The sequence below is a fragment of the Anopheles ziemanni genome, unplaced genomic scaffold, assembly GCF_943734765.1.
Source record: "Anopheles ziemanni unplaced genomic scaffold, idAnoZiCoDA_A2_x.2 U_15, whole genome shotgun sequence".
In the NCBI taxonomy this organism is placed as follows: domain Eukaryota; kingdom Metazoa; phylum Arthropoda; class Insecta; order Diptera; family Culicidae; genus Anopheles; species Anopheles ziemanni.
This window is the reverse complement of record NW_026689887.1, coordinates 2,497-74,585: the sequence shown is the minus strand read 5'-3', so window position 1 is coordinate 74,585 and position 72,089 is coordinate 2,497. Positions and strand designations below refer to the sequence as shown.

The following is a 72,089-nucleotide window of genomic DNA, read 5'->3' as shown; positions in this document are numbered from 1 at the left end:
AGCACCTTCTAAACCTCATTTTGCATCGTCTCATTCTCTTTAAAGTCACTTTAAGCACCTTCTAAACCTCATTTTGCATCGTCTCATTCTCTTTAAAGTCACTTTAAGCACCTTCTAAACACCATTTTGCATCGTCTCATTCTCTTTAAAGTCACTTTAAGCACCTTCTAAACCTCATTTTGCATCGTCTCATTCTCTTTAAAGTCACCTTAAGCACCTTCTAAACACCATTTTGCATCGTCTCATTCTCTTTAAAGTCACTTTAAGCACCTTCTAAACCTCATTTTGCATCGTCTCATTCTCTTTAAAGTCACCTTAAGCACCTTCTAAACACCATTTTGCATCGTCTCATTCTCTTTAAAGTCACCTTAAGCACCTTCTAAACACCATTTTGCATCGTCTCATTCTCCTTAAAGTCACTTTAAGCACCTTCTAAACACCATTTTGCATCGTCTCATTCTCTTTAAAGTCACTTTAAGCACCTTCTAAACACCATTTTGCATCGTCTCATTCTCTTTAAAGTCACTTTAAGCACCTTCTAAACACCATTTTGCATCGTCTCATTCTCTTTAAAGTCACTTTAAGCACCTTCTAAACCTCATTTTGCATCGTCTCATTCTCTTTAAAGTCACCTTAAGCACCTTCTAAACACCATTTTGCATCGTCTCATTCTCTTTAAAGTCACTTTAAGCACCTTCTAAACCTCATTTTGCATCGTCTCATTCTCTTTGAAGTCACCTTAAGCACCTTCTAAACACCATTTTGCATCGTCTCATTCTCTTTAAAGTCACTTTAAGCACCTTCTAAACCTCATTTTGCATCGTCTCATTCTCTTTAAAGTCACTTTAAGCACCTTCTAAACACCATTTTGCATCGTCTCATTCTCTTTAAAGTCACCTTAAGCACCTTCTAAACACCATTTTGCATCGTCTCATTCTCTTTAAAGTCACTTTAAGCACCTTCTAAACCTCATTTTGCATCGTCTCATTCTCTTTAAAGTCACCTTAAGCACCTTCTAAACACCATTTTGCATCGTCTCATTCTCTTTAAAGTCACCTTAAGCACCTTCTAAACACCATTTTGCATCGTCTCATTCTCTTTAAAGTCACCTTAAGCACCTTCTAAACACCATTTTGCATCGTCTCATTCTCTTTAAAGTCACTTTAAGCACCTTCTAAACCTCATTTTGCATCGTCTCATTCTCTTTAAAGTCACCTTAAGCACCTTCTAAACACCATTTTGCATCGTCTCATTCTCTTTAAAGTCACTTTAAGCACCTTCTAAACCTCATTTTGCATCGTCTCATTCTCTTTAAAGTCACCTTAAGCACCTTCTAAACACCATTTTGCATCGTCTCATTCTCTTTAAAGTCACCTTAAGCACCTTCTAAACACCATTTTGCATCGTCTCATTCTCCTTAAAGTCACTTTAAGCACCTTCTAAACACCATTTTGTATCGTCTCATTCTCTTTAAAGTCACTTTAAGCACCTTCTAAACACCATTTTGCATCGTCTCATTCTCTTTAAAGTCACTTTAAGCACCTTCTAAACACCATTTTGCATCGTCTCATTCTCTTTAAAGTCACTTTAAGCACCTTCTAAACCTCATTTTGCATCGTCTCATTCTCTTTAAAGTCACCTTAAGCACCTTCTAAACACCATTTTGCATCGTCTCATTCTCTTTAAAGTCACTTTAAGCACCTTCTAAACCTCATTTTGCATCGTCTCATTCTCTTTGAAGTCACCTTAAGCACCTTCTAAACACCATTTTGCATCGTCTCATTCTCTTTAAAGTCACTTTAAGCACCTTCTAAACCTCATTTTGCATCGTCTCATTCTCTTTAAAGTCACTTTAAGCACCTTCTAAACACCATTTTGCATCGTCTCATTCTCTTTAAAGTCACCTTAAGCACCTTCTAAACACCATTTTGCATCGTCTCATTCTCTTTAAAGTCACTTTAAGCACCTTCTAAACCTCATTTTGCATCGTCTCATTCTCTTTAAAGTCACCTTAAGCACCTTCTAAACACCATTTTGCATCGTCTCATTCTCTTTAAAGTCACCTTAAGCACCTTCTAAACACCATTTTGCATAGTCTCATTCTCCTTAAAGTCACTTTAAGCACCTTCTAAACCTCATTTTGCATCGTCTCATTCTCTTTAAAGTCACTTTAAGCACCTTCTAAACACCATTTTGCATCGTCTCATTCTCTTTAAAGTCACTTTAAGCACCTTCTAAACCTCATTTTGCATCGTCTCATTCTCTTTAAAGTCACTTTAAGCACCTTCTAAACCTCATTTTGCATCGTCTCATTCTCTTTAAAGTCACTTTAAGCACCTTCTAAACACTATTTTGCATCGTCTCATTCTCTTTAAAGTCACTTTAAGCACCTTCTAAACCTCATTTTGCATCGTCTCATTCTCTTTAAAGTCACCTTAAGCACCTTCTAAACACCATTTTGCATCGTCTCATTCTCTTTAAAGTCACTTTAAGCACCTTCTAATCTCATTTTGCATCGTCTCATTCTCTTTAAAGTCACCTTAAGCACCTTCTAAACACCATTTTGCATCGTCTCATTCTCTTTAAAGTCACTTTAAGCACCTTCTAAACACCATTTTGCATCGTCTCATTCTCTTTAAAGTCACTTTAAGCACCTTCTAAACCTCATTTTGCATCGTCTCATTCTCTTTAAAGTCACTTTAAGCACCTTCTAAACACCATTTTGCATCGTCTCATTCTCTTTAAAGTCACTTTAAGCACCTTCTAAACCTCATTTTGCATCGTCTCATTCTCTTTAAAGTCACCTTAAGCACCTTCTAAACACCATTTTGCATCGTCTCATTCTCTTTAAAGTCACCTTAAGCACCTTCTAAACACCATTTTGCATCGTCTCATTCTCTTTAAAGTCACTTTAAGCACCTTCTAAACCTCATTTTGCATCGTCTCATTCTCTTTAAAGTCACTTTAAGCACCTTCTAAACCTCATTTTGCATCGTCTCATTCTCTTTAAAGTCACTTTAAGCACCTTCTAAACCTCATTTTGCATCGTCTCATTCTCTTTAAAGTCACTTTAAGCACCTTCTAAACACCATTTTGCATCGTCTCATTCTCTTTAAAGTCACTTTAAGCACCTTCTAAACCTCATTTTGCATCGTCTCATTCTCTTTAAAGTCACTTTAAGCACCTTCTAAACACCATTTTGCATCGTCTCATTCTCTTTAAAGTCACTTTAAGCACCTTCTAAACCTCATTTTGCATCGTCTCATTCTCTTTAAAGTCACTTTAAGCACCTTCTAAACACCATTTTGCATCGTCTCATTCTCTTTAAAGTCACTTTAAGCACCTTCTAAACACCATTTTGCATCGTCTCATTCTCTTTAAAGTCACTTTAAGCACCTTCTAACCCTCATTTTGCATCGTCTCATTCTCTTTAAAGTCACCTTAAGCACCTTCTAAACCTCAATTTGCATCGTCTCATTCTCTTTAAAGTCACCTTAAGCACCTTCTAAACACCATTTTGCATCGTCTCATTCTCTTTAAAGTCACTTTAAGCACCTTCTAAACCTCATTTTGCATCGTCTCATTCTCTTTAAAGTCACTTTAAGCACCTTCTAACCTCATTTTGCATCGTCTCATTCTCTTTAAAGTCACTTTAAGCACCTTCTAAACACCATTTTGCATCGTCTCATTCTCTTTAAAGTCACTTTAAGCACCTTCTAAACCTCATTTTGCATCGTCTCATTCTCTTTAAAGTCACTTTAAGCACCTTCTAAACACCATTTTGCATCGTCTCATTCTCTTTAAAGTCACTTTAAGCACCTTCTAAACCTCATTTTGCATCGTCTCATTCTCTTTAAAGTCACTTTAAGCACCTTCTAAACACCATTTTGCATCGTCTCATTCTCTTTAAAGTCACTTTAAGCACCTTCTAAACCTCATTTTGCATCGTCTCATTCTCTTTAAAGTCACTTTAAGCACCTTCTAAACCTCATTTTGCATCGTCTCATTCTCTTTAAAGTCACCTTAAGCACCTTCTAAACACCATTTTGCATCGTCTCATTCTCTTTAAAGTCACTTTAAGCACCTTCTAAACCTCATTTTGCATCGTCTCATTCTCTTTAAAGTCACCTTAAGCACCTTCTAAACACCATTTTGCATCGTCTCATTCTCTTTAAAGTCACTTTAAGCACCTTCTAAACACCATTTTGCATCGTCTCATTCTCTTTAAAGTCACTTTAAGCACCTTCTAAACCTCATTTTGCATCGTCTCATTCTCTTTAAAGTCACTTTAAGCACCTTCTAAACACCATTTTGCATCGTCTCATTCTCTTTAAAGTCACTTTAAGCACCTTCTAAACACCATTTTGCATCGTCTCATTCTCTTTAAAGTCACCTTAAGCACCTTCTAAACACCATTTTGCATCGTCTCATTCTCTTTAAAGTCACTTTAAGCACCTTCTAAACCTCATTTTGCATCGTCTCATTCTCTTTAAAGTCACTTTAAGCACCTTCTAAATCTTATTTTGCATCGTCTCATTCTCTTTAAAGTCACCTTAAGCACCTTCTAAACACCATTTTGCATCGTCTCATTCTCTTTAAAGTCACTTTAAGCACCTTCTAAACACCATTTTGCATCGTCTCATTCTCTTTAAAGTCACCTTAAGCACCTTCTAAACACCATTTTGCATCGTCTCATTCTCTTTAAAGTCACTTTAAGCACCTTCTAAACCTCATTTTGCATCGTCTCATTCTCTTTAAAGTCACCTTAAGCACCTTCTAAACACCATTTTGCATCGTCTCATTCTCTTTAAAGTCACCTTAAGCACCTTCTAAACACCATTTTGCATAGTCTCATTCTCCTTAAAGTCACTTTAAGCACCTTCTAAACCTCATTTTGCATCGTCTCATTCTCTTTAAAGTCACTTTAAGCACCTTCTAAACACCATTTTGCATCGTCTCATTCTCTTTAAAGTCACTTTAAGCACCTTCTAAACCTCATTTTGCATCGTCTCATTCTCTTTAAAGTCACTTTAAGCACCTTCTAAACCTCATTTTGCATCGTCTCATTCTCTTTAAAGTCACTTTAAGCACCTTCTAAACACCATTTTGCATCGTCTCATTCTCTTTAAAGTCACTTTAAGCACCTTCTAAACCTCATTTTGCATCGTCTCATTCTCTTTAAAGTCACCTTAAGCACCTTCTAAACACCATTTTGCATCGTCTCATTCTCTTTAAAGTCACTTTAAGCACCTTCTAAACCTCATTTTGCATCGTCTCATTCTCTTTAAAGTCACCTTAAGCACCTTCTAAACACCATTTTGCATCGTCTCATTCTCTTTAAAGTCACTTTAAGCACCTTCTAAACACCATTTTGCATCGTCTCATTCTCTTTAAAGTCACTTTAAGCACCTTCTAAACCTCATTTTGCATCGTCTCATTCTCTTTAAAGTCACTTTAAGCACCTTCTAAACACCATTTTGCATCGTCTCATTCTCTTTAAAGTCACTTTAAGCACCTTCTAAACCTCATTTTGCATCGTCTCATTCTCTTTAAAGTCACCTTAAGCACCTTCTAAACACCATTTTGCATCGTCTCATTCTCTTTAAAGTCACCTTAAGCACCTTCTAAACACCATTTTGCATCGTCTCATTCTCTTTAAAGTCACTTTAAGCACCTTCTAAACCTCATTTTGCATCGTCTCATTCTCTTTAAAGTCACTTTAAGCACCTTCTAAACCTCATTTTGCATCGTCTCATTCTCTTTAAAGTCACTTTAAGCACCTTCTAAACCTCATTTTGCATCGTCTCATTCTCTTTAAAGTCACTTTAAGCACCTTCTAAACACCATTTTGCATCGTCTCATTCTCTTTAAAGTCACTTTAAGCACCTTCTAAACCTCATTTTGCATCGTCTCATTCTCTTTAAAGTCACTTTAAGCACCTTCTAAACACCATTTTGCATCGTCTCATTCTCTTTAAAGTCACTTTAAGCACCTTCTAAACCTCATTTTGCATCGTCTCATTCTCTTTAAAGTCACTTTAAGCACCTTCTAAACACCATTTTGCATCGTCTCATTCTCTTTAAAGTCACTTTAAGCACCTTCTAAACACCATTTTGCATCGTCTCATTCTCTTTAAAGTCACTTTAAGCACCTTCTAACCCTCATTTTGCATCGTCTCATTCTCTTTAAAGTCACTTTAAGCACCTTCTAAACCTCATTTTGCATCGTCTCATTCTCTTTAAAGTCACTTTAAGCACCTTCTAAACCTCATTTTGCATCGTCTCATTCTCTTTAAAGTCACTTTAAGCACCTTCTAAACCTCATTTTGCATCGTCTCATTCTCTTTAAAGTCACCTTAAGCACCTTCTAAACACCATTTTGCATCGTCTCATTCTCTTTAAAGTCACTTTAAGCACCTTCTAAACACCATTTTGCATCGTCTCATTCTCTTTAAAGTCACTTTAAGCACCTTCTAAACCTCATTTTGCATCGTCTCATTCTCTTTAAAGTCACTTTAAGCACCTTCTAAACCTCATTTTGCATCGTCTCATTCTCTTTAAAGTCACCTTAAGCACCTTCTAAACACCATTTTGCATCGTCTCATTCTCTTTAAAGTCACTTTAAGCACCTTCTAAACACCATTTTGCATCGTCTCATTCTCTTTAAAGTCACTTTAAGCACCTTCTAAACCTCATTTTGCATCGTCTCATTCTCTTTAAAGTCACTTTAAGCACCTTCTAAACACCATTTTGCATCGTCTCATTCTCTTTAAAGTCACTTTAAGCACCTTCTAAACCTCATTTTGCATCGTCTCATTCTCTTTAAAGTCACTTTAAGCACCTTCTAAACACCATTTTGCATCGTCTCATTCTCTTTAAAGTCACTTTAAGCACCTTCTAAACCTCATTTTGCATCGTCTCATTCTCTTTAAAGTCACCTTAAGCACCTTCTAAACACCATTTTGCATCGTCTCATTCTCTTTAAAGTCACCTGTTGCGACGATCGTTCGACACCCCAGGAGTGAGTGTTCCTACCCGATTGGGATCCTGCACCGTATAAAAGGGAAAGGCAGGGTCTCAATCGGGTAGTAGCGAAATAGAAGTACCAGTGATTAGTGCGATAAGAAAGTGAGTAAAGTGAGTAAAGCAAAGAACCACCGAAATTAGAAGGACAGAGGGGGAGAGGAGTAAGTAGCAAGGAAGAGTAATGTACATGTAAATAACATAAAATGTATGTAACATGTAAAATAAATAGTTTCAGAACCGCCCTTTTTGGTTAAAGAAAATCATCCCAACAACTTCTGAAATCCTTCTCGGTGAAGAAAGAAAGGAGATGGAAGTGAAGCCAACGTGCCAGCTGTGTGACCGACCACAGGACGGGGCCATGATGGAGCATTGCTGTTTGTGCAATAAGTGGGAGCATGCCGAGTGTGCGGGACTGTTCGACGGGAACAAAGACCCCGATACAAAATACGTGTGCTCCAAGTGCAAGGACAAGCAGGAATCCACGGCCGCCAAGTTCCGTGAAGATCGAGGATCCGCCAGCTTAAAACCTTCCACGCGGTCGAGGAAGGGGTCAACGGCATCGACTAGGAGGAACGAACGGGGTACGGTTAAAAGTATCACCTCTACCTGCCTCTCAACGGATGTTAGAGAGCAGTTAAAGCTGATAGAAGAAGAAAGAAGCTTCAAAGAACGGGAGATACAGGAGCAGAGAGAGATGCTGCGTCGCAAGAACGAAGAGTCGGCCCGACAGTTGGAGGAAAAAAGAAAGCTCGCCGAAGAGGAGAACCTTCGTCGAGAGATAGAGATGAAGGCAGAGGCGGAACTCATCGCTCGAGAACAAAACGCTCGCCGAGAGTCGCTGGAGAAGAAGCGAGAACTGATGCGCCAACTCTCTCTACCAAGCCGTTTAGGCACCGAGGACAGCTACAGTGAGAAGGTAGTATGCTGGCTTAGTACGAACAAAGGGATGAGTGAACAAAGGCCAAATTCGCACGAGGATGCCCTCTCCCGCTCCAGCTCAGCCTTTGAAAGGATGCCACGCGTCGCATCAAGCCCTGTGACAGAAACAAAGGGCAAAATGCAGTATGAAGGCAAGAACGGAGAAACTGGGGAGCTTACCGGGAGGCAGATCGCAGCACGCCATGTGATCGGGAAAGATATTCCCTCTTTCAGCGGTGATCCCAAAGACTGGCCACTGTTTTACAGTTCCTTCACGGAATCAACGGAGACATGCGGATTCAGTAGCGCGGAAAACCTCATCAGACTGAAAAGGTGCCTAAAAGGGAATGCGCTAGAGCTAGTTAAAGAGCAACTAACGCTGAAAGAAAACGTGCAAGATGTGATAAAAACCCTAAAAATGGTGTATGGGAAACCAAGTTTGCTGATTCGCTCCCTAATGAACAAAATCCGGGATTTACCTCCACCAAAGCCGGACAAAATGCGAACTATGATAGAGTTTGGGCTAACCGTGAAAGCCCTAACAAACCACATGAGAGCCGCAGGACTAGTTGAGCATTTAAAAAATCCATCTCTACTCGAAGAGTTGGAAGATAAGCTACCGGGAGACATGAAGCTGAACTGGGCCGCATTCCAAGAAGAAAAATCAGTGCAAGGGCTTGAAGGGTTCAGCCTATTCGCCTCGCGCATGGCCGAACGTGCTTGCCTAGTGACTAACGACCTTAAGGAAATTAGTAGAATAGGAGAAAAGAGAAGGAAAAATACGGTCGCCTTAAACGTACACGAAGCTCCGCCTAATGCCCAGCCGATCAAGCCACCACCACAACCACAGATACGAACACCAGTACGAAAATCTTGCACGGTGTGCCAAAGAGAAGGACATCGAATCTATGAATGTGATCAGTTCAAAGCGGCAACGGTGGCCGAACGGTTAAGCTTTGTTGAGTCGAAGCACCTTTGTAGGACGTGCCTGAATGACCATGGCAACTGGCCCTGCAAATCCTGGCGAGGCTGCGCGGTAGACGGGTGTCGAATAAAGCACCATACGCTCCTCCATCCCGAGGTATCGGTGAGAGAAGCCGTAAGTGCCTGTGCAACGCATATCGACGACGTAAAAACTGCAAATCCTATGTTCCGAATACTTCCAGTTACACTGTACCATGGAAACCTCTCTAAAACCATTTACGCTTTCTTTGATGAAGGATCATCTTACTCCTTGATCGACGAATCCATAGCGAGAGAGTTGAATGTGCACGGACAAAAAGCACCACTTAAGTTGCAATGGACAGGACATGTAACGAGGACAGAATCTAATTCCGAGATAGTAGGATTACAAATTTCTGGACAAGACAGAAACAAACAGTACAAAATGGAAAACGTTAGAACCGTCAGCCAACTCATGCTCACACCGCAAACACTTGAGTATAAAACTCTGCAGGAACAATTCCCTCACCTAAGCGGTCTACCAATACAAGACTACGAACAAGCGCAGCCACAGCTTCTCATCGGTCTGGATAATCTTCGACTTGGAGTGCCGCTGGAGCTGCGTGAAGGACGACCTACGGAGCCGATTGCTGCTAAATGTCGGCTAGGTTGGTCAATTTACGGAGGATGGGTTACAAACACACCCCAACCAGCGAGGGTGAACTTTCACACCAGACCTTGTACGGACTGCGATCAGGTAATGAAAGAGCAGCTAAACGAGCACTTCACAACGGAACAACAAAGCACCAGCACCTATCGCGAAATCCTGGACTCGGAAAAGGAGCAACATACCCTCACGTTACACCGACAGTGCCTGTGGAGTGACGCCGGTGTCTGCCTAGCCTGGATAAAATCGGCAAATCCCCGATGTTATCAGCAGTTCGTTTCGGTACGAGTTGGAGAAATATTAACCACAACGAACCCTCAAGAATGGAGGTGGGTGCCTTCTAAGCAAAACGTGGTGGATCTGGCGACGAAGTGGAACAACGCCCCCGATCTGAGTATGGAGAACCCCTGGTTCGTTGGACCACAATTCCTGCACGAACCAGAGGATAGTTGGCCAGAGAAACGATCAGTTTCCGACACCAACGAGGAAGTAAGAGCGATACACCTTCATGCTCGACCAACAAAAACACAACCGATGGACTTCTCGCGGTTCAGCTGCTGGGGAAAACTACTTAGAGTCACAGCGTACGTGATCCGCTACATGGACAACCTGGGACGCAAAGGTGATAACAAACCACTAGAGCTCGGTGTGCTCCAACAAGCTGAACTTAGGAAAGCAGAATTGGCATTATGGAAGAATGCCCAGAAGGATGCGTTCCCCGACGAGATAGCTGAGCTGAGTACAACGAAGGGCAATCCCGAGGGAAGATACAATGTTGTCCCTAAATCCAGTCCCATCTACAAGAAGTGGCCTTTCCTGGACGATGATGGAGTTTTAAGGACGAGAGGACGAGTCGGAGCATCTATCCATTCAAATTTCGACGCTAGGTACCCAGCTATACTCCCGAAAAATAATTATATTTCATTCTTAATTGTAGATTGGTACCACTTAAAATACCGGCATGCCAACAGAGAGACAATAGTGAACGAAATTCGCCAACACCTGGATATCCCCAACCTCCGAGCGCTTACAAGGAAGGTTGTATCCTTTACTACACCTACGACAAGCTGGAACTTTATTCCGCCCGCGACTCCACACATGGGAAGAGCGTGGGAGAGGATGGTCAGGTCGGTAAAAACCGCATGCGGAGCGGTACAAGGCTCATCTAGGAAACCAGACGACGAGACCCTAGAGACTTTGCTCCTCGAATCCGAAACATTAATTAATTCCCGACCCCTGACTTACATCTCCTTGGAATCAGCCGATCAGGAAGCCCTAACGCCAAACCATTTTCTGTTAGGTAGCTCAAACGGGACCAAACCAATGCCATCGCCGAACCCAGACCAGAGGGCAACACTTAGGAGCAGTTGGAAGCTAGCTAGGTACTTAACCGACCAGTTCTGGCAGAGGTGGCTAAAAGAATATCTACCCGTGATAACAAGAAGGAGTAAGTGGTTTGACGAGGTGGAGGATTTAAAGCCAGGAAAATTAGTACTAATAGTGGAAGGTACTGGGAGAGACCAGTGGGTGAGAGGAAGAATCGAAAAGATAGTGGTCGGAAAAGACGGACGCGCTAGGGAGGCTTTAGTTCGTACGTCGAACGGCCTGAAAAGAAGATCAGCAACCAGGCTTGCTGTTTTGGACGTCTTGAGGGACGGTGAACCCAACCCAATGAAGTAGAAGATAGGGTGAGTTCACGGGCGGGGGTATGTTGCGACGATCGTTCGACACCCCAGGAGTGAGTGTTCCTACCCGATTGGGATCCTGCACCGTATAAAAGGGAAAGGCAGGGTCTCAATCGGGTAGTAGCGAAATAGAAGTACCAGTGATTAGTGCGATAAGAAAGTGAGTAAAGTGAGTAAAGCAAAGAACCACCGAAATTAGAAGGACAGAGGGGGAGAGGAGTAAGTAGCAAGGAAGAGTAATGTACATGTAAATAACATAAAATGTATGTAACATGTAAAATAAATAGTTTCAGAACCGCCCTTTTTGGTTAAAGAAAATCATCCCAACATCACCTTAAGCACCTTCTAAACACCATTTTGCATCGTCTCATTCTCTTTAAAGTCACTTTAAGCACCTTCTAAACACCATTTTGCATCGTCTCATTCTCTTTAAAGTCACTTTAAGCACCTTCTAAACCTCATTTTGCATCGTCTCATTCTCTTTAAAGTCACTTTAAGCACCTTCTAAACCTCATTTTGCATCGTCTCATTCTCTTTAAAGTCACCTTAAGCACCTTCTAAACACCATTTTGCATCGTCTCATTCTCTTTAAAGTCACTTTAAGCACCTTCTAAACCTCATTTTGCATCGTCTCATTCTCTTTAAAGTCACCTTAAGCACCTTCTAAACACCATTTTGCATCGTCTCATTCTCTTTAAAGTCACTTTAAGCACCTTCTAAACACCATTTTGCATCGTCTCATTCTCTTTAAAGTCACTTTAAGCACCTTCTAAACCTCATTTTGCATCGTCTCATTCTCTTTAAAGTCACTTTAAGCACCTTCTAAACACCATTTTGCATCGTCTCATTCTCTTTAAAGTCACTTTAAGCACCTTCTAAACACCATTTTGCATCGTCTCATTCTCTTTAAAGTCACCTTAAGCACCTTCTAAACACCATTTTGCATCGTCTCATTCTCTTTAAAGTCACTTTAAGCACCTTCTAAACCTCATTTTGCATCGTCTCATTCTCTTTAAAGTCACTTTAAGCACCTTCTAAATCTTATTTTGCATCGTCTCATTCTCTTTAAAGTCACCTTAAGCACCTTCTAAACACCATTTTGCATCGTCTCATTCTCTTTAAAGTCACTTTAAGCACCTTCTAAACACCATTTTGCATCGTCTCATTCTCTTTAAAGTCACCTTAAGCACCTTCTAAACACCATTTTGCATCGTCTCATTCTCTTTAAAGTCACTTTAAGCACCTTCTAAACCTCATTTTGCATCGTCTCATTCTCTTTAAAGTCACCTTAAGCACCTTCTAAACACCATTTTGCATCGTCTCATTCTCTTTAAAGTCACCTTAAGCACCTTCTAAACACCATTTTGCATAGTCTCATTCTCCTTAAAGTCACTTTAAGCACCTTCTAAACCTCATTTTGCATCGTCTCATTCTCTTTAAAGTCACTTTAAGCACCTTCTAAACCTCATTTTGCATCGTCTCATTCTCTTTAAAGTCACTTTAAGCACCTTCTAAACCTCATTTTGCATCGTCTCATTCTCTTTAAAGTCACTTTAAGCACCTTCTAAACCTCATTTTGCATCGTCTCATTCTCTTTAAAGTCACTTTAAGCACCTTCTAAACACCATTTTGCATCGTCTCATTCTCTTTAAAGTCACTTTAAGCACCTTCTAAACCTCATTTTGCATCGTCTCATTCTCTTTAAAGTCACCTTAAGCACCTTCTAAACACCATTTTGCATCGTCTCATTCTCTTTAAAGTCACTTTAAGCACCTTCTAAACCTCATTTTGCATCGTCTCATTCTCTTTAAAGTCACCTTAAGCACCTTCTAAACACCATTTTGCATCGTCTCATTCTCTTTAAAGTCACTTTAAGCACCTTCTAAACACCATTTTGCATCGTCTCATTCTCTTTAAAGTCACTTTAAGCACCTTCTAAACCTCATTTTGCATCGTCTCATTCTCTTTAAAGTCACTTTAAGCACCTTCTAAACACCATTTTGCATCGTCTCATTCTCTTTAAAGTCACTTTAAGCACCTTCTAAACCTCATTTTGCATCGTCTCATTCTCTTTAAAGTCACCTTAAGCACCTTCTAAACACCATTTTGCATCGTCTCATTCTCTTTAAAGTCACCTTAAGCACCTTCTAAACACCATTTTGCATCGTCTCATTCTCTTTAAAGTCACTTTAAGCACCTTCTAAACCTCATTTTGCATCGTCTCATTCTCTTTAAAGTCACTTTAAGCACCTTCTAAACCTCAATTTGCATCGTCTCATTCTCTTTAAAGTCACTTTAAGCACCTTCTAAACACCATTTTGCATCGTCTCATTCTCTTTAAAGTCACTTTAAGCACCTTCTAACCCTCATTTTGCATCGTCTCATTCTCTTTAAAGTCACATTAAGCACCTTCTAAACCTCAATTTGCATCGTCTCATTCTCTTTAAAGTCACCTTAAGCACCTTCTAAACACCATTTTGCATCGTCTCATTCTCTTTAAAGTCACTTTAAGCACCTTCTAAACCTCATTTTGCATCGTCTCATTCTCTTTAAAGTCACTTTAAGCACCTTCTAAACACCATTTTGCATCGTCTCATTCTCTTTAAAGTCACTTTAAGCACCTTCTAAACCTCATTTTGCATCGTCTCATTCTCTTTAAAGTCACTTTAAGCACCTTCTAAACACCATTTTGCATCGTCTCATTCTCTTTAAAGTCACTTTAAGCACCTTCTAAACCTCATTTTGCATCGTCTCATTCTCTTTAAAGTCACTTTAAGCACCTTCTAAACCTCATTTTGCATCGTCTCATTCTCTTTAAAGTCACCTTAAGCACCTTCTAAACACCATTTTGCATCGTCTCATTCTCTTTAAAGTCACTTTAAGCACCTTCTAAACACCATTTTGCATCGTCTCATTCTCTTTAAAGTCACTTTAAGCACCTTCTAAACCTCATTTTGCATCGTCTCATTCTCTTTAAAGTCACTTTAAGCACCTTCTAAACCTCATTTTGCATCGTCTCATTCTCTTTAAAGTCACCTTAAGCACCTTCTAAACACCATTTTGCATCGTCTCATTCTCTTTAAAGTCACTTTAAGCACCTTCTAAACCTCATTTTGCATCGTCTCATTCTCTTTAAAGTCACTTTAAGCACCTTCTAAACCTCATTTTGCATCGTCTCATTCTCTTTAAAGTCACTTTAAGCACCTTCTAAACACCATTTTGCATCGTCTCATTCTCTTTAAAGTCACTTTAAGCACCTTCTAAACCTCATTTTGCATCGTCTCATTCTCTTTAAAGTCACCTTAAGCACCTTCTAAACACCATTTTGCATCGTCTCATTCTCTTTAAAGTCACTTTAAGCACCTTCTAAACACAATTTTGCATCGTCTCATTCTCTTTAAAGTCACTTTAAGCACCTTCTAAACCTCATTTTGCATCGTCTCATTCTCTTTAAAGTCACCTTAAGCACCTTCTAAACACCATTTTGCATCGTCTCATTCTCTTTAAAGTCACTTTAAGCACCTTCTAAACCTCATTTTGCATCGTCTCATTCTCTTTAAAGTCACTTTAAGCACCTTCTAAACACCATTTTGCATCGTCTCATTCTCTTTAAAGTCACTTTAAGCACCTTCTAAACCTCATTTTGCATCGTCTCATTCTCTTTAAAGTCACTTTAAGCACCTTCTAAACACCATTTTGCATCGTCTCATTCTCTTTAAAGTCACTTTAAGCACTTTTTGCAGCAGTATTTTGCATCGTCTCATTCTCTTTAAAGTCACCTTAAGCACCTTCTAAACCTCATTTTGCATCGTCTCATTCTCTTTAAAGTCACTTTAAGCACCTTCTAAACCTCATTTTGCATCGTCTCATTCTCTTTAAAGTCACTTTAAGCACCTTCTAAACACCATTTTGCATCGTCTCATTCTCTTTAAAGTCACTTTAAGCACCTTCTAAACCTCATTTTGCATCGTCTCATTCTCTTTAAAGTCACCTTAAGCACCTTCTAAACACCATTTTGCATCGTCTCATTCTCTTTAAAGTCACTTTAAGCACCTTCTAAACACAATTTTGCATCGTCTCATTCTCTTTAAAGTCACTTTAAGCACCTTCTAAACCTCATTTTGCATCGTCTCATTCTCTTTAAAGTCACCTTAAGCACCTTCTAAACACCATTTTGCATCGTCTCATTCTCTTTAAAGTCACTTTAAGCACCTTCTAAACCTCATTTTGCATCGTCTCATTCTCTTTAAAGTCACTTTAAGCACCTTCTAAACACCATTTTGCATCGTCTCATTCTCTTTAAAGTCACTTTAAGCACCTTCTAAACCTCATTTTGCATCGTCTCATTCTCTTTAAAGTCACCTTAAGCACCTTCTAAACACCATTTTGCATCGTCTCATTCTCTTTAAAGTCACTTTAAGCACCTTCTAAACCTCATTTTGCATCGTCTCATTCTCTTTAAAGTCACTTTAAGCACCTTCTAAACACCATTTTGCATCGTCTCATTCTCTTTAAAGTCACTTTAAGCACCTTCTAAACCTCATTTTGCATCGTCTCATTCTCTTTAAAGTCACCTTAAGCACCTTCTAAACACCATTTTGCATCGTCTCATTCTCTTTAAAGTCACTTTAAGCACTTTTTGCAGCAGTATTTTGCATCGTCTCATTCTCTTTAAAGTCACCTTAAGCACCTTCTAAACCTCATTTTGCATCGTCTCATTCTCTTTAAAGTCACTTTAAGCACCTTCTAAACCTCATTTTGCATCGTCTCATTCTCTTTAAAGTCACTTTAAGCACCTTCTAAACACCATTTTGCATCGTCTCATTCTCTTTAAAGTCACTTTAAGCACCTTCTAAACCTCATTTTGCATCGTCTCATTCTCTTTAAAGTCACCTTAAGCACCTTCTAAACACCATTTTGCATCGTCTCATTCTCTTTAAAGTCACTTTAAGCACCTTCTAAACACAATTTTGCATCGTCTCATTCTCTTTAAAGTCACTTTAAGCACCTTCTAAACCTCATTTTGCATCGTCTCATTCTCTTTAAAGTCACCTTAAGCACCTTCTAAACACCATTTTGCATCGTCTCATTCTCTTTAAAGTCACTTTAAGCACCTTCTAAACCTCATTTTGCATCGTCTCATTCTCTTTAAAGTCACTTTAAGCACCTTCTAAACACCATTTTGCATCGTCTCATTCTCTTTAAAGTCACTTTAAGCACCTTCTAAACCTCATTTTGCATCGTCTCATTCTCTTTAAAGTCACTTTAAGCACCTTCTAAACACCATTTTGCATCGTCTCATTCTCTTTAAAGTCACTTTAAGCACCTTCTAAACACCATTTTGCATCGTCTCATTCTCTTTAAAGTCACTTTAAGCACCTTCTAAACCTCATTTTGCATCGTCTCATTCTCTTTAAAGTCACTTTAAGCACCTTCTAAACCTCATTTTGCATCGTCTCATTCTCTTTAAAGTCACCTTAAGCACCTTCTAAACACCATTTTGCATCGTCTCATTCTCTTTAAAGTCACTTTAAGCACCTTCTAAACACCATTTTGCATCGTCTCATTCTCTTTAAAGTCACTTTAAGCACCTTCTAAACCTCATTTTGCATCGTCTCATTCTCTTTAAAGTCACTTTAAGCACCTTCTAAACCTCATTTTGCATCGTCTCATTCTCTTTAAAGTCACCTTAAGCACCTTCTAAACACCATTTTGCATCGTCTCATTCTCTTTAAAGTCACTTTAAGCACCTTCTAAACACCATTTTGCATCGTCTCATTCTCTTTAAAGTCACTTTAAGCACCTTCTAAACCTCATTTTGCATCGTCTCATTCTCTTTAAAGTCACTTTAAGCACCTTCTAAACACCATTTTGCATCGTCTCATTCTCTTTAAAGTCACTTTAAGCACCTTCTAAACCTCATTTTGCATCGTCTCATTCTCTTTAAAGTCACCTTAAGCACCTTCTAAACACCATTTTGCATCGTCTCATTCTCTTTAAAGTCACTTTAAGCACCTTCTAAACCTCATTTTGCATCGTCTCATTCTCTTTAAAGTCACCTTAAGCACCTTCTAAACACCATTTTGCATCGTCTCATTCTCTTTAAAGTCACTTTAAGCACCTTCTAAACCTCATTTTGCATCGTCTCATTCTCTTTAAAGTCACCTTAAGCACCTTCTAAACACCATTTTGCATCGTCTCATTCTCTTTAAAGTCACTTTAAGCACCTTCTAAACACAATTTTGCATCGTCTCATTCTCTTTAAAGTCACTTTAAGCACCTTCTAAACCTCATTTTGCATCGTCTCATTCTCTTTAAAGTCACCTTAAGCACCTTCTAAACACCATTTTGCATCGTCTCATTCTCTTTAAAGTCACTTTAAGCACCTTCTAAACCTCATTTTGCATCGTCTCATTCTCTTTAAAGTCACTTTAAGCACCTTCTAAACCTCATTTTGCATCGTCTCATTCTCTTTAAAGTCACCTTAAGCACCTTCTAAACACCATTTTGCATCGTCTCATTCTCTTTAAAGTCACTTTAAGCACCTTCTAAACACCATTTTGCATCGTCTCATTCTCTTTAAAGTCACTTTAAGCACCTTCTAACCCTCATTTTGCATCGTCTCATTCTCTTTAAAGTCACCTTAAGCACCTTCTAAACCTCAATTTGCATCGTCTCATTCTCTTTAAAGTCACCTTAAGCACCTTCTAAACACCATTTTGCATCGTCTCATTCTCTTTAAAGTCACTTTAAGCACCTTCTAAACCTCATTTTGCATCGTCTCATTCTCTTTAAAGTCACTTTAAGCACCTTCTAAACACCATTTTGCATCGTCTCATTCTCTTTAAAGTCACTTTAAGCACCTTCTAAACCTCATTTTGCATCGTCTCATTCTCTTTAAAGTCACTTTAAGCACCTTCTAAACACCATTTTGCATCGTCTCATTCTCTTTAAAGTCACTTTAAGCACCTTCTAAACCTCATTTTGCATCGTCTCATTCTCTTTAAAGTCACTTTAAGCACCTTCTAAACACCATTTTGCATCGTCTCATTCTCTTTAAAGTCACCTTAAGCACCTTCTAAACACCATTTTGCATCGTCTCATTCTCTTTAAAGTCACTTTAAGCACCTTCTAAACACCATTTTGCATCGTCTCATTCTCTTTAAAGTCACTTTAAGCACCTTCTAAACCTCATTTTGCATCGTCTCATTCTCTTTAAAGTCACTTTAAGCACCTTCTAAACCTCATTTTGCATCGTCTCATTCTCTTTAAAGTCACCTTAAGCACCTTCTAAACACCATTTTGCATCGTCTCATTCTCTTTAAAGTCACTTTAAGCACCTTCTAAACACCATTTTGCATCGTCTCATTCTCTTTAAAGTCACTTTAAGCACCTTCTAAACCTCATTTTGCATCGTCTCATTCTCTTTAAAGTCACTTTAAGCACCTTCTAAACACCATTTTGCATCGTCTCATTCTCTTTAAAGTCACTTTAAGCACCTTCTAAACCTCATTTTGCATCGTCTCATTCTCTTTAAAGTCACCTTAAGCACCTTCTAAACACCATTTTGCATCGTCTCATTCTCTTTAAAGTCACTTTAAGCACCTTCTAAACCTCATTTTGCATCGTCTCATTCTCTTTAAAGTCACCTTAAGCACCTTCTAAACACCATTTTGCATCGTCTCATTCTCTTTAAAGTCACTTTAAGCACCTTCTAAACCTCATTTTGCATCGTCTCATTCTCTTTAAAGTCACCTTAAGCACCTTCTAAACACCATTTTGCATCGTCTCATTCTCTTTAAAGTCACTTTAAGCACCTTCTAAACACAATTTTGCATCGTCTCATTCTCTTTAAAGTCACTTCAAGCACCTTCTAAACCTCATTTTGCATCGTCTCATTCTCTTTAAAATCACCTTAAGCACCTTCTAAACACCATTTTGCATCGTCTCATTCTCTTTAAAGTCACTTTAAGCACCTTCTAAACCTCATTTTGCATCGTCTCATTCTCTTTAAAGTCACTTTAAGCACCTTCTAAACCTCATTTTGCATCGTCTCATTCTCTTTAAAGTCACCTTAAGCACCTTCTAAACACCATTTTGCATCGTCTCATTCTCTTTAAAGTCACTTTAAGCACCTTCTAAACCTCATTTTGCATCGTCTCATTCTCTTTAAAGTCACTTTAAGCACCTTCTAAACACCATTTTGCTTCGTCTCATTCTCTTTAAAGTCACTTTAAGCACCTTCTAAACCTCATTTTGCATCGTCTCATTCTCTTTAAAGTCACCTTAAGCACCTTCTAAACACCATTTTGCATCGTCTCATTCTCTTTAAAGTCACTTTAAGCACCTTCTAAACCTCATTTTGCATCGTCTCATTCTCTTTAAAGTCACTTTAAGCACCTTCTAAACCTCATTTTGCATCGTCTCATTCTCTTTAAAGTCACCTTAAGCACCTTCTAAACACCATTTTGCATCGTCTCATTCTCTTTAAAGTCACTTTAAGCACCTTCTAAACACCATTTTGCATCGTCTCATTCTCTTTAAAGTCACCTTAAGCACCTTCTAAACCTCATTTTGCATCGTCTCATTCTCTTTAAAGTCACTTTAAGCACCTTCTAAACACCATTTTGCATCGTCTCATTCTCTTTAAAGTCACTTTAAGCACCTTCTAAACCTCGTTTTGCATCGTCTCATTCTCTTTAAAGTCACCTTAAGCACCTTCTAAACACCATTTTGCATCGTCTCATTCTCTTTAAAGTCACTTTAAGCACCTTCTAAACACCATTTTGCATCGTCTCATTCTCTTTAAAGTCACTTTAAGCACCTTCTAAACCTCATTTTGCATCGTCTCATTCTCTTTAAAGTCACTTTAATCACCTTATATAAATAAATAAATAAAGAAATAAATAAATTTTGCATCGTCTCATTCTCTTTAAAGTCACCTTAAGCACCTTCTAAACACCATTTTGCATCGTCTCATTCTCTTTAAAGTCACCTTAAGCACCTTCTAAACACCATTTTGCATCGTCTCATTCTCTTTAAAGTCACTTTAAGCACCTTATATAAATAAATAAATAAATAAATAAATAAATTTTGCATCGTCTCATTCTCTTTAAAGTCACCTTAAGCACCTTCTAAACACCATTTTGCATCGTCTCATTCTCTTTAAAGTCACCTTAAGCACCTTCTAAACACCATTTTGCATCGTCTCATTCTCTTTAAAGTCACTTTAAGCACCTTCTAAACACCATTTTGCATCGTCTCATTCTCTTTAAAGTCACTTTAAGCACCTTCTAAACCTCATTTTGCATCGTCTCATTCTCTTTAAAGTCACCTTAAGCACCTTCTAAACACCATTTTGCATCGTCTCATTCTCTTTAAAGTCACTTTAAGCACCTTCTAAACCTCATTTTGCATCGTCTCATTCTCTTTAAAGTCACTTTAAGCACCTTCTAAACACCATTTTGCATCGTCTCATTCTCTTTAAAGTCACTTTAAGCACCTTCTAAACACCATTTTGCATCGTCTCATTCTCTTTAAAGTCACTTTAAGCACCTTCTAAACACCATTTTGCATCGTCTCATTCTCTTTAAAGTCACTTTAAGCACCTTCTAAACCTCATTTTGCATCGTCTCATTCTCTTTAAAGTCACCTTAAGCACCTTCTAAACCTCATTTTGCATCGTCTCATTCTCTTTAAAGTCACCTTAAGCACCTTCTAAACACCATTTTGCATCGTCTCATTCTCTTTAAAGTCACTTTAAGCACCTTCTAAACACCATTTTGCATCGTCTCATTCTCTTTAAAGTCACTTTAAGCACCTTCTAAACCTCATTTTGCATCGTCTCATTCTCTTTAAAGTCACTTTAAGCACCTTATATAAATAAATAAATAAATAAATAAATAAATTTTGCATCGTCTCATTCTCTTTAAAGTCACCTTAAGCACCTTCTAAACACCATTTTGCATCGTCTCATTCTCTTTAAAGTCACCTTAAGCACCTTCTAAACACCATTTTGCATCGTCTCATTCTCTTTAAAGTCACTTTAAGCACCTTCTAAACCTCATTTTGCATCGTCTCATTCTCTTTAAAGTCACCTTAAGCACCTTCTAAACACCATTTTGCATCGTCTCATTCTCTTTAAAGTCACTTTAAGCACCTTCTAAACCTCATTTTGCATCGTCTCATTCTCTTTAAAGTCACTTTAAGCACCTTCTAAACCTCATTTTGCATCGTCTCATTCTCTTTAAAGTCACTTTAAGCACCTTCTAAACACCATTTTGCATCGTCTCATTCTCTTTAAAGTCACTTTAAGCACCTTCTAAACACCATTTTGTATCGTCTTATTCTCTTTAAAGTCACTTTAAGCACCTTCTAAACCTCATTTTGCATCGTCTCATTCTCTTTAAAGTCACCTTAAGCACCTTCTAAACACCATTTTGCATCGTCTCATTCTCTTTAAAGTCACTTTAAGCACCTTCTAAACACCATTTTGCATCGTCTCATTCTCTTTAAAGTCACTTTATGCACCTTCTAAACACCATTTTGCATCGTCTCATTCTCTTTAAAGTCACTTTAAGCACCTTCTAAACCTCATTTTGCATCGTCTCATTCTCTCTAAAGTCACTTTAAGCACCTTCTAAACACCATTTTGCATCGTCTCATTCTCTTTAAAGTCACCTTAAGCACCTTCTAAACCTCATTTTGCATCGTCTCATTCTCTTTAAAGTCACTTTAAGCACCTTCTAAACACCATTTTGCATCGTCTCATTCTCTTTAAAGTCACTTTAAGCACCTTCTAAACACCATTTTGCATCGTCTCATTCTCTTTAAAGTCACTTTAAGCACCTTCTAAACACCATTTTGCATCGTCTCATTCTCTTTAAAGTCACTTTAAGCACCTTCTAAACCTCATTTTGCATCGTCTCATTCTCTTTAAAGTCACCTTAAGCACCTTCTAAACCTCATTTTGCATCGTCTCATTCTCTTTAACGTCACTTTAAGCACCTTCTAAACCTCATTTTGCATCGTCTCATTCTCTTTAAAGTCACTTTAAGCACCTTCTAAACCTCATTTTGCATCGTCTCATTCTCTTTAAAGTCACCTTAAGCACCTTCTAAACCTCATTTTGCATCGTCTCATTCTCTTTAAAGTCACTTTAAGCACCTTCTAAACCTCATTTTGCATCGTCTCATTCTCTTTAAAGTCACTTTAAGCACCTTCTAAACCTCATTTTGCATCGTCTCATTCTCTTTAAAGTCACTTTAAGCACCTTCTAAACCTCATTTTGCATCGTCTCATTCTCTTTAAAGTCACTTTAAGCACCTTCTAAACACCATTTTGCATCGTCTCATTCTCTTTAAAGTCACTTTAAGCACCTTCTAAACCTCATTTTGCATCGTCTCATTCTCTTTAAAGTCACCTTAAGCACCTTCTAAACACCATTTTGCATCGTCTTATTCTCTTTAAAGTCACTTTAAGCACCTTCTAAACACCATTTTGCATCGTCTCATTCTCTTTAAAGTCACTTTAAGCACCTTCTAAACCTCATTTTGCATCGTCTCATTCTCTTTAAAGTCACTTTAAGCACCTTCTAAACACCATTTTGCATCGTCTCATTCTCTTTAAAGTCACTTTAAGCACCTTCTAAACACCATTTTGCATCGTCTCATTCTCGTTAAAGTCACTTTAAGCACCTTCTAAACACCATTTTGCATCGTCTCATTCTCTTTAAAGTCACTTTAAGCACCTTCTAAACCTCATTTTGCATCGTCTCATTCTCTTTAAAGTCACCTTAAGCACCTTCTAAACACCATTTTGCATCGTCTCATTCTCTTTAAAGTCACTTTAAGCACCTTCTAAACCTCATTTTGCATCGTCTCATTCTCTTTAAAGTCACCTTAAGCACCTTCTAAACCTCATTTTGCATCGTCTCATTCTCTTTAAAGTCACCTTAAGCACCTTCTAAACCTCATTTTGCATCGTCTCATTCTCTTTAAAGTCACTTTAAGCACCTTCTAAACCTCATTTTGCATCGTCTCATTCTCTTTAAAGTCACTTTAAGCACCTTCTAAACCTCATTTTGCATCGTCTCATTCTCTTTAAAGTCACCTTAAGCACCTTCTAAACACCATTTTGCATCGTCTCATTCTCTTTAAAGTCACTTTAAGCACCTTCTAAACCTCATTTTGCATCGTCTCATTCTCTTTAAAGTCACTTTAAGCACCTTCTAAACACCATTTTGCATCGTCTCATTCTCTTTAAAGTCACCTTAAGCACCTTCTAAACACCATTTTGCATCGTCTCATTCTCTTTAAAGTCACTTTAAGCACCTTCTAAACCTCATTTTGCATCGTCTCATTCTCTTTAAAGTCACTTTAAGCACCTTCTAAACCTCATTTTGCATCGTCTCATTCTCTTTAAAGTCACCTTAAGCACCTTCTAAACACCATTTTGCATCGTCTCATTCTCTTTAAAGTCACTTTAAGCACCTTCTAAACACCATTTTGCATCGTCTCATTCTCTTTAAAGTCACTTTAAGCACCTTCTAAACACCATTTTGCATCGTCTCATTCTCTTTAAAGTCACTTTAAGCACCTTCTAAACACCATTTTGCATCGTCTCATTCTCTTTAAAGTCACTTTAAGCACCTTCTAAACCTCATTTTGCATCGTCTCATTCTCTTTAAAGTCACCTTAAGCACCTTCTAAACACCATTTTGCATCGTCTCATTCTCTTTAAAGTCACTTTAAGCACCTTCTAAAGACCATTTTGCATCGTCTCATTCTCTTTAAAGTCACTTTAAGCACCTTCTAAACACCATTTTGCATCGTCTCATTCTCTTTAAAGTCACTTTAAGCACCTTCTAAACCTCATTTTGCATCGTCTCATTCTCTTTAAAGTCACTTTAAGCACCTTCTCAACCTCATTTTGCATCGTCTCATTCTCTTTAAAGTCACCTTAAGCACCTTCTAAACACCATTTTGCATCGTCTCATTCTCTTTAAAGTCACATTAAGCACCTTCTAAACCTCATTTTGCATCGTCTCATTCTCTTTAAAGTCACCTTAAGCACCTTCTAAACACCATTTTGCATCGTCTCATTCTCTTTAAAGTCACCTTAAGCACCTTCTAAACACCATTTTGCATCGTCTCATTCTCTTTAAAGTCACTTTAAGCACCTTCTAAACCTCATTTTGCATCGTCTCATTCTCTTTAAAGTCACCTTAAGCACCTTCTAAACACCATTTTGCATCGTCTCATTCTCTTTAAAGTCACTTTAAGCACCTTCTAAACCTCATTTTGCATCGTCTCATTCTCTTTAAAGTCACTTTAAGCACCTTCTAAACCTCATTTTGCATCGTCTCATTCTCTTTAAAGTCACCTTAAGCACCTTCTAAACACCATTTTGCATCGTCTCATTCTCTTTAAAGTCACTTTAAGCACCTTCTAAACCTCATTTTGCATCGTCTCATTCTCTTTTAAGTCACTTTAAGCACCTTCTAAACCTCATTTTGCATCGTCTCATTCTCTTTAAAGTCACCTTAAGCACCTTCTAAACACCATTTTGCATCGTCTCATTCTCTTTAAAGTCACTTTAAGCACCTTCTAAACCTCATTTTGCATCGTCTCATTCTCTTTAAAGTCACCTTAAGCACCTTCTAAACCTCATTTTGCATCGTCTCATTCTCTTTAAAGTCACTTTAAGCACCTTCTAAACACCATTTTGCATCGTCTCATTCTCTTTAAAGTCACTTTAAGCACCTTCTAAACACCATTTTGCATCGTCTCATTCTCTTTAAAGTCACTTTAAGCACCTTCTAAACACCATTTTGCATCGTCTCATTCTCTTTAAAGTCACTTTAAGCACCTTCTAAACCTCATTTTGCATCGTCTCATTCTCTTTAAAGTCACCTTAAGCACCTTCTAAACCTCATTTTGCATCGTCTCATTCTCTTTAAAGTCACTTTAAGCACCTTCTCAACCTCATTTTGCATCGTCTCATTCTCTTTAAAGTCACTTTAAGCACCTTCTAAACCTCATTTTGCATCGTCTCATTCTCTTTAAAGTCACTTTAAGCACCTTCTAAACCTCATTTTGCATCGTCTCATTCTCTTTAAAGTCACCTTAAGCACCTTCTAACACCATTTTGCATCGTCTCATTCTCTTTAAAGTCACTTTAAGCACCTTCTAAACACCATTTTGCATCGTCTCATTCTCTTTAAAGTCACCTTAAGCACCTTCTAAACACCATTTTGCATCGTCTCATTCTCTTTAAAGTCACTTTAAGCACCTTCTAAACCTCATTTTGCACCGTCTCATTCTCTTTAAAGTCACCTTAAGCACCTTCTAAACACCATTTTGCATCGTCTCATTCTCTTTAAAGTCACTTTAAGCACCTTCTAAACCTCATTTTGCATCGTCTCATTCTCTTTAAAGTCACTTTAAGCACCTTCTAAACACCATTTTGCATCGTCTCATTCTCTTTAAAGTCACTTTAAGCACCTTCTAAACACCATTTTGCATCGTCTCATTCTCTTTAAAGTCACCTTAAGCACCTTCTAAACACCATTTTGCATCGTCTCATTCTCTTTAAAGTCACTTTAAGCACCTTCTAAACCTCATTTTGCATCGTCTCATTCTCTTTAAAGTCACTTTAAGCACCTTCTAAACACCATTTTGCATCGTCTCATTCTCTTTAAAGTCACTTTAAGCACCTTCTAAACACCATTTTGCATCGTCTCATTCTCTTTAAAGTCACTTTAAGCACCTTCTAAACACCATTTTGCATCGTCTCATTCTCTTTAAAGTCACTTTAAGCACCCTCTAAACCTCATTTTGCATCGTCTCATTCTCTTTAAAGTCACCTTAAGCACCTTCTAAACCTCATTTTGCATCGTCTCATTCTCTTTAAAGTCACTTTAAGCACCTTCTAAACCTCATTTTGCATCGTCTCATTCTCTTTAAAGTCACTTTAAGCACCTTCTAAACCTCATTTTGCATCGTCTCATTCTCTTTAAAGTCACTTTAAGCACCTTCTAAACACCATTTTGCATCGTCTCATTCTCTTTAAAGTCACCTTAAGCACCTTCTAAACCTCATTTTGCATCGTCTCATTCTCTTTAAAGTCACTTTAAGCACCTTCTAAACCTCATTTTGCATCGTCTCATTCTCTTTAAAGTCACTTTAAGCACCTTCTAAACACCATTTTGCATCGTCTCATTCTCTTTAAAGTCACTTTAAGCACCTTCTAAACCTCATTTTGCATCGTCTCATTCTCTTTAAAGTCACCTTAAGCACCTTCTAAACCTCATTTTGCATCGTCTCATTCTCTTTAAAGTCACTTTAAGCACCTTCTAAACCTCATTTTGCATCGTCTCATTCTCTTTAAAGTCACTTTAAGCACCTTCTAAACCTCATTTTGCATCGTCTCATTCTCTTTAAAGTCACTTTAAGCACCTTCTAAACCTCATTTTGCATCGTCTCATTCTCTTTAAAGTCACTTTAAGCACCTTCTAAACACCATTTTGCATCGTCTCATTCTCTTTAAAGTCACTTTAAGCACCTTCTAAACCTCATTTTGCATCGTCTCATTCTCTTTAAAGTCACCTTAAGCACCTTCTAAACACCATTTTGCATCGTCTCATTCTCTTTAAAGTCACTTTAAGCACCTTCTAAACACCATTTTGCATCGTCTCATTCTCTTTAAAGTCACTTTAAGCACCTTCTAAACCTCATTTTGCATCGTCTCATTCTCTTTAAAGTCACTTTAAGCACCTTCTAAACACCATTTTGCATCGTCTCATTCTCTTTAAAGTCACTTTAAGCACCTTCTAAACACCATTTTGCATCGTCTCATTCTCGTTAAAGTCACTTTAAGCACCTTCTAAACACCATTTTGCATCGTCTCATTCTCTTTAAAGTCACTTTAAGCACCTTCTAAACCTCATTTTGCATCGTCTCATTCTCTTTAAAGTCACCTTAAGCACCTTCTAAACACCATTTTGCATCGTCTCATTCTCTTTAAAGTCACTTTAAGCACCTTCTAAACCTCATTTTGCATCGTCTCATTCTCTTTAAAGTCACCTTAAGCACCTTCTAAACCTCATTTTGCATCGTCTCATTCTCTTTAAAGTCACTTTAAGCACCTTCTAAACACCATTTTGCATCGTCTCATTCTCTTTAAAGTCACTTTAAGCACCTTCTAAACCTCATTTTGCATCGTCTCATTCTCTTTAAAGTCACCTTAAGCACCTTCTAAACACCATTTTGCATCGTCTCATTCTCTTTAAAGTCACTTTAAGCACCTTCTAAACCTCATTTTGCATCGTCTCATTCTCTTTAAAGTCACTTTAAGCACCTTCTAAACCTCATTTTGCATCGTCTCATTCTCTTTAAAGTCACCTTAAGCACCTTCTAAACACCATTTTGCATCGTCTCATTCTCTTTAAAGTCACTTTAAGCACCTTCTAAACACCATTTTGCATCGTCTCATTCTCTTTAAAGTCACTTTAAGCACCTTCTAAACCTCATTTTGCATCGTCTCATTCTCTTTAAAGTCACTTTAAGCACCTTCTAAACCTCATTTTGCATCGTCTCATTCTCTTTAAAGTCACTTTAAGCACCTTCTAAACACCATTTTGCATCGTCTCATTCTCTTTAAAGTCACTTTAAGCACCTTCTAAACACCATTTTGCATCGTCTCATTCTCTTTAAAGTCACTTTAAGCACCTTCTAAACACCATTTTGCATCGTCTCATTCTCTTTAAAGTCACCTTAAGCACCTTCTAAACCTCATTTTGCATCGTCTCATTCTCTTTAAAGTCACTTTAAGCACCTTCTAAACCTCATTTTGCATCGTCTCATTCTCTTTAAAGTCACTTTAAGCACCTTCTAAACACCATTTTGCATCGTCTCATTCTCTTTAAAGTCACCTTAAGCACCTTCTAAACACCATTTTGCATCGTCTCATTCTCTTTAAAGTCACTTTAAGCACCTTCTAAACACCATTTTGCATCGTCTCATTCTCTTTAAAGTCACTTTAAGCACCTTCTAAACCTCATTTTGCATCGTCTCATTCTCTTTAAAGTCACTTTAAGCACCTTCTAAACCTCATTTTGCATCGTCTCATTCTCTTTAAAGTCACTTTAAGCACCTTCTAAACACCATTTTGCATCGTCTTATTCTCTTTAAAGTCACTTTAAGCACCTTCTAAACACCATTTTGCATCGTCTCATTCTCTTCAAAGTCACTTTAAGCACCTTCTAAACCTCATTTTGCATCGTCTCATTCTCTTTAAAGTCACTTTAAGCACCTTCTAAACCTCATTTTGCATCGTCTCATTCTCTTTAAAGTCACTTTAAGCACCTTCTAAACCTCATTTTGCATCGTCTCATTCTCTTTAAAGTCACCTTAAGCACCTTCTAAACACCATTTTGCATCGTCTCATTCTCTTTAAAGTCACTTTAAGCACCTTCTAAACACCATTTTGCATCGTCTCATTCTCTTTAAAGTCACTTTAAGCACCTTCTAAACACCATTTTGCATCGTCTCATTCTCTTTAAAGTCACTTTAAGCACCTTCTAAACACCATTTTGCATCGTCTCATTCTCTTTAAAGTCACTTTAAGCACCTTCTAAACCTCATTTTGCATCGTCTCATTCTCTTTAAAGTCACCTTAAGCACCTTCTAAACACCATTTTGCATCGTCTCATTCTCTTTAAAGTCACTTTAAGCACCTTCTAAAGACCATTTTGCATCGTCTCATTCTCTTTAAAGTCACTTTAAGCACCTTCTAAACACCATTTTGCATCGTCTCATTCTCTTTAAAGTCACTTTAAGCACCTTCTAAACCTCATTTTGCATCGTCTCATTCTCTTTAAAGTCACTTTAAGCACTGGTTGTGGGAAATAATCGCGTTATAATCGAAACAATTATGTCATCCGCGCGATCATGCGATAAGCGCATGATCAATCACGTCATCCGCGCGATCATGCGATAAGCGCATATCAATTATGGCAAATCCCCTCCATGACCCGGAAGATCGTGTGACGTGCCAGACCGCGTGCTGGAATGTCAGCTTATCACCGCGTGCTGGTACGTCACAGGAGAGAGCGCGTGGGAGAGCTTTCGCTACGGGCAACTCTCCCACGCATAGGGAAGTGGAGGGGAGCGATGACACCTATAAAACCGTCGATCAACGGATCGACGGGCTCTCTCGCTTTTCTTACGTATACCTACGAGTAACAAGCTGCTACGTGCCAATCTAATTAAAAGGTGCAAATAAAGTTCCTTTTTAACCTAGTAATTACAACGTGTGAATTCTTCGTGCAAAACATTCGCTCTAGCTTCGTGCAAAATATTCGCTTTAGCTTCGTGCAAAACATTCGCTTTCGCTACGTGCAAAACACTCGCCCATCGCTACGTGCGAGAACATTTTGGTGACCCCGACGTGATAACGTGAAAAGTGCTAAGTGCAAAATTCTGTCACGACTTAAGTATGAATAACGAGATCGAAAACATCGTGGCCGAGGCCTTGCGGCTACTTACCGCCCTAGAGGGCAGCGTAAAGGAGGTGGCCGCAAGCCTCGATGCGAAGATGAAACCGGAGGTGGCCGCCGTGAAGGTGGACATCTTGGCGTCCCTGTGGCGGGACGGGAACGCCGCGCTGATGCGCGTCGAAAGTGTCACCGGCCCCCATCCGCGCAGGGGCCCCTTCACGGAGGCTTATGCGGCAGCCATGGCGGCTGCAACCAAGCGCCGTGAGGGAGCCGCCTCCAAACCGTCCATTTTGGACACCACGATGGCGGGGCAGCCATCGCGAGCAGACCACCTGCCTCGCATAGAACTGCCCAAGTTCGAGGGCTCGCCCTCCGAATGGCCCGCGTTCTCGAGTCGATTCGAGAAGCGCGTGGCCGGACTTACGGAGGACTCCGATAAATTCGCCTTTTTGATAAAATGCCTCGAGCGGTGCGACATCGCGAGGCACAGTTGTGAGGCATTCGAAAACGCCGGAATGCCGTTCGCCCAAGCTTGGGCCAAGCTGGAGGAGAGATTTTATAAGAAGCGGGTGGCATTTATGGGCCACATCCGCAAAATCCTCGAACTGCCCAGGATGAGCTCTCCGTCGGCGAACGCGTTGATGCGCGTCATCGACGTAGTGGAGACGGCCGTGGCCTCAGCCCGCCAGATCGCCGAGGCTGGCGATTCCACCTCCGTGGTGGAAGACGGGCTGATTGTCGCGCTCGTAATGGACAAGCTAGACGCTGAAACCATTGCGAGCGTGACACGGCGTGCGGACCAGCAGCTCATCCCTACGTGGGTTGAGCTGCGTCGCGAGCTGGATGGGCTGGCTAATAAAATTTATTATCAGCCCAAGCGGAAGGAAGATGCGGATCGAGCGCGTGGAGCGAACCAGCGAGCAGCACGGACGGTGCTAGCTGCAACCGTCACCCCGAAGCCTGCTGCCATCGCCTCCAGGCCTGCGCGGAGGGCGCCGGCGACCCAGCCAGCCGCTGCCGCCATCGTTCCCGCCAGCACCAGTACGAAGGTAAGAACGGGGGGTCAGGGGGCTGGGACGCGACGGTGTTACGCGTGTGACAGGACGGGCCACGTGACGACGGTGTGCCCGGAGCTGCGCGCGCGGTCCGTAATTCAGTGCATTAATTACATTATGGACCGCCGCAAGTGCATGAACTGCTTCTCGAAGGACCATCCGGCCAATGCATGCCCGAGTGAGCGGAGGTGCCAGGTGTGTGGCAAGAAGCACCACACAATGCTCCACGTGCACTCCGACCCGACGCCGGAGTGACTTGCCCACTCCGTGCCCTCACTCCGCGCCCGCTCCGTGCATCCGAACCCCAGTGCCGTGTCCCGCCGTTCCCGCTTCGTGCGTCCTCGCGTGTGCTCCGTGCGTCCTCGCGTGTGCTCCGTGCCTCGCCCCCCGTGCTTCGTGCCCCGTGTGTGCTCCGTGCTTCCTCGTGCTACCGCGCCGCCCAGTGCCTGCTGCTTGCCGCCTGGTGCCCGCGCCGTGCCGAGTGAATCCAGCTTCGTGCCCCGCCGCTCCAGCTCCGTGCCTCGCCGCTCCCGCTCCGTGCCTCCTCGTGCCACCGCGCCGCCCAGTGCCTGCTGCTTGCCGCCTGGTGCCCGCGCCGTGCCGAGTGAATCCAGCTTCGTGCCCCGCCGCTCCAGCTCCGTGCTTCCTCGTGCTACCGCGCCGCCCAGTGCCTGCTGCCTGCCGCCTGGTGCCCGCGCCGTGCCGAGTTACTCCAGCTTCGTGCCTCGACGTTCCCGCTCCGTGCCTCCTCGTGCCACCGCGCCGCCCAGTGCCTGCTGCTTGCCGCCTGGTGCCCGCGCCGTGCCGAGTGACTCCAGTTTCGTGCCCCGCCGTTCCCGCTCCGTGCTTCCTCGTGCTACCGCGCCGCCCAGTGCCTGCTGCTTGCCGCCTGGTGCCCGCGCCGTGCCGAGTTACTCCAGCTTCGTGCCTCGACGTTCCCGCTCCGTGCCTCCTCGTGCCACCGCGCCGCCCAGTGCCTGCTGCTTGCCGCCTGGTGCCCGCGCCGTGCCGAGTGACTCCAGTTTCGTGCCCCGCCGTTCCCGCTCCGTGCTTCCTCGTGCTGCCGAAACGCCCAGGGACTGTAGTCTGCCGCCCGGTGTCCAAGCTTTGCTGAGTCACGCAAGCTGCGTACAGGTATGTGCCCGTTCTGTTCCTTTAAATGTCACCGTGCCGCCCGGTTCCTGCTCCGTGCCTCTTCGTGTTGCCGCGCCGCCCAGTGCCTGCCTCTTGCCGCCTGCTGCTCGCGCCGCTTCTAGTTCCTGCTCCGTGCCTCTTCGTGTTGCCGCGCCGCCCAGTGCCTGCCTCTTGCCGCCTGGTGCTCGCGCCGCTTCTAGTTCCTGCTCCGTGCCTCTTCGTGTTGCCGCGCCGCCCAGTGCCTGCCACTTGCCGCCTGGTGCTCGCGCCGCTTCTCGTTCCTGCTCCGTGCCTCTTCGTGTTGCCGCGCCGCCCAGTGCCTGCCTCTTGCCGCCTGGTGCTCGCGCCGCTTCTAGTTCCTGCTCCGTGCCTCTTCGTGTTGCCGCGCCGCCCAGTGCCTGCCTCTTGCCGCCTGCTGCTTGCGCCGCTTCTAGTTCCTGCTCCGTGCCTCTTCGTGTTGCCGCGCCGCCCAGTGCCTGCCTCTTGCCGCCTGGTGCTCGCGCCGCTTCTCGTTCCTGCTCCGTGCCTCTTCGTGTTGCCGCGCCGCCCAGTGCCTGCCTCTTGTCGCCTGGTGCTCGCGCCGCTTCTAGTTCCTGCTCCGTGCCTCTTCGTGTTGCCGCGCCGCCCAGTGCCTGCCTCTTGCCGCCTGCTGCTTGCGCCGCTTCTAGTTCCTGCTCCGTGCCTCTTCGTGTTGCCGCGCCGCCCAGTGCCTGCCTCTTGCCGCCTGCTGCTCGCGCCGCTTCTAGTTCCTGCTCCGTGCCTCTTCGTGTTGCCGCGCCGCCCAGTGCCTGCCTATTTCTGCCTGGTGCTCGCGCCGCCCCGCGTTCCTGCTCCGTGCCTCTTCGTACTGCCGCGCCACCCAGTGCCTGCCAATTGCCGCCTGGTGTTCGCGCCGCACCTTCTCGTTCCTGCTCCGTGCCTCTTCGGATTCATTCTGCATCCAGAAGCTGTTGTATGCCGCATGATGCATCCAACATCCCGAGGAGATCCCGCGCCGTGCTGCGTTCCGGCTCCTTGCATCATCGTGCTTGTCCTGCGCCTCGTCCTGATGAAACTACCCCACAGGATGGTAATGACCCCCTTTCGGGCGCCAATTCATCGAGTGATCCTGCTGCCGATTCTTGCCAATCAAGACGTGCCTCGGTTGACATTTCACAAACGGAAGACATCCCGCTACTGGACAACTACGTGCTGCTCGCTACTGTCGCGATACTCATCCAGGACAACATGGGGATGTGGCAACGGATCCGATGCGTGCTCGACTCCGGCAGCCAAATCGAGGCAATCACCAAGAATGCGGTCAAGCGTCTTGGATTAGCGATGCACCCTGCACGATTGACGCTGAGTGGCGTGGGGAGCAAAATCCCAGTAACCCAACAAATACGAGCGAAGATTACGTCGATTGACGGCAGCTGCTCTGAGGATGTCGGATTCTTCGTGATTCCCGGTCTCAGTGATCAACCGGCTCGTGCCATCAGACAAGACGAATTGGACCTGCCAGAGGCCAAGTTCCTAGCAGATGCGGAATTCTACCATCCTGGAACAATCGACGCTATCTTAGGTGCCAGAATATGCTTCGACGCACTCAAGACAGGGCTGCGTCGCCTCCCAAATGGCTTGACCCTCCAGAATTCTAAATTCGGATGGCTCGTGGGAGGAATGCTACGTGACACGACTTCAGCCGATCTATACGAACACAGTTGTCTAGCTACGTGCGTCGATGACCTAAAGGAGATCCTCGAACGATTCTGGAGAATCGAAGAACTCCCAAATGATGCCGCCGACTCCACGGTTTGGAAGTCTCACGAACTAGAGACGCACTTTAAGGAGCATACCACCATCGCTGACGATGGACGATACATCGTACAAATTCCCTTACGGGGGGAGCTAAACCAGCTGGGAGATTCAATGGGGCAAGCAAGACGCCGCTTGCTAGCCCTAGAAAGACGTCTCGCCAGCCATGAGCCCACCTACGCAGAATATCGAAAGTTCATGCGAGAGTACCAAGAGCTGGGCCACATGTGCCCAGTATCAACGGAGGAGCTCCCCAAAGTACGCTACGTGATTCCCCACTCTTGCGTGGTCAAGCCAGACTCGACTACCACAAAACTACGCGTTGTGTTCGACGCCAGCGCGAAATCAACGACGGGAATCTCGCTGAACGACCTCCAAGCCGTAGGACCCGTGATCCAGCCTGACTTGTTCCGAATCTGGCTAGATTTCCGTACTCAAACCGTGGTGGCGACTGCCGACATCGTGAAGATGTACCGTCAAGTGTGGGTATCCGAGCCCGACACTTGGATGCAGTGCATTCTGTGGCGCGACAAGCCAAAGGACACGATGCAACTATTCAGACTCCTCACTGTTACGTACGGTGAGGCTGCTTCGTCTTATTTGGCCTGCAGGGCGTTGTTCGAAGCCGGGGAAGAAGTGCGGACTTCCGATCCCCAGACAGCTGACGCCATCCAATCATCGTTCTACGTGGACAACCTTTCGTTGGGCGCATCGACTCCCGAGCAGCTACGTGAGCTTATGACCAGCGTCGAGCGAGCACTCAACATACGCGGGATGCCATTGCGAAAGTGGGCATCTAACTCACCAGAGATCACCAGTAAAATCCCGGTGGAACACCGCGATACAACTGTACAGATTGGTGAGAAGCAGGCCATCAAGTTGCTCGGCCTGGCTTGGTGCCCTACAGAGGATACGTTCCAGCTCGTAGTCCAGGATGAGTTCTACGAGCCTTTGGGTTCATTGGAGAAACGACGTTTAGCATCCAAAGTTGGCAAGCTGTATGATCCTATCGGGATCCTCCAACCAGTGATAGTCACCGGAAAGATTCTGCTACAAGACCTCTGGCGAGATGGCTTCGGATGGGATGAAGCCGCATCACCTCGCATGATCGAAAGCTGGAACGGATTCGCCAGCCACCTGCCGCTTCTCAGACAGCTCCCAATCCCAAGGATGGCGCTGCCCAGCGAACCTCAGGACGCGATCATGTACGGCTTCAGCGACGCATCTACGAAGGCCTTTGGATGCGCCATTTACCTTCGCTTTCTGGACGGTGAAGGAAACCCGCAATCTCGGTTGCTGTGCTCCAGGTCGCGATTGGCACCCATCGAAGAGGTGACTTTGCCGCGACTCGAACTGCAAGGAGCTCTGCTCCTAGCTCGCCTTTATGCCAAAATAAAGGACGCCTTTGGCACCCGGATAAGCCAAACTCGTTGGTGGACTGACTCTCAGGTGGTACTGGCTTGGATACGTTCCGACAACACCAAGTGGGGAGTCTACGTTAAGAACCGGGTGGAGAAAATTCACGCTGCCACGAATCGTCTGGATTGGAGCTACGTGCCGACGAAACTCAACCCAGCAGACCTCGTGTCCAGAGGACTTCCTGCCAACAAGCTCATAAACAGCGAGACTGCGAGTTTTTGGCTGAACGGACCGAGTTTCATAGTCAATGATGAAAGGCCAGTTATGCCTCAACTAAACTACGTGACTGCGTTGGAGGAAGCTGTCGACGCTCCTCTATTGTTGACGGCCATGGTGGGGAACGATTGTGATGACTTGTTATCCCAGTACAAGCACCACAACTCGTTCATCATGACAAGACGACATTTCGCGTGGCTCGGTAGAGCAATCTTTAACTTACGCGCACCCTCATCCTCCGTGGAGAAAAAATCAGGACCCCTTCAGCTCGACGAATTGGAGTACGGACTCCAACTGATAGTACGGGTGATGCAAGCTACGTGCTTTCCCAATGAGGTCAAGGAGATGCAAGACTCCGGGTCAGTTACGCCCAAAGGTTCGATGCAGCACCTCGACCCAATAGTAAGGGATAAGATCATCTGCGTACGGGGACGACTAGGAAACTCGGATCTGGCTGACGAAGCCAAGGTTCCTTTCCTAGTACCAAAGTCGCATCCCTTCTCCCGCGTAATCATCCGCCATTTGCACGAGCACAATTTCCATGCGGGAACTGAGCTGATCATGGCCGAATTCCGTGCGAGATTCTGGATGCGAGACCTGCGAAGAACAGTCGTCGGGGTAACCTCGAGATGCGTAATTTGTGCCCGAGCGCGCCCAAGACAATACGCCCAGCAGATGGGACAGCTGCCGTCGGCTCGCGTCAACGTGTCTCCCGCCTTCACCCACACCGGCGTGGACCTGTGTGGCCCCTTCGAAATCGTTTCAAATGCTCGATCAGGCAAGCGTAGAACGGTCTACGTTTGTATCTTCGTGTGTTTCACTACGAAGGCCACGCACTTGGAGGTAGTGGAAGATCAGTCGACATCGGCGTTCATCTCAGCTCTATTACGATTCGTGTCCCTACGTGGAAGACCTGACACGATCTACTCCGACAACGGCCGCAACTTCGTGGGAGCTGCCAGAGAATTGACCCTGCTTCGCAAGACTCACAACAACCGGGAATTCCAGGACGAAGTGGTGAGCTTGGCAGCGGACAGTGGAATTCGTTTCTCGTTTATCCCTCCCAGGAGCCCAAACTTCGGAGAGCTTTGGGAGGCCAACATCAAGGTGGCAAAACGATTGTTCAAGGCCGCCGCAAAGGGAGCCCAGCTGAACTTGGTAGAGCTACAGACGTTACTCTACCAAATTTCGGCCATTCTCAACTCCAGGCCGCTCACCGCAATCCACTCCAGTCCGGAATCGGTAGAGGCACTTACCCCTGCGCACTTCCTCATCGGACGAGCATCATTCACCACTCCTGCCCCGCTTGGAGACGATGACACGGTCGGTGTCAAAACTCGCTGGAAGCGAGTCCAGAAACTCGCTCAGCAATTCTGGTCCCGTTGGCGAACTGAGTACCTTGCTCAGTTGCGTTGTAGTGCGAAGTGGACGAAACGCACTACAAACTTGCAGACGGGCCAGATCGTGCTAGTCGGTGATGACAACCTACCCGTTGGACGATGGCCCATGGGCCTGGTCGTCAAAACCTACGTGGGACCCGACGGCATCGTACGTGTCGCTGACATACGAACAAGCAGCGGCATCTACAAGCGCAACGTGAGGCTGTTGGCACCCCTCCCAGTTGAGGCCGCTGAAACGGAAGTATCCAAGGAGCATTCGGGCGCACCTGACTCTTCCGTATCCGACGCAGCGCCAAACGAACAACTTGAGGGATCAGCAGCGCAGTGTCCTCCTGACTCGACTCCTGGCTACGTGCCGCCGACGACCCCTGAGCATGAGGACGACCCACCACCTACGTGCGGAATTTGGGACGGTCGCCTGCGTCCCAAAGGGGGGAGGAATGGTTGTGGGAAATAATCGCGTTATAATCGAAACAATTATGTCATCCGCGCGATCATGCGATAAGCGCATGATCAATCACGTCATCCGCGCGATCATGCGATAAGCGCATATCAATTATGGCAAATCCCCTCCATGACCCGGAAGATCGTGTGACGTGCCAGACCGCGTGCTGGAATGTCAGCTTATCACCGCGTGCTGGTACGTCACAGGAGAGAGCGCGTGGGAGAGCTTTCGCTACGGGCAACTCTCCCACGCATAGGGAAGTGGAGGGGAGCGATGACACCTATAAAACCGTCGATCAACGGATCGACGGGCTCTCTCGCTTTTCTTACGTATACCTACGAGTAACAAGCTGCTACGTGCCAATCTAATTAAAAGGTGCAAATAAAGTTCCTTTTTAACCTAGTAATTACAACGTGTGAATTCTTCGTGCAAAACATTCGCTCTAGCTTCGTGCAAAACATTCGCTTTAGCTTCGTGCAAAACATTCGCTTTCGCTACGTGCAAAACACTCGCCCATCGCTACGTGCGAGAACAAGCACCTTCTCAACCTCATTTTGCATCGTCTCATTCTCTTTAAAGTCACCTTAAGCACCTTCTAAACACCATTTTGCATCGTCTTATTCTCTTTAAAGTCACATTAAGCACCTTCTAAACCTCATTTTGCATCGTCTCATTCTCTTTAAAGTCACCTTAAGCACCTTCTAAACACCATTTTGCATCGTCTCATTCTCTTTAAAGTCACCTTAAGCACCTTCTAAACACCATTTTGCATCGTCTCATTCTCTTTAAAGTCACTTTAAGCACCTTCTAAACCTCATTTTGCATCGTCTCATTCTCTTTAAAGTCACCTTAAGCACCTTCTAAACACCATTTTGCATCGTCTCATTCTCTTTAAAGTCACTTTAAGCACCTTCTAAACACCATTTTGCATCGTCTCATTCTCTTTAAAGTCACTTTAAGCACCTTCTAAACCTCATTTTGCATCGTCTCATTCTCTTTAAAGTCACCTTAAGCACCTTCTAAACACCATTTTGCATCGTCTCATTCTCTTTAAAGTCACTTTAAGCACCTTCTAAACCTCATTTTGCATCGTCTCATTCTCTTTAAAGTCACTTTAAGCACCTTCTAAACCTCATTTTGCATCGTCTCATTCTCTTTAAAGTCACCTTAAGCACCTTCTAAACACCATTTTGCATCGTCTCATTCTCTTTAAAGTCACTTTAAGCACCTTCTAAACCTCATTTTGCATCGTCTCATTCTCTTTAAAGTCACCTTAAGCACCTTCTAAACCTCATTTTGCATCGTCTCATTCTCTTTAAAGTCACTTTAAGCACCTTCTAAACACCATTTTGCATCGTCTCATTCTCTTTAAAGTCACTTTAAGCACCTTCTAAACACCATTTTGCATCGTCTCATTCTCTTTAAAGTCACTTTAAGCACCTTCTAAACACCATTTTGCATCGTCTCATTCTCTTTAAAGTCACTTTAAGCACCTTCTAAACCTCATTTTGCATCGTCTCATTCTCTTTAAAGTCACCTTAAGCACCTTCTAAACACCATTTTGCATCGTCTCATTCTCTTTAAAGTCACTTTAAGCACCTTCTAAACCTCATTTTGCATCGTCTCATTCTCTTTAAAGTCACCTTAAGCACCTTCTAAACACCATTTTGCATCGTCTCATTCTCTTTAAAGTCACTTTAAGCACCTTCTAAACCTCATTTTGCATCGTCTCATTCTCTTTAAAGTCACTTTAAGCACCTTCTAAACCTCATTTTGCATCGTCTCATTCTCTTTAAAGTCACTTTAAGCACCTTCTAAAGACCATTTTGCATCGTCTCATTCTCTTTAAAGTCACCTTAAGCACCTTCTAAACACCATTTTGCATCGTCTCATTCTCTTTAAAGTCACCTTAAGCACCTTCTAAACACCATTTTGCATCGTCTCATTCTCTTTAAAGTCACTTTAAGCACCTTCTAAACCTCATTTTGCATCGTCTCATTCTCTTTAAAGTCACTTTAAGCAGCTTCTAAACACCATTTTGCATCGTCTCATTCTCTTTAAAGTCACTTTAAGCACCTTCTAAACCTCATTTTGCATCGTCTCATTCTCTTTAAAGTCACTTTAAGCACCTTCTAAACCTCATTTTGCATCGTCTCATTCTCTTTAAAGTCACCTTAAGCACCTTCTAAACCTCATTTTGCATCGTCTCATTCTCTTTAAAGTCACTTTAAGCACCTTCTAAAGACCATTTTGCATCGTCTCATTCTCTTTAAAGTCACCTTAAGCACCTTCTAAACACCATTTTGCATCGTCTCATTCTCTTTAAAGTCACTTTAAGCACCTTCTAAACACCATTTTGCATCGTCTCATTCTCTTTAAAGTCACCTTAAGCACCTTCTAAACACCATTTTGCATCGTCTCATTCTCTTTAAAGTCACTTTAAGCACCTTCTAAACCTCATTTTGCATCGTCTCATTCTCTTTAAAGTCACCTTAAGCACCTTCTAAACACCATTTTGCATCGTCTCATTCTCTTTAAAGTCACTTTAAGCACCTTCTAAACCTCATTTTGCATCGTCTCATTCTCTTTAAAGTCACTTTAAGCACCTTCTAAACCTCATTTTGCATCGTCTCATTCTCTTTAAAGTCACTTTAAGCACCTTCTAAACCTCATTTTGCATCGTCTCATTCTCTTTAAAGTCACTTTAAGCACCTTCTAAACACCATTTTGCATCGTCTCATTCTCTTTAAAGTCACTTTAAGCACCTTCTAAACCTCATTTTGCATCGTCTCATTCTCTTTAAAGTCACTTTAAGCACCTTCTAAACCTCATTTTGCATCGTCTCATTCTCTTTAAAGTCACTTTAAGCACCTTCTAAACCTCATTTTGCATCGTCTCATTCTCTTTAAAGTCACTTTAAGCACCTTCTAAACCTCATTTTGCATCGTCTCATTCTCTTTAAAGTCACCTTAAGCACCTTCTAAAGACCATTTTGCATCGTCTCATTCTCTTTAAAGTCACTTTAAGCACCTTCTAAACACCATTTTGCATCGTCTCATTCTCTTTAAAGTCACTTTAAGCACCTTCTAAACCTCATTTTGCATCGTCTCATTCTCTTTAAAGTCACTTTAAGCACCTTCTAAACCTCATTTTGCATCGTCTCATTCTCTTTAAAGTCACCTTAAGCACCTTCTAAACCTCATTTTGCATCGTCTCATTCTCTTTAAAGTCACTTTAAGCACCTTCTAAACCTCATTTTGCATCGTCTCATTCTCTTTAAAGTCACTTTAAGCACCTTCTAAACCTCATTTTGCATCGTCTCATTCTCTTTAAAGTCACCTTAAGCACCTTCTAAACACCATTTTGCATCGTCTCATTCTCTTTAAAGTCACTTTAAGCACCTTCTAAACCTCATTTTGCATCGTCTCATTCTCTTTAAAGTCACTTTAAGCACCTTCTAAACCTCATTTTGCATCGTCTCATTCTCTTTAAAGTCACCTTAAGCACCTTCTAAACACCATTTTGCATCGTCTCATTCTCTTTAAAGTCACTTTAAGCACCTTCTAAACCTCATTTTGCATCGTCTCATTCTCTTTAAAGTCACCTTAAGCACCTTCTAAACCTCATTTTGCATCGTCTCATTCTCTTTAAAGTCACTTTAAGCACCTTCTAAACACCATTTTGCATCGTCTCATTCTCTTTAAAGTCACTTTAAGCACCTTCTAAACACCATTTTGCATCGTCTCATTCTCTTTAAAGTCACTTTAAGCACCTTCTAAACACCATTTTGCATCGTCTCATTCTCTTTAAAGTCACTTTAAGCACCTTCTAAACCTCATTTTGCATCGTCTCATTCTCTTTAAAGTCACCTTAAGCACCTTCTAAACACCATTTTGCATCGTCTCATTCTCTTTAAAGTCACTTTAAGCACCTTCTAAACCTCATTTTGCATCGTCTCATTCTCTTTAAAGTCACCTTAAGCACCTTCTAAACACCATTTTGCATCGTCTCATTCTCTTTAAAGTCACTTTAAGCACCTTCTAAACCTCATTTTGCATCGTCTCATTCTCTTTAAAGTCACCTTAAGCACCTTCTAAACACCATTTTGCATCGTCTCATTCTCTTTAAAGTCACTTTAAGCACCTTCTAAACCTCATTTTGCATCGTCTCATTCTCTTTAAAGTCACCTTAAGCACCTTCTAAACCTCATTTTGCATCGTCTCATTCTCTTTAAAGTCACTTTAAGCACCTTCTAAAGACCATTTTGCATCGTCTCATTCTCTTTAAAGTCACCTTAAGCACCTTCTAAACCTCATTTTGCATCGTCTCATTCTCTTTAAAGTCACCTTAAGCACCTTCTAAACACCATTTTGCATCGTCTCATTCTCTTTAAAGTCACTTTAAGCACCTTCTAAACCTCATTTTGCATCGTCTCATTCTCTTTAAAGTCACCTTAAGCACCTTCTAAACCTCATTTTGCATCGTCTCATTCTCTTTAAAGTCACTTTAAGCACCTTCTAAACCTCATTTTGCATCGTCTCATTCTCTTTAAAGTCACCTTAAGCACCTTCTAAACACCATTTTGCATCGTCTCATTCTCTTTAAAGTCACTTTAAGCACCTTCTAAACCTCATTTTGCATCGTCTCATTCTCTTTAAAGTCACCTTAAGCACCTTCTAAACACCATTTTGCATCGTCTCATTCTCTTTAAAGTCACTTTAAGCACCTTCTAAACCTCATTTTGCATCGTCTCATTCTCTTTAAAGTCACCTTAAGCACCTTCTAAACACCATTTTGCATCGTCTCATTCTCTTTAAAGTCACTTTAAGCACCTTCTAAACCTCATTTTGCATCGTCTCATTCTCTTTAAAGTCACCTTAAGCACCTTCTAAACCTCATTTTGCATCGTCTCATTCTCTTTAAAGTCACCTTAAGCACCTTCTAAACACCATTTTGCATCGTCTCATTCTCTTTAAAGTCACTTTAAGCACCTTCTAAACACCATTTTGCATCGTCTCATTCTCTTTACAGTCACTTTAAGCACCTTCTAAACACCATTTTGCATCGTCTCATTCTCTTTAAAGTCACTTTAAGCACCTTCTAAACCTCATTTTGCATCGTCTCATTCTCTTTAAAGTCACCTTAAGCACCTTCTAAACACCATTTTGCATCGTCTCATTCTCTTTAAAGTCACATTAAGCACCTTCTAAACCTCATTTTGCATCGTCTCATTCTCTTTAAAGTCACCTTAAGCACCTTCTAAACACCATTTTGCATCGTCTCATTCTCTTTAAAGTCACCTTAAGCACCTTCTAAACACCATTTTGCATCGTCTCATTCTCTTTAAAGTCACCTTAAGCACCTTCTAAACACCATTTTGCATCGTCTCATTCTCTTTAAAGTCACTTTAAGCACCTTCTAAACCTCATTTTGCATCGTCTCATTCTCTTTAAAGTCACTTTAAGCACCTTCTAAACCTCATTTTGCATCGTCTCATTCTCTTTAAAGTCACCTTAAGCACCTTCTAAACACCATTTTGCATCGTCTCATTCTCTTTAAAGTCACTTTAAGCACCTTCTAAACACCATTTTGCATCGTCTCATTCTCTTTAAAGTCACTTTAAGCACCTTCTAAACCTCATTTTGCATCGTCTCATTCTCTTTAAAGTCACCTTAAGCACCTTCTAAACACCATTTTGCATCGTCTCATTCTCTTTAAAGTCACTTTAAGCACCTTCTAAACCTCATTTTGCATCGTCTCATTCTCTTTAAAGTCACTTTAAGCACCTTCTAAACCTCATTTTGCATCGTCTCATTCTCTTTAAAGTCACCTTAAGCACCTTCTAAACACCATTTTGCATCGTCTCATTCTCTTTAAAGTCACTTTAAGCACCTTCTAAACCTCATTTTGCATCGTCTCATTCTCTTTAAAGTCACCTTAAGCACCTTCTAAACCTCATTTTGCATCGTCTCATTCTCTTTAAAGTCACTTTAAGCACCTTCTAAACCTCATTTTGCATCGTCTCATTCTCTTTAAAGTCACCTTAAGCACCTTCTAAACACCATTTTGCATCGTCTCATTCTCTTTAAAGTCACTTTAAGCACCTTCTAAACCTCATTTTGCATCGTCTCATTCTCTTTAAAGTCACCTTAAGCACCTTCTAAACACCATTTTGCATCGTCTCATTCTCTTTAAAGTCACTTTAAGCACCTTCTAAACCTCATTTTGCATCGTCTCATTCTCTTTAAAGTCACCTTAAGCACCTTCTAAACACCATTTTGCATCGTCTCATTCTCTTTAAAGTCACTTTAAGCACCTTCTAAACCTCATTTTGCATCGTCTCATTCTCTTTAAAGTCACCTTAAGCACCTTCTAAACACCATTTTGCATCGTCTCATTCTCTTTAAAGTCACTTTAAGCACCTTCTAAACACCATTTTGCATCGTCTCATTCTCTTTAAAGTCACTTTAAGCACCTTCTAAACCTCATTTTGCATCGTCTCATTCTCTTTAAAGTCACTTTAAGCACCTTCTAAACCTCATTTTGCATCGTCTCATTCTCTTTAAAGTCACCTTAAGCACCTTCTAAACACCATTTTGCATCGTCTCATTCTCTTTAAAGTCACTTTAAGCACCTTCTAAACCTCATTTTGCATCGTCTCATTCTCTTTAAAGTCACCTTAAGCACCTTCTAAACCTCATTTTGCATCGTCTCATTCTCTTTAAAGTCACCTTAAGCACCTTCTAAACACCATTTTGCATCGTCTCATTCTCTTTAAAGTCACCTTAAGCACCTTCTAAACACCATTTTGCATCGTCTCATTCTCTTTAAAGTCACCTTAAGCACCTTCTAAACACCATTTTGCATCGTCTCATTCTCTTTAAAGTCACTTTAAGCACCTTCTAAACCTCATTTTGCATCGTCTCATTCTCTTTAAAGTCACTTTAAGCACCTTCTAAACACCATTTTGCATCGTCTCATTCTCTTTAAAGTCACCTTAAGCACCTTCTAAACCTCATTTTGCATCGTCTCATTCTCTTTAAAGTCACTTTAAGCACCTTCTAAACCTCATTTTGCATCGTCTCATTCTCTTTAAAGTCACTTTAAGCACCTTCTAAACCTCATTTTGCATCGTCTCATTCTCTTTAAAGTCACCTTAAGCACCTTCTAAACACCATTTTGCATCGTCTCATTCTCTTTAAAGTCACTTTAAGCACCTTCTAAACCTCATTTTGCATCGTCTCATTCTCTTTAAAGTCACTTTAAGCACCTTCTAAACCTCATTTTGCATCGTCTCATTCTCTTTAAAGTCACCTTAAGCACCTTCTAAACACCATTTTGCATCGTCTCATTCTCTTTAAAGTCACTTTAAGCACCTTCTAAACCTCATTTTGCATCGTCTCATTCTCTTTAAAGTCACCTTAAGCACCTTCTAAACCTCATTTTGCATCGTCTCATTCTCTTTAAAGTCACTTTAAGCACCTTCTAAACACCATTTTGCATCGTCTCATTCTCTTTAAAGTCACTTTAAGCACCTTCTAAACACCATTTTGCATCGTCTCATTCTCTTTAAAGTCACTTTAAGCACCTTCTAAACACCATTTTGCATCGTCTCATTCTCTTTAAAGTCACTTTAAGCACCTTCTAAACCTCATTTTGCATCGTCTCATTCTCTTTAAAGTCACCTTAAGCACCTTCTAAACACCATTTTGCATCGTCTCATTCTCTTTAAAGTCACTTTAAGCACCTTCTAAACCTCATTTTGCATCGTCTCATTCTCTTTAAAGTCACCTTAAGCACCTTCTAAACACCATTTTGCATCGTCTCATTCTCTTTAAAGTCACTTTAAGCACCTTCTAAACCTCATTTTGCATCGTCTCATTCTCTTTAAAGTCACCTTAAGCACCTTCTAAACACCATTTTGCATCGTCTCATTCTCTTTAAAGTCACTTTAAGCACCTTCTAAACCTCATTTTGCATCGTCTCATTCTCTTTAAAGTCACCTTAAGCACCTTCTAAACCTCATTTTGCATCGTCTCATTCTCTTTAAAGTCACTTTAAGCACCTTCTAAAGACCATTTTGCATCGTCTCATTCTCTTTAAAGTCACCTTAAGCACCTTCTAAACACCATTTTGCATCGTCTCATTCTCTTTAAAGTCACCTTAAGCACCTTCTAAACACCATTTTGCATCGTCTCATTCTCTTTAAAGTCACTTTAAGCACCTTCTAAACCTCATTTTGCATCGTCTCATTCTCTTTAAAGTCACTTTAAGCACCTTCTAAACACCATTTTGCATCGTCTCATTCTCTTTAAAGTCACTTTAAGCACCTTCTAAACCTCATTTTGCATCGTCTCATTCTCTTTAAAGTCACTTTAAGCACCTTCTAAACCTCATTTTGCATCGTCTCATTCTCTTTAAAGTCACCTTAAAGACCTTCTAAACCTCATTTTGCATCGTCTCATTCTCTTTAAAGTCACTTTAAGCACCTTCTAAACCTCATTTTGCATCGTCTCATTCTCTTTAAAGTCACCTTAAGCACCTTCTAAACACCATTTTGCATCGTCTCATTCTCTTTAAAGTCACTTTAAGCACCTTCTAAACCTCATTTTGCATCGTCTCATTCTCTTTAAAGTCACTTTAAGCACCTTCTAAACCTCATTTTGCATCGTCTCATTCTCTTTAAAGTCACTTTAAGCACCTTCTAAACACCATTTTGCATCGTCTCATTCTCTTTAAAGTCACTTTAAGCACCTTCTAAACACCATTTTGCATCGTCTCATTCTCTTTAAAGTCACTTTAAGCACCTTCTAAACACCATTTTGCATCGTCTCATTCTCTTTAAAGTCACCTTAAGCACCTTCTAAACACCATTTTGCATCGTCTCATTCTCTTTAAAGTCACTTTAAGCACCTTCTAAACACCATTTTGCATCGTCTCATTCTCTTTAAAGTCACTTTAAGCACCTTCTAAACACCATTTTGCATCGTCTCATTCTCTTTAAAGTCACTTTAAGCACCTTCTAAACCTCATTTTGCATCGTCTCATTCTCTTTAAAGTCACTTTAAGCACCTTCTAAACACCATTTTGCATCGTCTCATTCTCTTTAAAGTCACTTTAAGCACCTTCTAAACCTCATTTTGCATCGTCTCATTCTCTTTAAAGTCACCTTAAGCACCTTCTAAACACCATTTTGCATCGTCTCATTCTCTTTAAAGTCACTTTAAGCACCTTCTAAACCTCATTTTGCATCGTCTCATTCTCTTTAAAGTCACTTTAAGCACCTTCTAAACACCATTTTGCATCGTCTCATTCTCTTTAAAGTCACTTTAAGCACCTTCTAAACACCATTTTGCATCGTCTCATTCTCTTTAAAGTCACCTTAAGCACCTTCTAAACCTCATTTTGCATCGTCTCATTCTCTTTAAAGTCACTTTAAGCACCTTCTAAACCTCATTTTGCATCGTCTCATTCTCTTTAAAGTCACTTTAAGCACCTTCTAAACCTCATTTTGCATCGTCTCATTCTCTTTAAAGTCACCTTAAGCACCTTCTAAACACCATTTTGCATCGTCTCATTCTCTTTAAAGTCACTTTAAGCACCTTCTAAACCTCATTTTGCATCGTCTCATTCTCTTTAAAGTCACTTTAAGCACCTTCTAAACCTCATTTTGCATCGTCTCATTCTCTTTAAAGTCACCTTAAGCACCTTCTAAACACCATTTTGCATCGTCTCATTCTCTTTAAAGTCACTTTAAGCACCTTCTAAACCTCATTTTGCATCGTCTCATTCTCTTTAAAGTCACCTTAAGCACCTTCTAAACCTCATTTTGCATCGTCTCATTCTCTTTAAAGTCACTTTAAGCACCTTCTAAACACCATTTTGCATCGTCTCATTCTCTTTAAAGTCACTTTAAGCACCTTCTAAACACCATTTTGCATCGTCTCATTCTCTTTAAAGTCACTTTAAGCACCTTCTAAACACCATTTTGCATCGTCTCATTCTCTTTAAAGTCACTTTAAGCACCTTCTAAACCTCATTTTGCATCGTCTCATTCTCTTTAAAGTCACCTTAAGCACCTTCTAAACACCATTTTGCATCGTCTCATTCTCTTTAAAGTCACTTTAAGCACCTTCTAAACCTCATTTTGCATCGTCTCATTCTCTTTAAAGTCACCTTAAGCACCTTCTAAACACCATTTTGCATCGTCTCATTCTCTTTAAAGTCACTTTAAGCACCTTCTAAACCTCATTTTGCATCGTCTCATTCTCTTTAAAGTCACCTTAAGCACCTTCTAAACACCATTTTGCATCGTCTCATTCTCTTTAAAGTCACTTTAAGCACCTTCTAAACCTCATTTTGCATCGTCTCATTCTCTTTAAAGTCACCTTAAGCACCTTCTAAACCTCATTTTGCATCGTCTCATTCTCTTTAAAGTCACTTTAAGCACCTTCTAAAGACCATTTTGCATCGTCTCATTCTCTTTAAAGTCACCTTAAGCACCTTCTAAACACCATTTTGCATCGTCTCATTCTCTTTAAAGTCACCTTAAGCACCTTCTAAACACCATTTTGCATCGTCTCATTCTCTTTAAAGTCACTTTAAGCACCTTCTAAACCTCATTTTGCATCGTCTCATTCTCTTTAAAGTCACTTTAAGCACCTTCTAAACACCATTTTGCATCGTCTCATTCTCTTTAAAGTCACTTTAAGCACCTTCTAAACCTCATTTTGCATCGTCTCATTCTCTTTAAAGTCACTTTAAGCACCTTCTAAACCTCATTTTGCATCGTCTCATTCTCTTTAAAGTCACCTTAAAGACCTTCTAAACCTCATTTTGCATCGTCTCATTCTCTTTAAAGTCACCTTAAGCACCTTCTAAACCTCATTTTGCATCGTCTCATTCTCTTTAAAGTCACCTTAAGCACCTTCTAAACACCATTTTGCATCGTCTCATTCTCTTTAAAGTCACTTTAAGCACCTTCTAAACCTCATTTTGCATCGTCTCATTCTCTTTAAAGTCACTTTAAGCACCTTCTAAACCTCATTTTGCATCGTCTCATTCTCTTTAAAGTCACTTTAAGCACCTTCTAAACACCATTTTGCATCGTCTCATTCTCTTTAAAGTCACTTTAAGCACCTTCTAAACACCATTTTGCATCGTCTCATTCTCTTTAAAGTCACTTTAAGCACCTTCTAAACACCATTTTGCATCGTCTCATTCTCTTTAAAGTCACCTTAAGCACCTTCTAAACACCATTTTGCATCGTCTCATTCTCTTTAAAGTCACTTTAAGCACCTTCTAAACACCATTTTGCATCGTCTCATTCTCTTTAAAGTCACTTTAAGCACCTTCTAAACACCATTTTGCATCGTCTCATTCTCTTTAAAGTCACTTTAAGCACCTTCTAAACCTCATTTTGCATCGTCTCATTCTCTTTAAAGTCACTTTAAGCACCTTCTAAACACCATTTTGCATCGTCTCATTCTCTTTAAAGTCACTTTAAGCACCTTCTAAACACCATTTTGCATCGTCTCATTCTCTTTAAAGTCACCTTAAGCACCTTCTAAACACCATTTTGCATCGTCTCATTCTCTTTAAAGTCACTTTAAGCACCTTCTAAACCTCATTTTGCATCGTCTCATTCTCTTTAAAGTCACCTTAAGCACCTTCTAAACACCATTTTGCATCGTCTCATTCTCTTTAAAGTCACCTTAAGCACCTTCTAAACCTCATTTTGCATCGTCTCATTCTCTTTAAAGTCACCTTAAGCACCTTCTAAACACCATTTTGCATCGTCTCATTCTCTTTAAAGTCACTTTAAGCACCTTCTAAACACCATTTTGCATCGTCTCATTCTCTTTAAAGTCACTTTAAGCACCTTCTAAACTTCATTTTGCATCGTCTCATTCTCTTTAAAGTCACTTTAAGCACCTTCTAAACACCATTTTGCATCGTCTCATTCTCTTTAAAGTCACTTTAAGCACCTTCTAAACACCATTTTGCATCGTCTCATTCTCTTTAAAGTCACTTTAAGCACCTTCTAAACACCATTTTGCATCGTCTTATTCTCTTTAAAGTCACTTTAAGCACCTTCTAAACCTCATTTTGCATCGTCTCATTCTCTTTAAAGTCACTTTAAGCACCTTCTAAACCTCATTTTGCATCGTCTCATTCTCTTTAAAGTCACTTTAAGCACCTTCTAAACACCATTTTGCATCGTCTCATTCTCTTTAAAGTCACTTTAAGCACCTTCTAAACACCATTTTGCATCGTCTCATTCTCTTTAAAGTCACTTTAAGCACCTTCTAAACACCATTTTGCATCGTCTCATTCTCTTTAAAGTCACCTTAAGCACCTTCTAAACACCATTTTGCATCGTCTCATTCTCTTTAAAGTCACTTTAAGCACCTTCTAAACCTCATTTTGCATCGTCTCATTCTCTTTAAAGTCACTTTAAGCACCTTCTAAACACCATTTTGCATCGTCTCATTCTCTTTAAAGTCACTTTAAGCACCTTCTAAACTTCATTTTGCATCGTCTCATTCTCTTTAAAGTCACCTTAAGCACCTTCTAAACACCATTTTGCATCGTCTCATTCTCTTTAAAGTCACTTTAAGCACCTTCTAAACCTCATTTTGAATCGTCTCATTCTCTTTAAAGTCACTTTAAGCACCTTCTCAACCTCATTTTGCATCGTCTCATTCTCTTTAAAGTCACCTTAAGCACCTTCTAAACACCATTTTGCATCGTCTCATTCTCTTTAAAGTCACTTTAAGCACCTTCTAAACCTCATTTTGCATCGTCTCATTCTCTTTAAAGTCACCTTAAGCACCTTCTAAACACCATTTTGCATTGTCTCATTCTCTTTAAAGTCACCTTAAGCACCTTCTAAACACCATTTTGCATCGTCTCATTCTCTTTAAAGTCACTTTAAGCACCTTCTAAACCTCATTTTGCATCGTCTCATTCTCTTTAAAGTCACCTTAAGCACCTTCTAAACACCATTTTGCATCGTCTCATTCTCTTTAAAGTCACTTTAAGCACCTTCTAAACACCATTTTGCATCGTCTCATTCTCTTTAAAGTCACTTTAAGCACCTTCTAAACCTCATTTTGCATCGTCTCATTCTCTTTAAAGTCACCTTAAGCACCTTCTAAACACCATTTTGCATCGTCTCATTCTCTTTAAAGTCACTTTAAGCACCTTCTAAACCTCATTTTGCATCGTCTCATTCTCTTTAAAGTCACCTTAAGCACCTTCTAAACACCATTTTGCATCGTCTCATTCTCTTTAAAGTCACCTTAAGCACCTTCTAAACACCATTTTGCATCGTCTCATTCTCTTTAAAGTCACTTTAAGCACCTTCTAAACCTCATTTTGCATCGTCTCATTCTCTTTAAAGTCACCTTAAGCACCTTCTAAACACCATTTTGCATCGTCTCATTCTCTTTAAAGTCACCTTAAGCACCTTCTAAACACCATTTTGCATCGTCTCATTCTCTTTAAAGTCACTTTAAGCACCTTCTAAACCTCATTTTGCATCGTCTCATTCTCTTTAAAGTCACCTTAAGCACCTTCTAAACACCATTTTGCATCGTCTCATTCTCTTTAAAGTCACTTTAAGCACCTTCTAAACCTCATTTTGCATCGTCTCATTCTCTTTAAAGTCACTTTAAGCACCTTCTAAACACCATTTTGCATCGTCTCATTCTCTTTAAAGTCACTTTAAGCACCTTCTAAACCTCATTTTGCATCGTCTCATTCTCTTTAAAGTCACCTTAAGCACCTTCTAAACCTCATTTTGCATCGTCTCATTCTCTTTAAAGTCACTTTAAGCACCTTCTAAACACCATTTTGCATCGTCTCATTCTCTTTAAAGTCACTTTAAGCACCTTCTAAACACCATTTTGCATCGTCTCATTCTCTTTAAAGTCACTTTAAGCACCTTCTAAACACCATTTTGCATCGTCTCATTCTCTTTAAAGTCACTTTAAGCACCTTCTAAACCTCATTTTGCATCGTCTCATTCTCTTTAAAGTCACCTTAAGCACCTTCTAAACACCATTTTGCATCGTCTCATTCTCTTTAAAGTCACTTTAAGCACCTTCAAAACCTCATTTTGCATCGTCTCATTCTCTTTAAAGTCACCTTAAGCACCTTCTAAACACCATTTTGCATCGTCTCATTCTCTTTAAAGTCACTTTAAGCACCTTCTAAACCTCATTTTGCATCGTCTCATTCTCTTTAAAGTCACCTTAAGCACCTTCTAAACACCATTTTGCATCGTCTCATTCTCTTTAAAGTCACTTTAAGCACCTTCTAAACCTCATTTTGCATCGTCTCATTCTCTTTAAAGTCACCTTAAGCACCTTCTAAACCTCATTTTGCATCGTCTCATTCTCTTTAAAGTCACTTTAAGCACCTTCTAAAGACCATTTTGCATCGTCTCATTCTCTTTAAAGTCACCTTAAGCACCTTCTAAACACCATTTTGCATCGTCTCATTCTCTTTAAAGTCACCTTAAGCACCTTCTAAACACCATTTTGCATCGTCTCATTCTCTTTAAAGTCACTTTAAGCACCTTCTAAACCTCATTTTGCATCGTCTCATTCTCTTTAAAGTCACTTTAAGCACCTTCTAAACACCATTTTGCATCGTCTCATTCTCTTTAAAGTCACTTTAAGCACCTTCTAAACCTCATTTTGCATCGTCTCATTCTCTTTAAAGTCACTTTAAGCACCTTCTAAACCTCATTTTGCATCGTCTCATTCTCTTTAAAGTCACCTTAAGCACCTTCTAAACCTCATTTTGCATCGTCTCATTCTCTTTAAAGTCACTTTAAGCACCTTCTAAACCTCATTTTGCATCGTCTCATTCTCTTTAAAGTCACTTTAAGCACCTTCTAAACCTCATTTTGCATCGTCTCATTCTCTTTAAAGTCACCTTAAGCACCTTCTAAACACCATTTTGCATCGTCTCATTCTCTTTAAAGTCACTTTAAGCACCTTCTAAACCTCATTTTGCATCGTCTCATTCTCTTTAAAGTCACTTTAAGCACCTTCTAAACCTCATTTTGCATCGTCTCATTCTCTTTAAAGTCACCTTAAGCACCTTCTAAACACCATTTTGCATCGTCTCATTCTCTTTAAAGTCACTTTAGGCACCTTCTAAACCTCATTTTGCATCGTCTCATTCTCTTTAAAGTCACCTTAAGCACCTTCTAAACCTCGTTTTGCATCGTCTCATTCTCTTTAAAGTCACTTTAAGCACCTTCTAAACACCATTTTGCATCGTCTCATTCTCTTTAAAGTCACTTTAAGCACCTTCTAAACACCATTTTGCATCGTCTCATTCTCTTTAAAGTCACTTTAAGCACCTTCTAAACACCATTTTGCATCGTCTCATTCTCTTTAAAGTCACTTTAAGCACCTTCTAAACCTCATTTTGCATCGTCTCATTCTCTTTAAAGTCACCTTAAGCACCTTCTAAACACCATTTTGCATCGTCTCATTCTCTTTAAAGTCACTTTAAGCACCTTCTAAACCTCATTTTGCATCGTCTCATTCTCTTTAAAGTCACCTTAAGCACCTTCTAAACACCATTTTGCATCGTCTCATTCTCTTTAAAGTCACTTTAAGCACCTTCTAAACCTCATTTTGCATCGTCTCATTCTCTTTAAAGTCACCTTAACCACCTTCTAAACCTCATTTTGCATCGTCTCATTCTCTTTAAAGTCACTTTAAGCACCTTCTAAACACCATTTTGCATCGTCTCATTCTCTTTAAAGTCACTTTAAGCACCTTCTAAACACCATTTTGCATCGTCTCATTCTCTTTAAAGTCACTTTAAGCACCTTCTAAACCTCATTTTGCATCGTCTCATTCTCTTTAAAGTCACCTTAAGCACCTTCTAAACCTCATTTTGCATCGTCTCATTCTCTTTAAAGTCACTTTAAGCACCTTCTAAACACCACTTTGCATCGTCTCATTCTCTTTAAAGTCACTTTAAGCACCTTCTAAACACCATTTTGCATCGTCTCATTCTCTTTAAAGTCACTTTAAGCACCTTCTAAACACCATTTTGCATCGTCTCATTCTCTTTAAAGTCACTTTAAGCACCTTCTAAACCTCATTTTGCATCGTCTCATTCTCTTTAAAGTCACCTTAAGCACCTTCTAAACACCATTTTGCATCGTCTCATTCTCTTTAAAGTCACTTTAAGCACCTTCTAAACCTCATTTTGCATCGTCTCATTCTCTTTAAAGTCACCTTAAGCACCTTCTAAACACCATTTTGCATCGTCTCATTCTCTTTAAAGTCACTTTAAGCACCTTCTAAACCTCATTTTGCATCGTCTCATTCTCTTTAAAGTCACCTTAAGCACCTTCTAAACACCATTTTGCATCGTCTCATTCTCTTTAAAGTCACTTTAAGCACCTTCTAAACCTCATTTTGCATCGTCTCATTCTCTTTAAAGTCACCTTAAGCACCTTCTAAACCTCATTTTGCATCGTCTCATTCTCTTTAAAGTCACTTTAAGCACCTTCTAAAGACCATTTTGCATCGTCTCATTCTCTTTAAAGTCACCTTAAGTACCTTCTAAACACCATTTTGCATCGTCTCATTCTCTTTAAAGTCACCTTAAGCACCTTCTAAACACCATTTTGCATCGTCTCATTCTCTTTAAAGTCACTTTAAGCACCTTCTAAACCTCATTTTGCATCGTCTCATTCTCTTTAAAGTCACTTTAAGCACCTTCTAAACACCATTTTGCATCGTCTCATTCTCTTTAAAGTCACTTTAAGCACCTTCTAAACCTCATTTTGCATCGTCTCATTCTCTTTAAAGTCACTTTAAGCACCTTCTAAACCTCATTTTGCATCGTCTCATTCTCTTTAAAGTCACCTTAAGCACCTTCTAAACCTCATTTTGCATCGTCTCATTCTCTTTAAAGTCACTTTAAGCACCTTCTAAACCTCATTTTGCATCGTCTCATTCTCTTTAAAGTCACTTTAAGCACCTTCTAAACCTCATTTTGCATCGTCTCATTCTCTTTAAAGTCACCTTAAGCACCTTCTAAACACCATTTTGCATCGTCTCATTCTCTTTAAAGTCACTTTAAGCACCTTCTAAACCTCATTTTGCATCGTCTCATTCTCTTTAAAGTCACTTTAAGCACCTTCTAAACCTCATTTTGCATCGTCTCATTCTCTTTAAAGTCACCTTAAGCACCTTCTAAACACCATTTTGCATCGTCTCATTCTCTTTAAAGTCACTTTAGGCACCTTCTAAACCTCATTTTGCATCGTCTCATTCTCTTTAAAGTCACCTTAAGCACCTTCTAAACCTCATTTTGCATCGTCTCATTCTCTTTAAAGTCACTTTAAGCACCTTCTAAACACCATTTTGCATCGTCTCATTCTCTTTAAAGTCACTTTAAGCACCTTCTAAACACCATTTTGCATCGTCTCATTCTCTTTAAAGTCACTTTAAGCACCTTCTAAACACCATTTTGCATCGTCTCATTCTCTTTAAAGTCACTTTAAGCACCTTCTAAACCTCATTTTGCATCGTCTCATTCTCTTTAAAGTCACCTTAAGCACCTTCTAAACACCATTTTGCATCGTCTCATTCTCTTTAAAGTCACTTTAAGCACCTTCTAAACCTCATTTTGCATCGTCTCATTCTCTTTAAAGTCACCTTAAGCACCTTCTAAACACCATTTTGCATCGTCTCATTCTCTTTAAAGTCACTTTAAGCACCTTCTAAACCTCATTTTGCATCGTCTCATTCTCTTTAAAGTCACCTTAAGCACCTTCTAAACACCATTTTGCATCGTCTCATTCTCTTTAAAGTCACTTTAAGCACCTTCTAAACCTCATTTTGCATCGTCTCATTCTCTTTAAAGTCACCTTAAGCACTTTAAGCACCTTCTAAAGACCATTTTGCATCGTCTCATTCTCTTTAAAGTCACCTTAAGCACCTTCTAAACACCATTTTGCATCGTCTCATTCTCTTTAAAGTCACCTTAAGCACCTTCTAAACACCATTTTGCATCGTCTCATTCTCTTTAAAGTCACTTTAAGCACCTTCTAAACCTCATTTTGCATCGTCTCATTCTCTTTAAAGTCACTTTAAGCACCTTCTAAACACCATTTTGCATCGTCTCATTCTCTTTAAAGTCACTTTAAGCACCTTCTAAACCTCATTTTGCATCGTCTCATTCTCTTTAAAGTCACTTTAAGCACCTTCTAAACCTCATTTTGCATCGTCTCATTCTCTTTAAAGTCACCTTAAGCACCTTCTAAACCTCATTTTGCATCGTCTCATTCTCTTTAAAGTCACTTTAAGCACTTTCTAAACCTCATTTTGCATCGTCTCATTCTCTTTAAAGTCACCTTAAGCACCTTCTAAACACCATTTTGCATCGTCTCATTCTCTTTAAAGTCACTTTAAGCACCTTCTAAACCTCATTTTGCATCGTCTCATTCTCTTTAAAGTCACTTTAAGCACCTTCTAAACCTCATTTTGCATCGTCTCATTCTCTTTAAAGTCACTTTAAGCACCTTCTAAACACCATTTTGCATCGTCTCATTCTCTTTAAAGTCACTTTAAGCACCTTCTAAACACCATTTTGCATCGTCTCATTCTCTTTAAAGTCACTTTAAGCACCTTCTAAACACCATTTTGCATCGTCTCATTCTCTTTAAAGTCACCTTAAGCACCTTCTAAACACCATTTTGCATCGTCTCATTCTCTTTAAAGTCACTTTAAGCACCTTCTAAACACCATTTTGCATCGTCTCATTCTCTTTAAAGTCACTTTAAGCACCTTCTAAACACCATTTTGCATCGTCTCATTCTCTTTAAAGTCACTTTAAGCACCTTCTAAACCTCATTTTGCATCGTCTCATTCTCTTTAAAGTCACTTTAAGCACCTTCTAAACACCATTTTGCATCGTCTCATTCTCTTTAAAGTCACTTTAAGCACCTTCTAAACACCATTTTGCATCGTCTCATTCTCTTTAAAGTCACCTTAAGCACCTTCTAAACACCATTTTGCATCGTCTCATTCTCTTTAAAGTCACTTTAAGCACCTTCTAAACCTCATTTTGCATCGTCTCATTCTCTTTAAAGTCACCTTAAGCACCTTCTAAACACCATTTTGCATCGTCTCATTCTCTTTAAAGTCACTTTAAGCACCTTCTAAACCTCATTTTGCATCGTCTCATTCTCTTTAAAGTCACCTTAAGCACCTTCTAAACACCATTTTGCATCGTCTCATTCTCTTTAAAGTCACTTTAAGCACCTTCTAAACACCATTTTGCATCGTCTTATTCTCTTTAAAGTCACTTTAAGCACCTTCTAAACCTCATTTTGCATCGTCTCATTCTCTTTAAAGTCACTTTAAGCACCTTCTAAACCTCATTTTGCATCGTCTCATTCTCTTTAAAGTCACTTTAAGCACCTTCTAAACACCATTTTGCATCGTCTCATTCTCTTTAAAGTCACTTTAAGCACCTTCTAAACACCATTTTGCATCGTCTCATTCTCTTTAAAGTCACTTTAAGCACCTTCTAAACACCATTTTGCATCGTCTCATTCTCTTTAAAGTCACCTTAAGCACCTTCTAAACACCATTTTGCATCGTCTCATTCTCTTTAAAGTCACTTTAAGCACCTTCTAAACCTCATTTTGCATCGTCTCATTCTCTTTAAAGTCACTTTAAGCACCTTCTAAACACCATTTTGCATCGTCTCATTCTCTTTAAAGTCACTTTAAGCACCTTCTAAACCTCATTTTGCATCGTCTCATTCTCTTTAAAGTCACCTTAAGCACCTTCTAAACACCATTTTGCATCGTCTCATTCTCTTTAAAGTCACTTTAAGCACCTTCTAAACCTCATTTTGCATCGTCTCATTCTCTTTAAAGTCACTTTAAGCACCTTCTAAACCTCATTTTGCATCGTCTCATTCTCTTTAAAGTCACCTTAAGCACCTTCTAAACACCATTTTGCATCGTCTCATTCTCTTTAAAGTCACTTTAAGCACCTTCTAAACACCATTTTGCATCGTCTCATTCTCTTTAAAGTCACCTTAAGCACCTTCTAAACACCATTTTGCATCGTCTCATTCTCTTTAAAGTCACTTTAAGCACCTTCTAAACCTCATTTTGCATCGTCTCATTCTCTTTAAAGTCACTTTAAGCACCTTCTAAACACCATTTTGCATCGTCTCATTCTCTTTAAAGTCACTTTAAGCACCTTCTAAAGACCATTTTGCATCGTCTCATTCTCTTTAAAGTCACTTTAAGCACCTTCTAAACACCATTTTGCATCGTCTCATTCTCTTTAAAGTCACTTTAAGCACCTTCTAAACCTCATTTTGCATCGTCTCATTCTCTTTAAAGTCACCTTAAGCACCTTCTAAACACCATTTTGCATCGTCTCATTCTCTTTAAAGTCACTTTAAGCACCTTCTAAAGACCATTTTGCATCGTCTCATTCTCTTTAAAGTCACTTTAAGCACCTTCTAAACACCATTTTGCATCGTCTCATTCTCTTTAAAGTCACCTTAAGCACCTTCTAAACACCATTTTGCATCGTCTCATTCTCTTTAAAGTCACCTTAAGCACCTTCTAAACCTCATTTTGCATCGTCTCATTCTCTTTAAAGTCACTTTAAGCACCTTCTAAACCTCATTTTGCATCGTCTCATTCTCTTTAAAGTCACCTTAAGCACCTTCTAAACACCATTTTGCATCGTCTCATTCTCTTTAAAGTCACTTTAAGCACCTTCTAAACACCATTTTGCATCGTCTCATTCTCTTTAAAGTCACTTTAAGCACCTTCTAAACCTCATTTTGCATCGTCTCATTCTCTTTAAAGTCACTGTTGCGAAAACAACGGTCCGATAGGGCCAGTTCAAATTGAACCGGTTGGAGCCGCCAACAGATGGCAGTAGTCGTGGTGAAGGGCCGCGTCCGCTAGCTGGTCCAAATCCGTAGGGTCTATTATCCGGAAGAAAGAGACGACCAGCTGACGGACGCGGCTGATAAAAATGATAAAAAGGGCTCCAGCCGGGACAATGGCGATCTTTTCGGTTCAGTAAAGAAAAGTAAAAGCACGTGTAAATTTTTTAACATTCATTGTCGCTTAAAGTAAAAAATAAAAAGGACGAGTGTTTAAAAAACGCGTGGGAGAAGACATAAATAGAACGAAAGAAAGAATTGGATCGAAAACCTGTTGCAGGACGCAACATTTTAAAAAATTTACACTTGAAAAGACATTATTTCGTTCGACAACGCTGGACGCGTGGATGCTGCTGGACGTGGCATCTGGTGGAACGAAAAAGAAAAGAAAAATAGTAAAGCATCGTTCAGTGCTGTGTGTGTGGTGGCTGTAGGACACAGCCAAAGTTGAGTGTGCAAAGTTCAACTGCAAGTGCAGGACTCGCAACATTCAGCGGCACACGCAGGAACATTTTACGGTGCAAGCGGCTGTTGGACACAGCGATACAAAAGATAAAAGTTCATCTGCAAGTGCTGGACGCGGAACGCAGTGAACAAAAGATCAGTGGTTGACTTTTCACGAAAGACAACACGATGAGTGACGAAGTGTGCCTTGTGTGCGGACAGGCGACGAGTACGGTAGATAGCGTGGAGTGCGACGGTTGCAGCGCATGGTGCCACCTCAAGTGCGTGAAGGAGGACGACACCGTGTACAGTCGACATTGGCTGTGTCCCCGTTGCGACCCCGGAACACAGAAGCCAGGAGAGCACCCCCCCGTTTCGATCTCTTCACCCACGAACGTGCCACCTGGAGCAGGAGTGTGCTCGCCGGCATCGGTGCACTACGCTCAACCGATCGTTCTTGATTCTTGCAACGAGTCGGTTGTGCCCCAAGAATCGCAAGCGGCACCCCTTCCAGCCGCTCACCCCCTACCCGGAACGAAGGAGAGCGATACTGATCTCACGCTAGGAGAGATTAGCCGATGCGTTAGGCGCATGACGGAGGAACGGGAGAGGGAGGACAAGCGGATGGAGAAGCTAATGGACCAAATGATCCAATCGGTTGTGCGCTGTTTGGACGATCGAAACGTTAGGAAAGCACCAGGATCGAAGCAAGGGCTTCCGAGTTCGACGGCTTTCGGTGCTTTCGACGAAACTGAACAAGGCGATTATGGACCATACAACGAACTTAGTCGGAGCCAAGTGTCAGCGCGGCAGGCTGTAAGCGGTAAGCTACCCACTTTCAGTGGCAAACCCGAAGAATGGCCGATGTTTGAAGCCAGCTACGAGGAGACTACGAGGCTGTGTGGCTACTCCGACGGGGAAAACGTGATCCGGCTTCAGCAGGCGTTGCGCGGCAAAGCACTCAAGGCGGTGCAATGCAGATTGAGGCACGCAGGGAACCTCAAGGGCGTGATGGACACCCTGAAGAAAATGTTTGGACGGCCGGAGATTATTGTCAACACCCTCATCGAGCAGATTAGATGCCAGCCACCTCCCAAGCCGGATCGACTAGACACGCTGATCGACTTTGCGCTGTCAGTAGAAGAGGTGTGCGCAACAGTCAAAGCGAGCGGTGTGGGGGACAAGTTTGACGGCCCCCTTCTTCAAGAGCTGGTCGGTCGGCTCCCAGCACATGTCAAGTTGTTGTGGGGCATGCACTGCCTAACAGCTCCAGCACCTGCTGTTACCCTGGTGAACTTTGGTAAATGGATGGAGAAAACGAGGGAAGCTATTCTTCTCGTGCACTCTACTTCACCCACCGGGGAGGACCACAGAAAGCAACAACGGGGCATGATTAACGTGCACACATCATCACAGCGGCAGGTGCAATCAAAGGAAAAAAGATGCGCGTGCGACGGTGATTGCAGGCAACTTACGGAGTGCGAGGGCTATTGGAAGCTGAGTATAGCGGACCGATGGAACTTTGTCAAGGGCCACACCCTTTGCAAATCCTGCATACGAAGACACGAGGGCACATGTTGGATAACGCGGCCATGCTCTAAGGAAGGATGTACCGCGAAGCACCACCCATCGCTTCACAACACAACACCATGTGGTACCGAGGCGGAGGGTAATAACGTAACGCATTTGTCTCATTCTTCAGCTCACCAAAAAGACGTATTGCTGAGATATATACCGATCACCCTTCATGGGGGCAGAAACGAGGTGAAAACCGTGGCGCTCTTGGACGAAGGATCATCCCATACCCTCATGGAACACGGTTTAATGGAGGAGCTAGGTCTACAAGGAACTCGGAGCCCTCTATGTCTCAGCTGGACTGGAGGCCACAATCGGGAAGAACCAGACTCAGTGGAGGTGGCGGTGCGTGTTTCCGGAACCCACAAGCAGGCCAAAGTTCATGAGATGTCCGCGGTGCGTACTGTCCAGGATTTAGCGCTTCCAAAACAAAGTATCGACGTAGCTAGGCTAGCCGAGCGGCACCCGCATTTACAATCGTGCCCACTCTCGTCGTTTGCATCGGCAGCACCACGAGTGATCATTGGAATGGATAACTACCACTTAACACGTCCATTAAAAACCGTGGAAAGATCGTTCGATGAGCCGATTGCAACCAAAACGCGCCTGGGCTGGGTAGTCGCCGGTCGATGTGGTGAAATGGCAATGGGAAACCAGGACGCTACTGTATCCACGCATCGCGTAAAAGTTTGTCGCTCCCAAGACCAGGAAGCAAGGATGGATGCAGCTCTACGTGAAACCTTTGCACTGGAGAAAACTCGTAGCAAAAAAGAAGAAATACCATCTAACGATAACGCCATCGACTACGTGGAAAACAGTCGCACCAGCATGGAGGAGGTGAAATGGAATGGAAGGATTCCTGACCAACTACATCGGCAAGCGACAATAGGGGGTACACACGCAGCCAAAACGATCACGGATGTACTTCGAGTGCAGCCAGACAAGCGCTTCCTTCGGACAAACCCTGAGAACGTTGCCAACCGAGTTAGCGAGATGCTAGATAAGCTTCATCAAACCGGGGGCAGAGGTAGTCATGTGACCCATCGGACCAACAAGGAGCGCTTGACGAAGCCAAGCACTGGGGGGACTGTTGCGAAAACAACGGTCCGATAGGGCCAGTTCAAATTGAACCGGTTGGAGCCGCCAACAGATGGCAGTAGTCGTGGTGAAGGGCCGCGTCCGCTAGCTGGTCCAAATCCGTAGGGTCTATTATCCGGAAGAAAGAGACGACCAGCTGACGGACGCGGCTGATAAAAATGATAAAAAGGGCTCCAGCCGGGACAATGGCGATCTTTTCGGTTCAGTAAAGAAAAGTAAAAGCACGTGTAAATTTTTTAACATTCATTGTCGCTTAAAGTAAAAAATAAAAAGGACGAGTGTTTAAAAAACGCGTGGGAGAAGACATAAATAGAACGAAAGAAAGAATTGGATCGAAAACCTGTTGCAGGACGCAACAGTCACCTTAAGCACCTTCTAAACCTCATTTTGCATCGTCTCATTCTCTTTAAAGTCACTTTAAGCACCTTCTAAACACCATTTTGCATCGTCTCATTCTCTTTAAAGTCACTTTAAGCACCTTCTAAACCTCATTTTGCATCGTCTCATTCTCTTTAAAGTCACCTTAAGCACCTTCTAAACACCATTTTGCATCGTCTCATTCTCTTTAAAGTCACTTTAAGCACCTTCTAAACACCATTTTGCATCGTCTTATTCTCTTTAAAGTCACTTTAAGCACCTTCTAAACCTCATTTTGCATCGTCTCATTCTCTTTAAAGTCACTTTAAGCACCTTCTAAACCTCATTTTGCATCGTCTCATTCTCTTTAAAGTCACTTTAAGCACCTTCTAAACACCATTTTGCATCGTCTCATTCTCTTTAAAGTCACTTTAAGCACCTTCTAAACACCATTTTGCATCGTCTCATTCTCTTTAAAGTCACTTTAAGCACCTTCTAAACACCATTTTGCATCGTCTCATTCTCTTTAAAGTCACCTTAAGCACCTTCTAAACACCATTTTGCATCGTCTCATTCTCTTTAAAGTCACTTTAAGCACCTTCTAAACCTCATTTTGCATCGTCTCATTCTCTTTAAAGTCACTTTAAGCACCTTCTAAACACCATTTTGCATCGTCTCATTCTCTTTAAAGTCACTTTAAGCACCTTCTAAACTTCATTTTGCATCGTCTCATTCTCTTTAAAGTCACCTTAAGCACCTTCTAAACACCATTTTGCATCGTCTCATTCTCTTTAAAGTCACTTTAAGCACCTTCTAAACCTCATTTTGCATCGTCTCATTCTCTTTAAAGTCACTTTAAGCACCTTCTAAACCTCATTTTGCATCGTCTCATTCTCTTTAAAGTCACCTTAAGCACCTTCTAAACACCATTTTGCATCGTCTCATTCTCTTTAAAGTCACTTTAAGCACCTTCTAAACACCATTTTGCATCGTCTCATTCTCTTTAAAGTCACCTTAAGCACCTTCTAAACACCATTTTGCATCGTCTCATTCTCTTTAAAGTCACTTTAAGCACCTTCTAAACCTCATTTTGCATCGTCTCATTCTCTTTAAAGTCACTTTAAGCACCTTCTAAACACCATTTTGCATCGTCTCATTCTCTTTAAAGTCACTTTAAGCACCTTCTAAAGACCATTTTGCATCGTCTCATTCTCTTTAAAGTCACTTTAAGCACCTTCTAAACACCATTTTGCATCGTCTCATTCTCTTTAAAGTCACTTTAAGCACCTTCTAAACCTCATTTTGCATCGTCTCATTCTCTTTAAAGTCACCTTAAGCACCTTCTAAACACCATTTTGCATCGTCTCATTCTCTTTAAAGTCACTTTAAGCACCTTCTAAACACCATTTTGCATCGTCTCATTCTCTTTAAAGTCACTTTAAGCACCTTCTAAACACCATTTTGCATCGTCTCATTCTCTTTAAAGTCACCTTAAGCACCTTCTAAACACCATTTTGCATCGTCTCATTCTCTTTAAAGTCACCTTAAGCACCTTCTAAACCTCATTTTGCATCGTCTCATTCTCTTTAAAGTCACTTTAAGCACCTTCTAAACCTCATTTTGCATCGTCTCATTCTCTTTAAAGTCACCTTAAGCACCTTCTAAACACCATTTTGCATCGTCTCATTCTCTTTAAAGTCACTTTAAGCACCTTCTAAACACCATTTTGCATCGTCTCATTCTCTTTAAAGTCACTTTAAGCACCTTCTAAACCTCATTTTGCATCGTCTCATTCTCTTTAAAGTCACTGTTGCGAAAACAACGGTCCGATAGGGCCAGTTCAAATTGAACCGGTTGGAGCCGCCAACAGATGGCAGTAGTCGTGGTGAAGGGCCGCGTCCGCTAGCTGGTCCAAATCCGTAGGGTCTATTATCCGGAAGAAAGAGACGACCAGCTGACGGACGCGGCTGATAAAAATGATAAAAAGGGCTCCAGCCGGGACAATGGCGATCTTTTCGGTTCAGTAAAGAAAAGTAAAAGCACGTGTAAATTTTTTAACATTCATTGTCGCTTAAAGTAAAAAATAAAAAGGACGAGTGTTTAAAAAACGCGTGGGAGAAGACATAAATAGAACGAAAGAAAGAATTGGATCGAAAACCTGTTGCAGGACGCAACATTTTAAAAAATTTACACTTGAAAAGACATTATTTCGTTCGACAACGCTGGACGCGTGGATGCTGCTGGACGTGGCATCTGGTGGAACGAAAAAGAAAAGAAAAATAGTAAAGCATCGTTCAGTGCTGTGTGTGTGGTGGCTGTAGGACACAGCCAAAGTTGAGTGTGCAAAGTTCAACTGCAAGTGCAGGACTCGCAACATTCAGCGGCACACGCAGGAACATTTAACGGTGCAAGCGGCTGTTGGACACAGCGATACAAAAGATAAAAGTTCATCTGCAAGTGCTGGACGCGGAACGCAGTGAACAAAAGATCAGTGGTTGACTTTTCACGAAAGACAACACGATGAGTGACGAAGTGTGCCTTGTGTGCGGACAGGCGACGAGTACGGTAGATAGCGTGGAGTGCGACGGTTGCAGCGCATGGTGCCACCTCAAGTGCGTGAAGGAGGACGACACCGTGTACAGTCGACATTGGCTGTGTCCCCGTTGCGACCCCGGAACACAGAAGCCAGGAGAGCACCCCCCCCGTTTCGATCTCTTCACCCACGAACGTGCCACCTGGAGCAGGAGTGTGCTCGCCGGCATCGGTGCACTACGCTCAACCGATCGTTCTTGATTCTTGCAACGAGTCGGTTGTGCCCCAAGGATCGCAAGCGGCACCCCTTCCAGCCGCTCACCCCCTACCCGGAACGAAGGAGAGCGATACTGATCTCACGCTAGGAGAGATTAGCCGATGCGTTAGGCGCATGACGGAGGAACGGGAGAGGGAGGACAAGCGGATGGAGAAGCTAATGGACCAAATGATCCAATCGGTTGTGCGCTGTTTGGACGATCGAAACGTTAGGAAAGCACCAGGATCGAAGCAAGGGCTTCCGAGTTCGACGGCTTTCGGTGCTTTCGACGAAACTGAACAAGGCGATTATGGACCATACAACGAACTTAGTCGGAGCCAAGTGTCAGCGCGGCAGGCTGTAAGCGGTAAGCTACCCACTTTCAGTGGCAAACCCGAAGAATGGCCGATGTTTGAAGCCAGCTACGAGGAGACTACGAGGCTGTGTGGCTACTCCGACGGGGAAAACGTGATCCGGCTTCAGCAGGCGTTGCGCGGCAAAGCACTCAAGGCGGTGCAATGCAGATTGAGGCACGCAGGGAACCTCAAGGGCGTGATGGACACCCTGAAGAAAATGTTTGGACGGCCGGAGATTATTGTCAACACCCTCATCGAGCAGATTAGATGCCAGCCACCTCCCAAGCCGGATCGACTAGACACGCTGATCGACTTTGCGCTGTCAGTAGAAGAGGTGTGCGCAACAGTCAAAGCGAGCGGTGTGGGGGACAAGTTTGACGGCCCCCTTCTTCAAGAGCTGGTCGGTCGGCTCCCAGCACATGTCAAGTTGTTGTGGGGCATGCACTGCCTAACAGCTCCAGCACCTGCTGTTACCCTGGTGAACTTTGGTAAATGGATGGAGAAAACGAGGGAAGCTATTCTTCTCGTGCACTCTACTTCACCCACCGGGGAGGACCACAGAAAGCAACAACGGGGCATGATTAACGTGCACACATCATCACAGCGGCAGGTGCAATCAAAGGAAAAAAGATGCGCGTGCGACGGTGATTGCAGGCAACTTACGGAGTGCGAGGGCTATTGGAAGCTGAGTATAGCGGACCGATGGAACTTTGTCAAGGGCCACACCCTTTGCAAATCCTGCATACGAAGACACGAGGGCACATGTTGGATAACGCGGCCATGCTCTAACGAAGGATGTACCGCGAAGCACCACCCATCGCTTCACAACACAACACCATGTGGTACCGAGGCGGAGGGTAATAACGTAACGCATTTGTCTCATTCTTCAGCTCACCAAAAAGACGTATTGCTGAGATATATACCGATCACCCTTCATGGGGGCAGAAACGAGGTGAAAACCGTGGCGCTCTTGGACGAAGGATCATCCCATACCCTCATGGAACACGGTTTAATGGAGGAGCTAGGTCTACAAGGAACTCGGAGCCCTCTATGTCTCAGCTGGACTGGAGGCCACAATCGGGAAGAACCAGACTCAGTGGAGGTGGCGGTGCGTGTTTCCGGAACCCACAAGCAGGCCAAAGTTCATGAGATGTCCGCGGTGCGTACTGTCCAGGATTTAGCGCTTCCAAAACAAAGTATCGACGTAGCTAGGCTAGCCGAGCGGCACCCGCATTTACAATCGTGCCCACTCTCGTCGTTTGCATCGGCAGCACCACGAGTGATCATTGGAATGGATAACTACCACTTAACACGTCCATTAAAAACCGTGGAAAGATCGTTCGATGAGCCGATTGCAACCAAAACGCGCCTGGGCTGGGTAGTCGCCGGTCGATGTGGTGAAATGGCAATGGGAAACCAGGACGCTACTGTATCCACGCATCGCGTAAAAGTTTGTCGCTCCCAAGACCAGGAAGCAAGGATGGATGCAGCTCTACGTGAAACCTTTGCACTGGAGAAAACTCGTAGCAAAAAAGAAGAAATACCATCTAACGATAACGCCATCGACTACGTGGAAAACAGTCGCACCAGCATGGAGGAGGTGAAATGGAATGGAAGGATTCCTGACCAACTACATCGGCAAGCGACAATAGGGGGTACACACGCAGCCAAAACGATCACGGATGTACTTCGAGTGCAGCCAGACAAGCGCTTCCTTCGGACAAACCCTGAGAACGTTGCCAACCGAGTTAGCGAGATGCTAGATAAGCTTCATCAAACCGGGGGCAGAGGTAGTCATGTGACCCATCGGACCAACAAGGAGCGCTTGACGAAGCCAAGCACTGGGGGGACTGTTGCGAAAACAACGGTCCGATAGGGCCAGTTCAAATTGAACCGGTTGGAGCCGCCAACAGATGGCAGTAGTCGTGGTGAAGGGCCGCGTCCGCTAGCTGGTCCAAATCCGTAGGGTCTATTATCCGGAAGAAAGAGACGACCAGCTGACGGACGCGGCTGATAAAAATGATAAAAAGGGCTCCAGCCGGGACAATGGCGATCTTTTCGGTTCAGTAAAGAAAAGTAAAAGCACGTGTAAATTTTTTAACATTCATTGTCGCTTAAAGTAAAAAATAAAAAGGACGAGTGTTTAAAAAACGCGTGGGAGAAGACATAAATAGAACGAAAGAAAGAATTGGATCGAAAACCTGTTGCAGGACGCAACAGTCACCTTAAGCACCTTCTAAACCTCATTTTGCATCGTCTCATTCTCTTTAAAGTCACTTTAAGCACCTTCTAAACACCATTTTGCATCGTCTCATTCTCTTTAAAGTCACTTTAAGCACCTTCTAAACCTCATTTTGCATCGTCTCATTCTCTTTAAAGTCACTTTAAGCACCTTCTAAACCTCATTTTGCATCGTCTCATTCTCTTTAAAGTCACTTTAAGCACCTTCTAAACCTCATTTTGCATCGTCTCATTCTCTTTAAAGTCACTTTAAGCACCTTCTAAACCTCATTTTGCATCGTCTCATTCTCTTTAAAGTCACTTTAAGCACCTTCTAAACCTCATTTTGCATCGTCTCATTCTCTTTAAAGTCACCTTAAGCACCTTCTAAACACCATTTTGCATCGTCTCATTCTCTTTAAAGTCACCTTAAGCACCTTCTAAACACCATTTTGCATCGTCTCATTCTCTTTAAAGTCACTTTAAGCACCTTCTAAACCTCATTTTGCATCGTCTCATTCTCTTTAAAGTCACTTTAAGCACCTTCTAAACACCATTTTGCATCGTCTCATTCTCTTTAAAGTCACTTTAAGCACCTTCTAAACACCATTTTGCATCGTCTCATTCTCTTTAAAGTCACTTTAAGCACCTTCTAAACCTCATTTTGCATCGTCTCATTCTCTTTAAAGTCACTTTAAGCACCTTCTAAACCTCATTTTGCATCGTCTCATTCTCTTTAAAGTCACCTTAAGCACCTTCTAAACCTCATTTTGCATCGTCTCATTCTCTTTAAAGTCACCTTAAGCACCTTCTAAACCTCATTTTGCATCGTCTCATTCTCTTTAAAGTCACTTTAAGCACCTTCTAAACCTCATTTTGCATCGTCTCATTCTCTTTAAAGTCACTTTAAGCACCTTCTAAACCTCATTTTGCATCGTTTCATTCTCTTTAAAGTCACTTTAAGCACCTTCTAAACCTCATTTTACATCGTCTCATTATCTTTAAAGTCACTTTAAGCACCTTCTAAACCTCATTTTGCATCGTCTCATTCTCTTTAAAGTCACTTTAAGCACCTTCTAAACCTCATTTTGCATCGTCTCATTCTCTTTAAAGTCACTTTAAGCACCTTCTAAACACCATTTTGCATCGTCTCATTCTCTTTAAAGTCACCTTAAGCACCTTCTAAACCTCATTTTGCATCGTCTCATTCTCTTTAAAGTCACCTTAAGCACCTTCTAAACACCATTTTGCATCGTCTCATTCTCTTTAAAGTCACTTTAAGCACCTTCTAAACACCATTTTGCATCGTCTCATTCTCTTTAAAGTCACTTTAAGCACCTTCTAAACACCATTTTGCATCGTCTCATTCTCTTTAAAGTCACTTTAAGCACCTTCTAAACACCATTTTGCATCGTCTCATTCTCTTTAAAGTCACTTTAAGCACCTTCTAAACACCATTTTGCATCGTCTCATTCTCTTTAAAGTCACTTTAAGCACCTTCTAAACCTCATTTTGCATCGTCTCATTCTCTTTAAAGTCACTTTAAGCACCTTCTAAACACCATTTTGCATCGTCTCATTCTCTTTAAAGTCACTTTAAGCACCTTCTAAACACCATTTTGCATCGTCTCATTCTCTTTAAAGTCACTTTAAGCACCTTCTAAACCTCATTTTGCATCGTCTCATTCTCTTTAAAGTCACCTTAAGCACCTTCTAAACACCATTTTGCATCGTCTCATTCTCTTTAAAGTCACTTTAAGCACCTTCTAAACCTCATTTTGCATCGTCTCATTCTCTTTAAAGTCACCTTAAGCACCTTCTAAACACCATTTTGCATCGTCTCATTCTCTTTAAAGTCACTTTAAGCACCTTCTAAACCTCATTTTGCATCGTCTCATTCTCTTTAAAGTCACTTTAAGCACCTTCTAAACCTCATTTTGCATCGTCTCATTCTCTTTAAAGTCACCTTAAGCACCTTCTAAACCTCATTTTGCATCGTCTCATTCTCTTTAAAGTCACTTTAAGCACCTTCTAAACCTCATTTTGCATCGTCTCATTCTCTTTAAAGTCACCTTAAGCACCTTCTAAACACCATTTTGCATCGTCTCATTCTCTTTAAAGTCACTTTAAGCACCTTCTAAACCTCATTTTGCATCGTCTCATTCTCTTTAAAGTCACCTTAAGCACCTTCTAAACCTCATTTTGCATCGTCTCATTCTCTTTAAAGTCACCTTAAGCACCTTCTAAACCTCATTTTGCATCGTCTCATTCTCTTTAAAGTCACCTTAAGCACCTTCTAAACCTCATTTTGCATCGTCTCATTCTCTTTAAAGTCACTTTAAGCACCTTCTAAACCTCATTTTGCATCGTCTCATTCTCTTTAAAGTCACTTTAAGCACCTTCTAAACCTCATTTTGCATCGTCTCATTCTCTTTAAAGTCACCTTAAGCACCTTCTAAACCTCATTTTGCATCGTCTCATTCTCTTTAAAGTCACCTTAAGCACCTTCTAAACACCATTTTGCATCGTCTCATTCTCTTTAAAGTCACATTAAGCACCTTCTAAACACCATTTTGCATCGTCTCATTCTCTTTAAAGTCACTTTAAGCACCTTCTAAACCTCATTTTGCATCGTCTCATTCTCTTTAAAGTCACCTTAAGCACCTTCTAAACCTCATTTTGCATCGTCTCATTCTCTTTAAAGTCACTTTAAGCACCTAAACCTCATTTTGCATCGTCTCATTCTCTTTAAAGTCAACTTAAGCACCTTCTAAACACCATTTTGCATCGTCTCATTCTCTTTAAAGTCACCTTAAGCACCTTCTAAACACCATTTTGCATCGTCTCATTCTCTTTAAAGTCACCTTAAGCACCTTCTAAACCTCATTTTGCATCGTCTCATTCTCTTTAAAGTCACTTTAAGCACCTTCTAAACACCATTTTGCATCGTCTCATTCTCTTTAAAGTCACTTTAAGCACCTTCTAAACCTCATTTTGCATCGTCTCATTCTCTTTAAAGTCACCTTAAGCACCTTCTAAACACCATTTTGCATCGTCTCATTCTCTTTAAAGTCACTTTAAGCACCTTCTAAACACCATTTTGCATCGTCTCATTCTCTTTAAAGTCACTTTAAGCACCTTCTAAACCTCATTTTGCATCGTCTCATTCTCTTTAAAGTCACCTTAAGCACCTTCTAAACCTCATTTTGCATCGTCTCATTCTCTTTAAAGTCACCTTAAGCACCTTCTAAACCTCATTTTGCATCGTCTCATTCTCTTTAAAGTCACTTTAAGCACCTTCTAAACCTCATTTTGCATCGTCTCATTCTCTTTAAAGTCACCTTAAGCACCTTCTAAACACCATTTTGCATCGTCTCATTCTCTTTAAAGTCACCTTAAGCACCTTCTAAACACCATTTTGCATCGTCTCATTCTCTTTAAAGTCACTTTAAGCACCTTCTAAACCTCATTTTGCATCGTCTCATTCTCTTTAAAGTCACTTTAAGCACCTTCTAAACCTCATTTTGCATCGTCTCATTCTCTTTAAAGTCACTTTAAGCACCTTCTAAACCTCATTTTGCATCGTCTCATTCTCTTTAAAGTCACTTTAAGCACCTTCTAAACCTCATTTTGCATCGTCTCATTCTCTTTAAAGTCACCTTAAGCACCTTCTAAACACCATTTTGCATCGTCTCATTCTCTTTAAAGTCACTTTAAGCACCTTCTAAACCTCATTTTGCATCGTCTCATTCTCTTTAAAGTCACTTTAAGCACCTTCTAAACACCATTTTGCATCGTCTCATTCTCTTTAAAGTCACCTTAAGCACCTTCTAAACACCATTTTGCATCGTCTCATTCTCTTTAAAGTCACCTTAAGCACCTTCTAAACCTCATTTTGCATCGTCTCATTCTCTTTAAAGTCACCTTAAGCACCTTCTAAACCTCATTTTGCATCGTCTCATTCTCTTTAAAGTCACTTTAAGCACCTTCTAAACCTCATTTTGCATCGTCTCATTCTCTTTAAAGTCACTTTAAGCACCTTCTAAACCTCATTTTGCATCGTCTCATTCTCTTTAAAGTCACTTTAAGCACCTTCTAAACCTCATTTTGCATCGTCTCATTCTCTTTAAAGTCACTTTAAGCACCTTCTAAACCTCATTTTGCATCGTCTCATTCTCTTTAAAGTCACCTTAAGCACCTTCTAAACACCATTTTGCATCGTCTCATTCTCTTTAAAGTCACCTTAAGCACCTTCTAAACACCATTTTGCATCGTCTCATTCTCTTTAAAGTCACTTTAAGCACCTTCTAAACCTCATTTTGCATCGTCTCATTCTCTTTAAAGTCACCTTAAGCACCTTCTAAACACCATTTTGCATCGTCTCATTCTCTTTAAAGTCACTTTAAGCACCTTCTAAACCTCATTTTGCATCGTCTCATTCTCTTTAAAGTCACTTTAAGCACCTTCTAAACACCATTTTGCATCGTCTCATTCTCTTTAAAGTCACCTTAAGCACCTTCTAAACACCATTTGGCATCGTCTCATTCTCTTTAAAGTCACCTTAAGCACCTTCTAAACACCATTTTGCATCGTCTCATTCTCTTTAAAGTCACTTTAAGCACCTTCTAAACCTCATTTTGCATCGTCTCATTCTCTTTAAGTCACCTTAAGCACCTTCTAAACACCATTTTGCATCGTCTCATTCTCTTTAAAGTCACTTTAAGCACCTTCTAAACCTCATTTTGCATCGTCTCATTCTCTTTAAAGTCACTTTAAGCACCTTCTAAACACCATTTTGCATCGTCTCATTCTCTTTAAAGTCACTTTAAGCACCTTCTAAACCTCATTTTGCATCGTCTCATTCTCTTTAAAGTCACCTTAAGCACCTTCTAAACACCATTTTGCATCGTCTCATTCTCTTTAAAGTCACCTTAAGCACCTTCTAAACACCATTTTGCATCGTCTCATTCTCTTTAAAGTCACTTTAAGCACCTTCTAAACCTCATTTTGCATCGTCTCATTCTCTTTAAAGTCACTTTAAGCACCTTCTAAACACCATTTTGCATCGTCTCATTCTCTTTAA

At 41.3% G+C, this 72,089-nt stretch overlaps 1 protein-coding gene across 1 annotated transcript; it reads left to right on the top strand.

The window, feature by feature from the left end:
* Positions 1-29,735: 29,735 nt before the first annotated feature.
* On the top strand, positions 29,736-37,211 carry LOC131292784 (uncharacterized). Its single transcript, XM_058320866.1, has 2 exons — positions 29,736-30,785; positions 32,991-37,211. Exons 1-2 carry the CDS (start codon positions 29,736-29,738, stop codon positions 37,209-37,211), a joined length of 5,271 nt encoding a protein of 1,756 aa, XP_058176849.1.
* Positions 37,212-72,089: the final 34,878 nt, after the last annotated feature.

What these genes read in the sequence shown, in the direction of transcription:
- LOC131292784 (XM_058320866.1), top strand. Translation starts at nt 29,736, where the DNA reads ATGAATAACGAGATCGAAAACATCGTGGCCGAGGCCTTGCGGCTACTT. An exon ending in CCGCCAGCACCAGTACGAAG is followed by an intron (nt 30,786 to 32,990) that starts GTAAGAACGGGG and finishes ACTACCCCACAG; the next exon opens with GATGGTAATGACCCCCTTTC.